Source organism: Panthera uncia, chromosome B4 (genome assembly GCF_023721935.1).
Source record: "Panthera uncia isolate 11264 chromosome B4, Puncia_PCG_1.0, whole genome shotgun sequence".
Lineage (NCBI taxonomy): Eukaryota > Metazoa > Chordata > Mammalia > Carnivora > Felidae > Panthera > Panthera uncia.
Window position 1 is genome coordinate 111,128,475 of NC_064809.1, and position 72,089 is coordinate 111,200,563.

The 72,089-nt window shown below is 40.9% G+C and overlaps 1 protein-coding gene and 1 long non-coding RNA gene across 2 annotated transcripts; both read right to left on the bottom strand.

Annotated features, from left to right (window-relative positions):
- Positions 1 to 8,397: 8,397 nt before the first annotated feature.
- On the bottom strand, positions 8,398 to 28,923 carry LOC125919411 (uncharacterized). The gene is made up of 2 exons (XR_007456767.1): positions 25,434 to 28,923; positions 8,398 to 25,198 (listed from the first exon to the last, which is right to left on the bottom strand). It is a non-coding gene; the product is annotated as an uncharacterized LOC125919411 (long non-coding RNA).
- A 2,512-nt stretch (positions 28,924 to 31,435) lies between these two features.
- BTG1 (BTG anti-proliferation factor 1) lies at positions 31,436 to 34,221 on the bottom strand. The gene is made up of 2 exons (XM_049626081.1): positions 33,743 to 34,221; positions 31,436 to 32,751 (listed from the first exon to the last, which is right to left on the bottom strand). The coding sequence occupies exons 1-2, from the start codon at positions 33,888 to 33,890 to the stop codon at positions 32,384 to 32,386; spliced, it is 516 nt and encodes a 171-aa protein (XP_049482038.1). The 5' UTR covers positions 33,891 to 34,221; the 3' UTR covers positions 31,436 to 32,383.
- Between the last annotated feature and the right edge of the window lie 37,868 nt (positions 34,222 to 72,089).

Below are 72,089 nucleotides of genomic sequence, written 5' to 3' on the forward strand. Positions count from 1 at the left end.
GATGAGAAAATTACACATAATTTCTTTCCTCTCATTTTGTGAAAATCTTAGACCCACAGTTGTTAGGGATTGAAAAGAACTTTAAGCAAATCTCTGCTTCTGCAAGGCTTTTTGGTTTTGGTTTTGGTTTTCTTTTCTTTTCAAAACTTTTCAATCTCAAGGCAAGATTTAAATTTCTAAACTGATTATTCCGTCACAATTCCCCTGTGGAATTAATTCCAATCTTAAGGTGCTCTCTATTGCCATCCCCCTGAGTACTTTGAGACCCTCAAATGTTTATTCTATTTTTCTCAGAACCCGGTAAATCACTAGCTGGAAAGTTAGTGACTCTCCTGAGGTGGTATCGATTTTGTGCAAATGTAGTGTGTGGGAGGGAATGATATAATATTTGGGGACTTACAGTAGAGTCTGACTAGATAGGCAGATACAGAAGACAAACTCTCAGCCTGCTTAAAACCCATTGTATCCTCCAAAATCTCTAATTCAGCACCCACCAGTCTCAACCTATGCAAAATCAGCAAGATGGGATAATATTCTTACATGATAGAATTGTCTTTTTTGTCCTCTCTAAATGAGCTTTAAAAACAAAAACAACCAGACTTCAAGCTGTATTACAAAGCTGTAATCATCAAGACAGTGTGGTACTGGCACAAAAACAGACACTCCGATCAATGGAATGGAATAGAGAACCCAGAAATGGACCCACAAATATATGGCCAACCAATCTTTGACAAAGCAGGAAAGAATATCCAATGGAATAAAGACAGTCTCTTCAGTAAATGGTGCTGGGAAAACTGGACAGTGACATGCAGAAAAATGAACCTGGACCACTTTCTTACACCACACACAAAAATAAACTCAAAGTGGATGAAAGACCTAAACATAGGACAGGAAGCCATCAAAATCCTCAAGGAGAAAGCAGGCAAAAACCTCTTTGACTTCAGCTGCAGCAACTTCTTACTGAACACGTCTCTAGAGGCAAGGGAAACAAAAGCAAAAGTGAACTATTGGAACCTCATCAAAATAAAAACCTTCTGCACAGCGAAGGAAACAATCAGCAAAACCAAAAGCAACTGACAGGACAGAATGGGAGAAGATATTTGCAAACAACATATCAGATAAAGGGTTAGTATCCAAACTCTATAAAGAACTTACCCAACTCAACACCCAAAAAAACAAATAATCCAGTGAAGAAGTGGGCAAAAGACATGAATCGACACTTCTCCATAGAAGACATCCAGATGGCCAGCCGACACATGAAAAAATGCTCAACATCACTCATCATCAAGGAAATACAAATCAAAATCAAAATGTGATACCACCTCATGCCTGCCTGAATGGCTAACATTAACAACTCAGGCAACAATAGATGTTGGCGAGGATGTGGACAAAGAGGATCTCTTTTGCATTGTTGGTGGGAATGTAAAGTGGTGCAGCCATTCTGAAAAACAGTATGGAGGTTCCTCAAAAAACTAAAAATAGAACTACCCTACGACCCAGCAATTGCACTACTAGGCATTTATCCAAGGGATACAGGTATGCTGTTTTGAAGGGACACATGCACCCCAATGTTTATAGCAGCACTATCAATAATAGCCAAAGGATGGAAAGAACCCAAATGTCCATTGATGGATGAATGGATAAAGAAGATGTGGCACATATATATATATATATATATGTGTGTGTGTGTGTGTATGTATAAAATCATTCTTTCTGTATATATATATATATATATATACACACACACATACACACAATGGAGTAATTACTCGGCAGTCAAAAAGAATGAAATCTTGCCATTTGCAACTACGTGGATGGAACTAGAGGATATTACGCTAAGCGAAATTAGTCAGAGAAAGACAAATATCATATGACTTCACTCATGAGGACTTTAAGAGACAAAACAGATGAACATAAGGGAAGGGAAGCAAAAATAATAAAAAAACAAACAAACAGGGAGGGGGACAAAACAGAAGAGACTCATAAATATGGAGAACAAACTGAGGGTTACTGGAGGGGATGTGGGAGGGGGGATGGGCTAAATGGGTAAGGGGCATTAAAGAATCTACTCCTGAAATCATTGTTGTACTATATGCTAACTAACCTGGATGTAAATTAAAAAATAAAGTAATAAATAAAATAAATAAAAACAAAAACCAATCTCAAACTGCAATTAGGAATGATAATTTCCTAAAGATCTTCCTCTTTCCTGCTTCTCTCTCTTCTCTTATTTCTGTCTCTCTCTCCAGCTTACAGCATAAAACAAGAGAAAAGAGAAGCATGTAAGGAACACAAGAGGCAGATGAGGCCTAGAGTACACACCAAGAGGATAACATAACCTACTATCATCATTGGCATAGTGTTTTTCCTGGTTTGCAATGTTTTCCGTTATACGTCATAATAGCACTGCCTCAAAGAGGTGTTATGAGTATTAAACACGCTTATGAATTACTAGAGTCTACAATAGCTCCTGGCACCAAAAATACTTTCAATAAGTGTTCTATGCTATTACTATTAGTACACAAGCTATTGTTTTTAACAGTTATTATAGTCATAGTTTGCATAAACATTTAGTTTGCTAAACCATAAACAGTTTAGGAAGTACAAGTTCACATTTAGCTGGTCATAAGATATATAACTTATTTTAGGAAAGAATGATTTTATTTCTAAATCCTAAATTCCTATCAATAGCTATTTGGCCACTTAGGGGACACTCGTATGGAATTTCTTTTATAAACTAAAAAGCACAACTATACCTGAAGGCTTGCTATAAAAGATTGGCCCTGAAATAATTCTGAAGAATTCTAAATTTCACAGGAAAGCAGTCATAACCCAGCTCTGGCCTACTTCTCAAGTTTCGCAAATGCTGTCCCATTCTGTCCATCTGATGTACCTGGGACAATGGGCAATTAGCCACTCCCCAAGCATGCCTAGTACTTTTGTGCCATTCTGCCTCTGTGTGCCTGCTGTTCTTTGTGCCTAGAATAGCCTCTCCTGCCTCTCCCTTCAAGTCCATTATGACGCCTTCCTCTTCTTACCCAGAAAATAAATATCCCTCTTCTCTGCTTCCAAAGCACATTCGTCATCCTACGTGCTGGGATACATCCTTCTTCCTATTAGTCATATCCCACTGCATGGAAATCCCGTATTCTCATGTCTGTGAGCTCCTTCAAGAGTACAGCCCTGTTTTGCTGGAGAATATTGCCAATGCCAACCAGAGGACCCACACGTAGCAAGAACTCCTTCTTTTTGCATTGTTTGCCAATTTCAGGCAGGAAAGACCAGACCCATGACACAGTAATAAGCTCCTGGTCCAGAGTTGAGGACAGAGAAAGACCAGAAAAAAATTGGCCCTTCACTTAGTATCCTTAGGCTTACTGAATCGGCATTTAATTTAAATACCAAAACAATATCCCAGGCAAAAGTCGTAATTAGAATAGTAAAAGTAAAAGCTATTTGTTGAGTGATTACAATGCCCCAGCCACTGCTTTCATATTTCATGTGCATAACTCATTTAATTCTCACAAGACTATTCGTTATGTGCTCCTATTGTTTTCATTTTATATTTAAAAAGTCCCTCCCGTGGTCATAGAACTAAGAAGAAGTGGATGCAGAATGTGAAGATGAATTTGAAACCAGGCAAATTCTACAGAGCCAGAGTTCACAACTACCACCACCATGCTATCTGTAGTTGGTTAAGGAGACTTTAAAACTTACAGTAGATAATGGACTTATTCTAATAAAATAAAGTCTGTTAATGGGTCTGATAATGACAAGTTAAATTTTTACTTTTCACTACCACTAACTATAGATATACCAGCTTCTCATTGATTAAAGCCATGACCAGATCTATGACATATCCATTGAAAGTACTATGCAGGCTTTCCCTAATCTGGGCTCAATTTTCCAATCCTATGGTCTCTCCCACTAGTTGCTAGCACACATGCTCCACATTCACCAGCCCTTTCACCCCACCCTGCCTTCTGCCCTCAGTAGAAAGGAAGGCTACTGGGGCGCCTGGGTGGCGCAGTCGGTTAAGCGTCCGACTTCAGCCAGGTCATGATCTCGCGGTCCGTGAGTTCGAGCCCCGCGTCAGGCTCTGGGCTGATGGCTCGGAGCCTGGAGCCTGTTTCCGATTCTGTGTCTCCCTCTCTCTCTGCCCCTCCCCCGTTCATGCTCTGTCTCTCTCTGTCCCAAAAATAAATAAAAAACGTTTGAAAAAAAAAAATTAAAAAAAAAAAAAAAAAAGAAAGGAAGGCTACTTGGGAAACATTGCTTACACTGTTTGCTTGGTCTCTTTCTCTTCTCCCCCCTGACAATTCTTTCTTCTCCATTTTTCATAAGCTTACTCTTAATAATATAGTGACATGTCTTCTTTTGATTAATTTTTTCTATGGTATAACTTTTCCATCTTTTTACCTTCAGTCTCTTCTGCATATTTTAGGTGTTCCTCTTATAAATAACATAACTGGTCCTTGCTTAAAAAAAAATCAGTCTGACAATATTCATCTTTTAATTACTATATTTAGTTCATTTACATTTAATGTAATTATTGATATGATCAGGTTTAGTTCTACCATTTTTTCCTCTGCTTTTTATCTGTACTACCTGTTCTGTATTCTTTTTCTTTCCTTTCTTTTGGCTGATTATTTTTTATAGTTTCATTTCCTCCCTCTATTAACATGGTAGCTATGCATCCTCTTACTATGATTTGTTAAAGATTACAGACATGACTAGAGATTATAACATGTATAGATGACTTATTTTAGTCCAAGATAAATGGGTGCATTTACTTCTTCCGAGACAATGCAAGAAACATAGAACCCTTTAACTGCTTTTATCCTAACCCATTATTTGTAATATATTTAGCCTTATCAGACATTATTATTACAGTTTTATATCAACATTAAATATTTATAATCTCTGATGCTCTTAAATCCATTCTGTATCTTTAAGTTTTCATCTGGGATAATGTTCTTGTCCCCGAATAGTCCATGTTAGTATTTTCTTTTTTATGGGTGGGTATAAAATTTCCCTCAGTGTTTATTAGAGAATGTGTTATCTCTCCAGCTTGGGTTCATAGATTTTTTTTTAAGAAAGTCATCATCCATTGTCTCTTCAAACATTGTTTCTCCTTTATTATCTTTCTCTTTTCCTTCTGTGGATTCTGTTAACAGATAGGTTAGAACTTTTCACTAGGTCCCCTATGTCTCTTATATTGTCCTCTATGTCTTTCTCTCCCTTTCCATTTATGTGATTCATTCTGTATATTTTTTCATATTTATTTTCCAATTCATTTTCTCTTCAATGTGTCAACTCTCATGTTAAACTTGTACACTGGGTTACTGATCTGTCACAGATGTTTTCTGTTCTAGAATTTCCATTTTGTACATTTTCATAGTTTACTGTTATCTGTCAAAACCATCAATTTCATGTTTTATTATCTTTGTTTTATTAATTGCACTTACTTTAAAATCCATGTATGAAAACTCCATTTTCAAGATTCCTGATGGTTTCTTATACTGTCCATTGCTTCTTTTGATTTTCTGCTACACTATTTTGATTCCTTATATATTTTTTTCTTTTTTTTTTTAATGTTTATTTATTTTTGAGAGAGAGAAACAAGGTGAGTGGGGGAGGGGCAGAGAGACACAGAATATGAAGCAGGCTCCAGACTCTGAGCAGTCAGCACAGGGCCCAATGCGGAGCTCGAACTCAAAAACCACAAGATCATGACCTGAGCCGAAGTCAGACATTTAACCCACTGAGCCACCCAGATGCCCCATATATCTGGTTTTTCTTGACTAAGTGTCAGATATTGTATATGAAAAATGGTAGAGATAATTTGAAACTGGGATGTAACTTCCTTCAGAGAGGAAGGATTTTGTTTGCTTCTGACAGGTGGCTAGGAAACCTAGCAGCTCTGAATTATCTTAACTCAAACACAAAATGATATGATTAGAGGCTGGGCTTCAGTCCCTCTGGAGAAGATCTATTTCAGGACCACCTTTACCCATAAAGTGTAGCCTTTTGGCTGGGAGTCCCACTCTAAAACTTGTGAATTTACCAATGCTTCCCTCCTTGGCAGCATTGACCTCCCTTTCTTCCCTCTTCTAAATTCAAGAATCTTAGAGATGCTCAGTTCACCTTCTCAGCCTCCCATCTAATTTCTAAAATTGGCAGATGCCTCTAGGGGAAAAGCAGTACCAAATGCAAAGTGTACTTCTCTGAGTTGCCTTCTTTTCCTTGACTTTTAGCTCTTTATGACTTAAATATTGTTTGGGGTTTTTTTTTCCCCCCTCTTAACTATTTGCCCAGATTTTGTACTTTCTTTAGGAGGAGGGAAAGAACTGTTTGCTAATATTATTATTTTCACCTATTCAAATTTTTTAATATTTACATAGTCAGATTTCTTGATTTCCTTTCCCCTATCATTCATAAAAAGGCCTATTCTACTTTAAATTATAGCTAAATTCTATTTGGTATTGACTTTAGTATGAGCTGTGAGATAAGGATTCGGTTCACTTTTTCCCCAAGTAACTAATTATTGTCTAATGACATAATGAATAGTTCATGTACTCTCTTGAATTTTATACACACACACACACACACACACACACACATTCCATTACCATGCTAAGCCACCTTTATATTACTTTGGGCTTTTCTGGGCTTTTCTATTCTGTTCTACTGTTTATTTATTTTTGTATCAGTACCTCACTTTTTTTAATTAGTGTAGTTTTATATTATGTCTCTATATCTGGTGAGAAAAGGCTTCCTTCTTTCACATAGGCCCATTACACCTGTGGTTTTTTGCCTGTTTGTTTTAATTTTTTGACTAGTCCAGCATGAATAATTTTATCAGATAGATTTTAAAATATTTTTTCTCAACCACCAAACTTCCCTCCCCAATACCCACCCAAAAGAGAAATCCCATTGTGATTTCTCTTCATCATTAAGATTGCAACGATTTCAGACAGTATTTTAAAACAGATCAACATCTTTATAATATTGAGTTTTCCCAGGTAGAAACATCTTAAATCTCTCAGAGTTCATGTTTTCATATAAATACTGTATGCTTCTTAATCAGCTTATTCCAGTATATTTTATACCTTTTTTATAAATGAAATATTTTCTTCAGTCACATTTTCTAATTGGTTATCCTTATAATAGGAAAACTAGTAGTTTTTCCCCATTATTAATATTGATATGGTAACAACAACCTTACTTATCATTTTTAATTATTTCTGGTATGTTTTCTCAGTTGATTTGTTTGGTTTTTGAAGCTATAGAACCATATCATTATGTTCCAATTCATTCAGGAGTGGGAATCATCATTATGTAGGAGTGGGAATTGTACTAACTTCTTTGCAATGCTTATACTTCTTACTCTGTTCTCTCAAAATGACACATCCATTGGGTAGAATGAATCTCAAACTTCAGTGTTAAGCTTGACCCTTAATTCACCCAAACTAACCATTCATCATAATACCAATCTTTTCACCAAAGCAATTGGTTCAAGGATGAGTGACACAGGGCCCGACTCAAGTGGGGCACAGAACAGCACCAGTCACAGTGGATTTTTTTTTTTCCTTTAGGGTTTGGCATGGAATTCAAGAGTTTTCAAAGTTTTCAGAAGAGGAGTTCTCTTTTTCTGGATGGCAAGGTATAAGCACATGGGAGGCCTGGGACCTCTGTGGCCATTTTGCTCCCATGAGAGAAGTCGCCCAACACACAAAGGAATGCAGAGTTGAAAGAACTGAGAGAAATCAAGCAGCAACGCTGAAACAAACCATGCTTGAAACGGAACCTATCCTGCAACTTTATAAGAGCATTTTTTAAAGCCAGGGAGCGTTATTTGCAACCCAAATTATCCTAATGGATACACCAGCTCAATGCTGTATTCAAGAAATACACCTAACACATAATGACAAAGAAAGTTTGAAAATAAGGCATGTGGAAAATTACACCAGGCAAATGTATGCAAACAGAAAGCAGGAATGGCAGAATCAAAATCAGATAAGAACAAGTCAAGATCCAGACCATTAAGCAGGGAAAAGAGGCATATTATGAAATCTATGAGTACAATTAATGAATTACTGTATATCACAAACTACAACAGCAAGACGCATAAAACAGAACTCTGATAAAGATAGGTATAACCATCATAAAAATCGGTCCTAGTGGGGAATTTTGCATCAGAATTCGATGGATCAAACAGACACAAACAATCAAGGATATAGAGAATACAAATAATACAAAAAAGATCATGTAAAATAAATACATAAATAACATTCTCCCTCTCTTCTTTACCAAAGCAGAAATTGGAATATCATGCATGACCTACCATTAGAAAGAGTCTAGCCTGAGTTAGTTTTACTGCGGAGTCTAACCTTCAAAATACAGAAAAAACTTAGCTAGTATACCTCTCTATCTCAGTTGTCACTATACAACTTAGGAGATGAATATATTCAGAAAATGTTAACAGACCCTTTGGTTTCTGAAACGCTTGCTACTCACCATTCAAACCTCAGAGACTAAAGATCAGATTTTATGGTGTCTCTCTCTGAACTTTTGCTTTCTGAACTCAGGTACCTAATAGATTTGAATGTTGAAGGAATGTTTGTAATTCCTTTTTATCTATCTTATTCAAAATATTCTCAACTATCAAAAAATGATTGAAAATGACCAAGATGGTCTACTAAGCTAACACAAGAACATCCAAATTAATAATTTTAAAAAGAAAAAAAATTACTTATGACAGCAAATGTTCTCAAAATATTAGTATATTGAATACATCTAGTCATGGAAAGAATATAGCATTGCCATGTAGATACATTTTAAAAACTGTAATATTACAGTAATAATTCAAAAGAAAAATATATTTATAGATGAAGAAATATAAATGCATTCATATAAATATCACAAAAAAATCTTAATAAAAACTGAATAAAATAAGAACATATTATCATCTTTCATTTATCTAAGTATACTCATTCATATTTTTGTGCCTTATTCTTATATTTCTTTTAAGAAATATAACTAAATATATTAAAGAACTTTTAATAAAAAAGTAACAAATATTTTATAATAAAACTTTTAAAGTCATTGCCATTAAAATCAGAATCAAGGGGCGCCTGGGTGGCTCAGTCGGTTAAGTATCCAACTTCGGCTCAGGTCATGATCTCGCGGTCCATGAGTTCGAGCCCCGCGTCGGGCTCTGTGCTGACAGCTTAGGGCCTGGAGCCTGTTTCAGATTCTGTGTCTCCCTCTCTCTCTCTGACCCTCCCCCATTCATGCTCTGTCTCTCTCTGTCTCAAAAATAAATAAACGTTAAAAAAAAAATTAAAAAAAAAAAATCAGAATCAAATCAAGAATCCCTTTTATCATTATTATTTTTCAAAATTATTTTAGATGATCTAAAAAATGCAATAAAGCAAAAAAACAACAGGTATGTGCGTATATATAGATAAATTATGTTTATTTGAAAATTTTATATTATAGGTTTAAAAATCCCAAGGCACAGAACTAAAAATCATTAAGACTAATAAGAAAATCTGGAAAGATATTTATATTATATACAGTTTGGAGTTAGGAATGGACATATACAATCATCACATATACGATAGAGAGTATAACATATCTAGAAATACATTTAACAAGAAAATAACACATAAGAAGAATATGTAAAGAAACAAGATATGAATTAATGTTAAGATGAAATGTTCCTAGATGGAAAGACTTAATATCACTAAAATGTTAATCCTTCTAAATCAGAACATAGATTTAATACAATAAAACTAAGAATTTCAAAACATTTCCTTTAAGTCTTGTTGTATACATTAAACATTTTATAATATAGGGGCACCATGGTGGCTCAGTCGGTTGAGCATCTGACTCTTGATTTCAGCTCAGGTCATGATCGTGGGATTGAGCCCTGCAACCAGCTCTATGCTGGGCATCGAGCCTGCTTAAGATTCTCCCTCTCCCTCTGCCCCTCCCCTGCTCATGCTTGTGCACACTGGTGCTCCCTCTCTCTCTCTCTTAAAAAATATATAAATATATAAATATAAATATAAATATAAATATGTGTATATATATATACATATAATTTTACGATATAAGAAATATATAAGAAATATATAAATATAAATATAAATATGTGTATATATATATATATATATACACACATATATAATTTTACGATATAAGAAAAACGTCCTGAACAAAGGAATTCCTGAATATAAATTTTTCAAATGCCCACTAGACTCCAGAGATAATTTAATATAATTCATACTCCTGTTTATAAGGTATGAGAAAGCTCTGTTTTCCTACATTGTCACCAGCACAGAACAAAGAGCTATAAGCAATAATGCAATGAAAACCCATCCTCTCACTACCTTATCGAAAAAGATCAAACATAACCAACACAGATGAAACTCACTGAATACATTTTAGATTCCATGCCCCCATCCCTTGAGGTAGCCACTCTCCTGAATTAGGAGTTTACTGTTCTCATCCATTGCTTTATATTCTTACAACATGTTACACATACAGAAATGTTGACATGTTTTTAAGCTTTACATAAACACACACACAAACAAACAAAAACCCTGCATGCGTTTCTCTGCCCTGCTTTGTCTTATTTTGGAAAACAGTATGTATGCAAGGTGCTGACGTATCATTTAGCACCAGCTCATTCTAGGTTTTCATCTTCCAGTCCCTACATCATCCCTGTGTTGGGTCTCCACATCTGTGAGCTCCTAGTTGATTTCTCTCATTGCCTTGTATTTTTCCACTGCCTTCTGTGTGGTTTTTCTCATGCCTACCGTCCACATCTCTGACCTTTTTTCATTGCTGATTCTGTTCTTCTTTTTGATTCTCAAGCAGTTTTCCTTTTGAAACTGATCATATTTTCCCCTTTAATTTCTTTCTTCAGTGTGCCAGCTCTCCTTTCCACTCACCATGACTTTCAGTCCTTTGAGAGGATGGAGGAAATTTAGTCTATTGTTTTTATTTCCTGAAGTAATTATTATTCTAACACATATAATGCAGTGTTCTTTTAGATGTCACATTCCTTTTTCATTTTTTTTTAATGATTTGTAAGGAAATCCCACTTTTCCTGCTTCTTATTCAGCTTTATTGAGCACAACTTCATCTGGTCCTGATATTTGCCCAATAGTATTGGTAGATTACCATCATATCCGTTGGATGTTTACCTGGTCCCCATGAGTGGCCCCTTAGGACTCAGGCTGGAAATCTGGACATTTGAGAGACTGCAATATTTTTTCAGTCATTCAGAAAACTGAGGAGGGCACAGAAGGTAGACCTAGGTGGTGAGTAGCTAAAGGCCAAGTATGGGTATGTTGTCTACCGGTACATTCCCAAAAAATGTCCTGATTCTTACCCCGGCCAATCCCATTAAGAAACACATCTTTTAAATTCCTGTCGCTCTTCCCCTTCTCGGTGAAAAATTCACTCCATAGGAAACCAGGTCAGTGTAAGAGCCCTTGGCTCAGAGGCCTTTTATGAGTGGTTAGTTCTTCCTTGTCTCTCTGTTTGGTCAACTTTTCTCAGCAGATGTTTCACTTCCAGGTACTCTTCTCCCCCTTTCCCTTGGTTGTCTTCTAGGTTGCCCCCTTGGAAGAGCACGTAGAGAATACTGTCCCTCGTTACAAGGTGTTTCTCTCCCTCCATCTCCCTTACTCCTCTGTGGTGAGGAGTAGGGACCCATCTCTCCAGTCCTCATAATCCCTCTGAGAATTGTTAGATAGGCCTTTAAAAGTCCCAAATTTGTTTCCCAATAACTGTACCGATTGAAAGGAAGCTGCATCTATGTTAACGCTGTGTTTCTCGGGCAGATCTTCGGAGTCTGTGGTATGAGGCTGTGGCTGTTCCCTAGCTGAGGGAGCATCGACACAAACCTAGGGTTTTCATGGGGAATAAGGGGATTGTGTAGTCTGGTGTATACGTAATCATCCGGGGAGCTTGCTAAAAATTGCACGGGTGGGGACTGAGAATCTGCATTCCCAATTAGCTCCCAGATGATGCCCCAGGCTGCTGGCTGCAGACCATTTGAGTAGAAGGGCTGTGCATTAGTCAGGGTTCTCTAGAGGAACGGAACCAATAGGATATGTGTCTAGAAGTGTATTATGAGGCATTGGCTCACACAGTTACAGAGGCTGAGAAGTCCCATGATCGGCAGTCTGTGAGCAGGAGATCCAAGAAAGCCTGTGGTATAGCCCAAGGCCAGAAAGCCAGAGAGCCCATGGTGTAGATTCCTGCCTGAGCCTGAAGGCCTAGAAACCAGGAGCGCTGAGGGCAGGAGAGGATTGATGTCTCGGCTTATGCAATCAAGCAGAGGGAGAGTACAACCTTCCTCAGCCTTTCTGTTCCATTCAGGCCCTCACCCGATTGGATGATGCCCACACACACGTTGAAGGAGGCCATATGCTTTATTCAGTCCACTAATTCAAATGCTAATCTCTTCCAGAATCGCTCTCTTGGATGCACCAAGAAATGTTTCACCAGATATTTGGGAGCCCATGGCCCAGTCAAGTGGATACATGACATTAACTATCACAGGCTATAATCATGCAGCCTGTGGAGCAAGAAGGTGGTCAATGGTTAGCCAAAAGATTAGAAATAGCAAATATTTATTAAAATAGTTGGGGCGCCTGAGTGGATCAGTCAGTTAAGTGTCCGACTACTACTCAGGTCATCATCTCGGGGTTCCTGAGTTCGAGCCCCGCCTTGGGCTCTGTGCTGACAGTTCAGAGCCTGGAGCTGCTTCAGATTCTGTGTCTCCCTCTCTCTCTCTCGCCCCTCCCCTACTCATGCTCTGTCTCTCTCTCTCTCTCTCTCTCTCTCTCTCTCAAAAATAAATAATAAAAACATTTTAAAAAATAAATAAAATAAGTGACTACATTCTAGCCACAGCACTAAATGCCCTCCATGGAGTACCTTATTTAATTGTCATGACTGTCTGAGGTAGGTACTATATTATTTTCGTCTTATAGGTGAGGGAATTGAGGAACTGGTTCGGTAATTTATGTGCGATTAAACATCTAGCAAGTGTCAGAACTGAGCAATCTGACTTTAGAGTCTCAACTTGAAACACCATCTCTCACAGTGCAAACCTGGGGCCATCTGTTACTCTGCTAATCCACAGAAGGCAAGGGTCCTGCCATGATTATGATCACTAGGTTTTTGCTTAATGAAACAGGAAGGATGTTGGGGAAGATGGTCTTGGAGTTTCCTCTAAAATGTAAGACAGCATTTGTGCTTCCTTCCTGGTAGACAGAGGAGAGAGAGAGAACTCTAATGAGGGAAGGAAAACGAGAGCAGTGAGAGAGGGAACAAAGAGAAGTTGGTGAGAAAAGAAAAGACAGAAGTTGGCATCCTCACATTTCAATTTAGAGAAGAGAGAACACCCACCTAGCAGAATCTTGAAATAAAATTTCCTTAGAAAGCCCCAGAAAAGTTGTATCCTTACAAGTCGAAAGGGTAAGGGGAACTTGTGCTTTCCTCTTATTTCCACAAGCAAAGTTTTGTTGCTTCAAGATTCAGAATCTTGTGATGCTTTCCAACCACCCTCCAAATACTACTGCAGTTCAGATTTCTTCCTCTCCGTTCCAGGAGTGAGAAACGTACTCTGATTCATTTGTTTATTTGCATTTCTTCTGTCCTAGACTGCCATTTTTATTTCTTTAGTCATTTTTTTTAATGTTTATTAATTTATTGTGAGAGCGCACATGAGCAGGGAAGGGGCAGAGAGAGAGAGAGAGAATTCCAAGCAGCCTCTTCACTATCAGCACAGAGCTCGACGAGGGGCTGGAGCTCAGGAACTGTGAGATCGTGACCTGAGCCAAAATCAAGAGTTGGACGCTTCACCGACTGAGCCACCTAGTACTTAAGTAAATAAATGAGGATTTATTTATTTATTTTTCTTTTTTAGGACAACGCCTTAGTTTAAACACACAGCTTGAACTCTGGGTACATTGGAATGCTCTGGTCACTGAACTTATGCACTACAGTCTTGTCATCATTCCCTTTCCACTACTGGTAATCCCTCAACCCATCAAAAATTCGTTAAAACACCATTCTTCTTATGAAGCCTTCCCTAAATAAAACATTTCACTCTGCGCCTTTATCCTGACACAAGACACTCTGTCTTACTGTTAGATTTTATCAATCCCTTTTCTGCATTTGATTATAAACTCCTGGCGGTTATGACTATGTCTTTATCACCTCTGACTTCTCATTAATGCTGAGCTGAATCCTGCACATTGGTTGATGCTCATAAAATCAGATGTTAATTGCATATTTAAAAATAAAGAAAAGGAAAAGAGGTTTAGACACAATGAATGTGTCTGGATCGTCTAAAATAGACTCAAACACAGTTTAAAACAAAGTTTTATAAACCTCAAAGCCCCTTTCAAGAGATCTCTCCAAATCCAACTTCTTTTACTGACCATATCACTCAAGAACAAGCCATGCTTTTCCCTATTCTTTGGGCACTTTGCATGCATGTGTTTTTACTGTAGAAGAGGGAAGACACCAGGGGCTACATTTACCTTTGAACCCAATTCAAATAAAAACAAACAATAACTGGAATGGAAAAAAAACATTTTTAAGAAGCAAGAAAATTTATACGTTCAGAAAGAGATTTAAAAAACAACAACACAGAAATAGGTTAAATTCTATTTTGTTTGAGTTCAAGATCAGACTTCATACCCAAGATGGAATAAATGCCATGCTAACCTCTGGGGGCTGATTAATTTATTCTCAAGAGGCCTCCATGGGTGCCCTTACAGAAGACCAGGAATGAGTGGCTACCTGCACTCTTCCCTTACGGGATAAGGAATAGCTTTTGTGATTTCCTTCTTTTCCCCGAACTCCTCGATTATGAATGCTTTCATTTTACACAAATTCTCTATTTCTGCCTTGAGACAACACAAACAAGAGAGAGGGGCTGTGCATGCCATGCCCAGAAAGAGAACCCAGAAAGCCATGGCAATTAAAGAGGAAATAAATGTGGATTTCATAAAAAATTCATGGCAATGGTGTACGAGACAAATTTCTTTCTTTGGCCTCTAAAATAACTGTCAGTAAGAAATGACTTGTAGCTGGGTTTACAAAGTAAACATAAAATGTTATTAAAACTTTAGATTCTCAGTGCTCTGTTTGTGTCTTCTTTTCTCTTAGAATGATTTGTTTCAGCTCATCTTTGTTTGTTTGGTTTTAATGAACACAACACAGAAATTCAGATCTTTAGACTAGGTTCCAAGAATCCAGAATCTTAACAGCGAGACAAAACACAACAACAACAAATACTCCCAGCAATTTAGAATATTTCACGGGATGCATACCCAAACATAGTCTCCATTCAGCCAGAGTTTGGGAAGCTGGCACAGACAGGCACAACGAAGCCACAGCTTGCCGCCATCTTTTTTTTTTTTTTTTAAACTAAGCATCAAGATTTCTTACAATAGAGGGATGTTGTGGTTATCTTATCACTATGGGAGAAAAGGTGGGGTTTTTTGTTTTTGTTTTTTTAATTTCAATCAGTCAAACCCTTCCAGCCTGACCCAATTATTCTTCCTCACATTCAACCTCCTAAGTTTGGGTGCAGGAGAAGGAATTTTACCTACTTCAGACAACAGGTTTTACAAGGGAGAAAACACCAAAGGAAAAACCACCATCCCCCCACAAATCATCGTACATTGACAGCCAAGATTTTACGTTGTGTGTGTTTCCATCTCCTGCATGAAGTTGTCCCTGTTGAGAAGTTCTTAGCGCCTGGCCCCTGAGTTAATGTCCTGAGAGCTTTATTGAATTACTGATTCACATCCAGCATCTTTTGGCCATTAATCACCACTCACAGAGAAAGGCATTGCAGCTCCACCAGGAACAGCTCTCTGGTTCCCGTGATCAGAGAAGAAGGATATTTCAGTGCTACAGAGAGAGAAAATGCTATTTTCCCTCAGATAAAAAGAATGGGGTCAGAAGGCGTTGAGAAGGCATCTAAAAAGAAAATCGGAAGCAAATTCAACACTCAAGATAGATATAAACAACAGATATAAAATAAGCCAGTGCGTACGCGCCAGGCTCTTAAGTACTTCCTAACACGAAGTTTTGTAGCTATTTCTGGAGCCAGACATACACACATGCTCTCATTCAAGACCACAGTAGGGTGGTAAAAATGGCCAGCACTTACTGGGTGGTTATTCCTGTGCCGGGTCCTACATTAACCCCCACACAGCTATTGTCTATCCCATTTAGGATCCCAAACCCCCTCTGAGGTGGACTATCTTATCCCAAACCCCCAGGGCCACTTGTATTTCTGCAATCTAGCATTTCCTCGGATTCTAGGGAGTCAACACGGAGTGTGCACAGCATGGTATGAATCCCTTCCAGTGGGGGCTGGAACTCAGCCGTGTTAATATGGGTGCAGCAAAACGGGTGGACAGATACGGAAGTAGGAGGAAGACTACTTCTTTGGGCCAGGTCTTACTGCCTAACGTGTTTTTGCCAAATCTAGATTTAAAAAAACAAACAAAAAAACCCAAAAACCTGTTCTCAGAGGTTGAATTTCAGAGTTGAAGATCGGATGGATTACCGTCTCCATTGTAAAGGCACAGAAGATGGAACTCAGAGGAGAAAGTGCATCGTCTCTTGGCATGGGAGCAGTGTTTGGGCCAGGTTCAAGGAGGAAATCTCAGACTCCAGAGCCGGTGTCTAAAACCCCACTCTCTTGCCCCTCAGGCTTTTCTTTGGGTGTCTCAGTAAACACAGATGCCTCTGCAGTCTTTCTGCTTGTCCTGAAGACTTAATCTGTCCTCTCATTCCTCATCACTTGCCTCTCTCTGCGACCTCACCTGGAAAATGATTGTAGAGAGGAGAAAAAAAGGAAAACACTGCTTCTCCTTCAGTGAGCAGGAAGAGGCAGCATCAGCCTTGGTCTCCTTATTCCTTTAGGAATTTGAGTCTTGGGGCACCTGAGCGGCTCAGTTGGTTAAGCATCCGATTCTTGACTTGGGCTCAGGTTCCTGAGGGTGAGCCCCGCATCCTGCTCTGTGCTGACAGCCTGCTTATGATACTCTCTCTCTGTCTCTCAAAATAAATAAATAAATATTTAAAAAAAAAAAAAAAAGGAATCTGAGTCTTGCTCCTGTGACCGAGTTGAAAGAATAGGGAAGGAAAGGTGAGGGGAAGGGAAGGCAGGAGAGGAGAGAGGAAGGAGGGGGAGGGAAGTATGGAGAGGGGACAGTGGGAGGTAGAGGAAAGGGAAAGAAAGGAGAGAGAAAGGACCTAGAGCCTGGGATTAGAAATGACTGAAGCATTGAAAACATCCCAGTAATTCCAGAGGTCTATGTTGCTGCAAGGTCCTTTGTCCTCACACACCTTTGGTAAATTCATCTGCATAAAAGGATGCCTTCTACAAGCGAATTTGCCCAAATGAAGATGAGGTCGAGCTACCCGTCTGGGAAGCATGCAAAAAGAACAGCCCGCTCTGGCTGGTAAAATGGTCTCTAAATTGACCTAAACCAGCGGAGACAGGGGTTCAAGGGCAGAGTTCAGAGGAGAGGGTGTTCTTCCCAGTAATGCGCAAAAAACCTGAGAATGACACGGGACTATCAGGCCAGCAGAATGGGGGTTTGAACAGCGTAGCCTTTGAGGGCTAGGGTGACCCTAGCTGCAGTCTGCAGGTGGGTTACATCAGGTACCACTCGTCGCAGATGGTCGACTGTCAGCTCGCAGACATCATCGCCTTCAGCATGCTCCTGCCCCTCCTACATCCTAATACGGTCTCGCCCGGGAGAGTAAAGAGTGCATCTGGATCACGCATAACCTGCAATGCCCATGGGACTGTGGTTTAGGACTCTGTCTCACTGCCTATCAAAGCAGGAAAAGGGTTGAGACCCATTGTTTGTGTTCTTAATTTGAAATCCTACTGGCCAAACTTGAGCTTGGTGGCCAAACTAATGCCAGAACACAATGAAGTCCACATGAAGCCAAGTCTCGCCTGGGCGCGGCAGCAACGAAGCAGTATCTATAATCCCTCCTTCACACCAGGGCAGCCGCAACCTACCACTGGTGCTCCACACCACTGTCTTGGGGCCAAGGTCAAAACGGGCATTCCATCTGGGTCTAAGTTTAAAAATGGGATTTTAACATCACCCTTCCGTTCTGTAATGCGCCGCTCCGTTGGCTACTTTGTCCCTTCCGACTGCTGGAGTTTTGGTTCTCCACCACCGGGTGGCTAGGGCCTTGCGGTTTGCCAGTTTCCGACAAGAAGAGAGACCTCACTTCTGATGAGAGGCTGTGGCACCGTAGGCGATCCCGCACCCTGGGGGATTTGCGATGCTTCCGAGAGAGCCACCCTCCTGGCTCACCAGTTCTGCCAGGTGTGCCCTTCTAAAGCAAAAGGATAAGGTTGGGGGCGCCCGGGTGGCTCAGCTGGTTAAGCTTTGGACCTTGGATTTCGGCTCAGGTCATGGTCTCACTGCTTCGTGAGTTCGAGCCTGCGTGGAGCCTGGAGTTGGGCTCTGTGCTGAGCGCGGAGCCTCCTTGGGATTGTCTCTCTCTCTCCCTCTCTCTCTCCCCCTCCCCCTACTCATGCACTCTCTCTCTCTCTCAATCTCTCTCTCTCTCAAAATAAATAAATTAACTTAAAAGAAAAAAAGATAAGGTTTTAAATGTTATTTACCTAGGGGACATACTTTTCGGGTGTGACGACAGTGGGAAAGGAAATATACATATATGTTTTTCTTTCTCTGTAACTTTCTTTTATCAAAATCAGTGCCCAGGCATCAGAAGAAACCATATCTTAAAATGTTTTTAAAGTGGATCGGCATAGTTCTTTCCCTGCACTAATTTAAGGGCATGCATAGACATACACGTAATACTCAAATGTACCCATATATACGCAGATTTCCTTTTTCACCATTTCTTAAATTTTACTGTCTTCTTTCCAGTGCTAAATCTACCCATTCCACTCTCCCAGCAAACACATATGTAACCCACCCACTCACCCACCCACACATGAACACAAGTCTTGAGTTTTGTTCCCCTGAAAGAAATTTCTAGTGAAATGAAAATTTTCACAGAAAAAAAAAAAGCTATATTAAGCCAGAGTTGTACCCAAGATACCGAAATATATTCTTACCCTAATAATACCCTAAAACCTCTTAACTATGAAAAAGTCAACTAATAACTCCATTTCAATTAGCCTTATCAGAACTTTAATTATTGCCTAGCACAGTGTTACATCAAATGACTAAGTTTAAAAATAGGCTTGTCCAACCACACATTTAGATGTTTTTATTTTATTCTACACAGTAGAGTGTTTTCCTATCTAAGTTGACAAGTTAAGTGTGAGTAGGAGGAAGGAAGAAAAACAAAGGGACGCTCATTAAGAAATGAAGGCAGGACTTTCCTCCTGAAAACGGAAGGGCAAAAACACACCTTTCAGGGCCAGAGGATCATAGCCAGCATCCTGATAACAGAATGAACTTTAATCCGCACAGAAGAATCTGAGAAATCTTCTGGGAGAAATGCCACAGATTATTGCCATAAATATTATTAGCAGACTCACAAGGCTATAATCATGATCTGTACCCGTGATACCCAGTTTCAAATTAACATGGTTATTTTACTTGTGTTCCCAAATTTAACATTAGGGAATTCGGGCTGTGGGCCTATCATCATTAGGGCCTATCATCACTATATATATCTCCTCCCAGTCTCGCCCTGCCAATTTTGGTCAAATGGCCAGGATTATCTGGCTAATTGGGGGAGCTTTGAGAGGGACTCTTTCTTAAACCCAGAAGCTGAGATTTCTGCTTTCTTTTTAGTTTTGCTTGGTTGGACTCTCAGATGATGGAGAATCATAGCTGAGTGATTCGGACTCAACCTTGAAATGCCAAAAGTCCTCATCAAAGTTTTACAGAGCCAAAGGAAGGCTACCCAAACTGGATACAGCAAGTTTCAAACTGTTTGGAAGGGGATAGTCTTACACCTGGGGCTGGGAGCATGGATGAGGTAGAATCCACAGTGAAATTTATTTGAGAAAGCACATTTTCATTCAATTTTGAGAAGGCAAGTGGAACCAGAGAAATCTCCATTTCATATCCTAACACCGGGACCTTTACCTGCCAGTACCTTCAAAAGAGCAAGTATTCCATGAGTTTTGAGCAAATGTATGATGATGGCAATATTACCCTTGTTCTTTTCTCATTTCCTCCATAAAACGAAAGGCCATGGGCTTTACATGATAACCAGCCTCGGTACTATGATCTCAGGTTCTGTAAGGAATAGGCATTTTGGATAACTGAATTTTCCAGGTATCCGAACGTCGGCAAGAACACCCTTTCTGTTTTCAGTGCTGTCCATCAGCTTGTCTAGCTATACATGAGAACAAAATACTGAGCATCTACACTGTAGATAGGACATCTACATTGCCCAAAACACTGGGCCCCTACCATACCCAACACCAATTCTCATGTCTCATTTCACAACACGGCATCTACATTGTAGATAGAGTTTAAAGAAATCAGATTTTTTTTTTTAATTCAGGTCTTCTTATCAGTCTATTTAATATGATTGGCAATTCCCTCTAAAATGAAGAGGAGAAAAAAAATATCTATCTATCTATCTATCTATCTATCTATCTATCTATCTAGCTGGGTTTTCTGGTCTGCTGATTCCAAAGGCATACAATAACCAGGAGAGGAAGTAAGGAGTGGTCAGGAAAACAACTGCCAGGAACCAGGTCTGTTGACATTATAATAGAGTCCAAGAAGGCCAAATTACAATTATTTATTTGGGGAGAAAGGAGCCTGGAAGGATTTGGGAATTCATTCAATTGTTTGAATGGAATGTTCTTTTCCAAGATATCTCCGAGGCCGTTTCTCTGGTCTCCTTCAAGTTTCCGCTCAAATACCACCTTATCAATGAGGCCTTCCTTACTTTACTTAAAATAGCAACCTGTGCCCCCCCTCCTCCCCACGGCTCCCTATCACACCTTTCTGCTGGGCCCACGCAGTGTTACACAACTCGTATGATGTTCATGGCAACGAGAGAGCAGCTCTGCTCCTTACCACTATCACCATCTGATCTTCTACCTCCTTCCATCTGATCTACCATCGTCTTCCGGCTCGTTCTCCCCCGCTCTCTGGGGAGAGTACGCATTTTTGTCTGGTTCACAGCTGTATCTGCAGGTGCCTAGAACAATGCTGGGCATAGAGCAGATACTCAGCAAAGACTTACAGACACACAGATTAACTAATTTTAGCATCTGCTGAAGCTCTGGTCTAAGAGTTCCAGACTTTAAGGTCTTCCCATCTAATGGGGAAATAAGACACGAATGCAAACAATTGCAATACAATGGGATCAGAAAGCACTGCACTGGGATGCGATACCCGGTTAGGGGCTGGTGCTTGACCCAGGACAAACCTGGATTCTAGCCTCGAATGGTCCCATTGCCCTGTGACCTTGGGCAAGTTATAACACCCCTATACCACATTTCTTTGACTCAGAGATGAGTAGAGTACCAAAGGTTGACTCTTACAGGTTTGTGATGAGGAGGGGATGCTCACAAGTGCTGAGATTCTGAAATCTACAGGAAGTGCCTGCAGCATTGGGTCGGAACTTTATAGAAGCAGAGCAGCAGATCAGCAGAGCAGGGTGGCTAAGGCTGTCTGGTGCTACCAGGAAAGCTAATCAGTAAGAGGGCAGAGGCTGAAATAAATAAAATCCTTTCCAACATGCACGTAATGAAGTGCCATATTGAATTTTCCTATGCTTAATGCATGAAACTTTTTTAAAACGAGGAATGAATCTACTAGGAAAATGAATAGGCGATTGGAGGAGGGGTTTCTCCAACTGGAAATGGGTTATTGACAAATCTCCGGTAACCAAATCTGGCTTTAGCTTTCCTTACATCTCCACTGAGTTGCTATCCTTTCGTAATTGGAGCGTAAGCGGAAAAAGTCCAACCGGTATTGAAATATTAGGTATTATTGTCACTCATCACCATCCCCACCACAACCCACCACTGCTTTGGCAACAGAGGCTTTGCTAAACAGAACATATTGTCCTTCTCCGAAGAAGAGTTAATTTAAGATCTGGTTCCAAATCGGAACACTTAATCTACAGGGAAAATAAGAAGTAAATCCCCTTTTTAATCACTGGTGAATTTCTTCCTTCCCTCTCTCTCAGTAGATCTCAAACTATTAACAGTCTCTTTAGGACAAATCTTCCCACCCCTGCATTCAATAATCTTTAAAGACAGTGGCACGCAGCGGGTTCAGTCAATTTCACAACTGATTGTGCTGTAACTTAGGTGAATATTCTAACTGCTCTTTGGCAACTGGAGTCGAGAATTTTGAGATGGGAGAAAGTGTTCAAGGCTAGCTAGAACTCAGCTATATATACAGGTTTAACACTTGTCTCTTCTTAGCTACAAGACCTATGACAGTGGCATAACCAGGCTAAATGAAACAAGGGGGAGCATTATATAAATTTTGCATCATCACAATCTTTTTCAATTGATCACGATTCTAGAGTTCTGGCCTAATAACAAACACCAAGCACTCCTTAGTAAGCTTGTGAGTCAGTGATAGGGATATGACTCACATTTTACTACTCACTCTAAAAAACTAAAAGCCATAGCAAATTAGGCAGGGATGTACAATATTAGTAACCACTAAATCATAACTAGTTGAAAGGCAACGGTTTCTTCTGGTGACAATTTGCTTCATGTTTAAAGTAACCATTACCGCAAGTTTAGGGAGCAAAAATAAAGTAGTAAGAAGAGGAGAGGGAAAACAACTCATTTCTAATTTGAGGACTGGCTCCCCAAACATATTTCTTAACCAAATCTTAACTGTCCCCAAAGGGAATTTTCTGGGGTGGTAAAAATGTTCTATCTCTTGATTGGGGTGTGGATTTCATAGGTGTGCAAAATCCACTGAATTCTATACATTTAGTTGTATTACATTTTTACAGCAATTTAAAGAAAAAAGATTTAGGTGGCCCACACCTCGAAAGCTACGTCTAGGAGTTACTTCCACTAGAAATGTAAACTCACAATTAAACTTTTTTTTTTTAATTCTATTTAATGAACACTGCAAAAACGGGAAGTGCTATAACAACAGTAACAACAAACCGTGGACAATAATCAAAGATATGTTTGAATTTCAATTGTTCTATTTCATACACCATGAAAGTGCCTCTAATCTAGCAGCTTACGCTAAAAACCAACTTTCCGTGCTAAGCCTTTAGAACATGAAAGTCATTATTGTTTGTACCAAAACAAATCATAGCAATCTAGCTATTCTGAAGAAAACACTCTTGAGTTCGGTTTGGGTTCCTTTTGGACTGCAAAAGGTGTTCTAACTCCTTGACCCGTTTACTAGAAAGTAGATACGTTGCTGGTTGCCCGGCCTTTATGCAAAGAGATAATACTTTAACATGGCCTGTAAAAGCGAGGAGACTGTTCCAGCTGCTTACAGTCTGGGTTTAATTAGTAACTGCACTCTGTTTTACTCTCAAGGGCCACAGTTCAGCTGATAAACTTATCGATCAAATTACATGGTCGCTCTCTACCTACAAAGCCCCACGTGATGTGGCCTCCCTTCCTTAATTCTCCTCCACTCCACTCATCCTGGCCTCTCTCAATCCCTCCCAAGCACCGTTCGCTCTCCAGCCAGACTTTGTGCGCTGTCCCCTGTCCTGCCTTCTTCACGCAAATCCCCACATACCCTACAGACGCAGCTCAGGCAGAGATCCAACATGGTGGGGGGACCTGAAGTTCCCTCATCCCTCAAACACAGCAGTCTTGAGGACAGAGGACTTTGAATTCCAAGAGTCCGGCTGCAGAGTGACAGAGATGTCTCCAGGGGCCCAAGGGGACAACCTGGTGGGTCATTGGGCTACTTCAACAAACAAATCAAAGCACACCTGGTGGGAGGGTCCAAAACATCGCTAGGAGCAGGGGGATAAAGCAACCAGAGTCCCAACAACCGAGAGCACATAACGCACTCCAAAGAACACCTCCTGAAGGGCCAGGCCCTGGACAGAGCATAACATAGCAGTGCTCACAGGTGCAGAGCACGCAACAAGCTTTTAAAACACATAAGGGACAGAAAACCAGCCAAAAGGACGAAACGGAAGACTTCTCCTCGAAAGAAATTCCAGGAAGAAATGACAGCTAAAGAATTGCTCAAGACAGACACAAACAATACAACTGAACAAGAATTTAGACTAATAGTCAATAAGATTAATCGCTGGGTTTGAGAAAGGCATAGAAGACAGCAGAGAACCTATTGCTGCGGAGATGAAGGAACTAAAACATAGCCATGACAAATTAAGAAACGCTGTAGATGAGGTGCAACGTAAACCAGATGCGGTGACAGCGAGGACTGATGAGGCAGAGGGGAGAATAAGTGAAAAAGAAGATAAAATTACGGACAAAGACGAAACTGAGAAAAAGATAAAAAAACCAATCGTACAGACACAGCTCAGTTCATGTCTTCCTCTGGGAAGAACGAAGGCAGGCGTTGTGTCCATCATTGTGGTCGGGACACCCCACTTCACCTCTTCCTTCCCTTAGTAGATTCCAGTGTTTCTATTTGTTTGGGGACTTCTCTCTGCTGCTAGGCTCGAAGCCCCTTGAAGGCAGACACGATGACTATTTGTGAGTCCTTGGGATAGTACATGGCACACAGAGGGACTCAATTGAGTATTTAATGAATGTGGTAGATACGGGACAAAACGGTCATATTCTGACCATCAGAAAGGACCCAGAAGGCGTGCCTGGGTAGCTCAGTTGTTTGAGGGTCCCAGTCTTGGTTTCAACTCAGGTCGTGCTCTCAGGGCTGTTAAGATCAATCCCCCCTGGTCAGGCCCTGTGCTGACAACGTGGAGCTGGCTTGGGATTCTCTCTCTCCCTCTCTCTCTCCTCCCCTCCATCTCTCTCAAAAATAAATGAACATTAAAAAAAAAAAAAAAAAAAAAAAAAGGAAGGATCCCAAGAGGGATCCCTTGGACAGGGGAATGGGGGAAATGCAAGAAGCTGAAAGTTAGGAGAAGAGAGCCTGTGTGTGACGCTTCACGATTACATAAGGCCCCACCTCTAACCCTATGACCGGAACTACCCTCTCTCAGGGGATAACTGTTCTAACAACTCTGACTGGCCACCTTAACCCTGTTTTTTTTTAATTTTTTTTTTTCAATGTTTTTTATTTATTTTTGGGACAGAGAGAGACAGAGCATGAACGGGGGAGGGGCAGAGAGAGAGGGAGACACAGAATCGGAAACAGGCTCCAGGCTCCGAGCCATCAGCCCAGAGCCTGACGCGGGGCTCAAACTCACGGACCGCGAGATCGTGACCTGGCTGAAGTCGGACGCTTAACCGACTGCGCCACCCAGGCGCCCCAACCCTGTTTTAATTAATTCCAAACTCTTGTTCTTCCATCACCATCTTAAACACTGTAAGAACACCTGGACTAATTTTTAAGGCTACCCACAACTCCAAGCAGGCCTGAAGCTCACAGGGACAGTAAAATGCAAGACTTCTGAAGGGGCCAAAGGAACTTTGCCTGGAAGTCTCTTGAGGTTCTTTTAAGAATAGGGCCCTTTGTTTCCTATACTATTGCAAAATAAATCAGCAAGCCGCTCCGCTGGCTGAGTACCTACTTCATTGAGGCACGCAGCCATGCTATACAACCCAGCAGCAAGCTCCTCAATGAGGGTTATCTTCGCCAGAGAAAGGGACCGGGGTTTAAACTAAAAACAGCGCATGGTCCCTGGTTCACTCGTGACTGACTAGAACAAGCCGGTGACGTTATCAGTGATTCAAGCAAACGTTGCATCCGGTTACACCACAAGAAGCAACTCAAACCCAAACTGGTAACTTACAAAAAGGCTGCTTTTCCTGGCAGTAGAGAGGAAGTACTCACAGCACTCTAGGTTAAGAAGGGATTGAGAGCCACCGAGTTCTGTTTGGAAAAAACCACAAAAGCATGGCCAGATACAAATGGCTCGAAGGGCGGCAAACCCTGGGAAAAGTCAACTTACTTCTTACGGCGAGGAGGTGCAACACTCAAACACGATAATGCCCTCAAGCAGGCACTGCGCGGGGCTGCCTGGCTATATACATTTGGTAGTGTGGCGGCATCTCTCACTTGAAGGTGTTCAACAGACAAAAGATCCGAAGGAGTCCTTCTTTTCTGTCCTCTACTGGGAAAATAGCTCTGAAAAGCACAATGTTAAGGACCCAGCTCAGCAAAGTCTGTGAAATAAATACGCTCAACACCTGGGTTATCTGTATTTCCATTTTTAAAAAGGACTTCCTTTTTCTTCCCCTATCATTTCAAAATCACAAGTACATTTCTCACAGCTATTGGCCAAAGCGGACTTTCAAGAAACTCCCACCGATCACAGTGACGTCAAATTTTCACGAAACCAAGAAAACCACCTGCTGAATTTGCCTCCATGCTATACTGAAGTATTCAACTCCCAAAAATCCAACCATTCTTTGCTGGATGTTTTCATGTATAACGGACTTATTTTTATCCCATTTTACATACGGAGCGATGGGCTCAGAGAGGCTAATCAAATTGCCCAAAGTCACAAAGTAGTAGCTGGTACAGGCCTGCATTCCAACCCATTCTTCTGAGTCCATGACTAGTGTTCTTTATAATAAGTCCCAAATGCCTCCTGAAGAAAGAAGCGTGGTTTTAAGACAGTTTTTTTGCCTTCTGAGCATGGAAAGTGATGAGGTTTCAAAGGCTGAAAATGATGGCTAACCAGCAATGAGAAATGAAAACCTGCATGTTGCAACAATGTGAAACACGGTAAATAAATCATACACCTCAATATACCAATAGTTGAAAGTTCAGGTTCTGGGGTCAAAAAGGCCCGAGTTCAAATTATGAATGAGCTGTTTACTAGCCATTTGACTTTGGGGCAAATTACTTAAACTCCCTAAGCCTCAGCTTTCTAACCACAGAACACGAAGATTAAAAAATACTGACCTATCTACCTGTCAACCTCACCCAGTTGTTGAGAGGTCAACGAAGAACGTACATCAGTAACTTGAAGGCTCACGAGTGTAATTTATAGGAAATACAATTCCATTCAGTCTAGGGACTCGAGGGGACAAAACTGTTATAAATCAGGACTGGAAGATACATCTGTCCTGTTTACAGTGCCATTGTCAAATCTTACCATTTTAGGTTTATGCCCATTTATAGAATCTTATCAAATAAAGTCCAATTTGCAGTCACCTTTCCTTCCTACAAATTTACAGATTGCTCAGAACCAGAGAGAAAAGATACAGGAGACTTCTGGCTAACCCATAAATGCTAAGGCTAATGTAATCACTGGTGTGCAACTACATGAACTCAGTTCTTTTACAACCATGCATGCAAATAAAGGAAATGTTACAAGAGCCCTAACATTTAAAAAGAAAATTTCTAAAAACATAAAATGTGGATCTCAGCACATAGCAATACATAGTTTAATATATAGGAGCACATAGACTTTGAATTGGTAGAACACTTAATTTGGGGTTTCTGTTGGCTGTAAAAAATGTCTTAATTTTATAAATACGGACTTAAGAAGCTAAAATTAGACAAGATAACCTTCTTTGAAATGCTACCAGTTTCTCATTTGAAGACGTATCACTTAACATAATAATCACAAGTTATTAAGAGAGCAAACCCTCATCTACCTTAGTGATCTAGAGAAAGTATTTTTGATCAGGCACCCCTATCAATGGAATTTTTAGTACATGCCCCATATATTTGTTTACAAAATGTACCATGTGCTTGTGCAAACCCACATGAAAACACACACAAAAATACTTTAGGAGAATGACATAAAGGTACTTTGGAGATCACCTAGAGAATTATTAAAAGTAAATGTGCCCACAGGTGACCATGTCTTCTATCTGTTATGATTTGAAATAATAATTGTTTGATGTGACAGTCTCCAAATACAGGAATGCAGTTAACTCTACTCTCATTTCCTGTCTGGTGATCTCTGTCCTGATGTTAGATGTCTGGCCTACACTTAATCACCCTTCTATCATCAGAAGGGGGGTCACAAACGGCCTTCACAACTAAAAGGCACGAGGAAAGAGGCTTATAATCAAGCAGTTCCTAACAGCTTCAAAAACATTGTCCCTTTATAAAATACCTAGACAAAGGCACTAAGCATTCGATTTGAATGTCTTTAAAAATGCCTATAGGTACAGGCTTTCTTTAAGCTATCCCACTCCCCACCCCCCACCCCCACCCAGCCCAGTTTCCACTTGGTATGAACCATAAACCTCACTACCACTTCGACCTGCATGTTCACAAAGTGAGCGCAGACTTGGTCCCAGATTCGTGAATTACAGAATCCCTACAGTCGTGCTTCCCAAACTCTCTGCCAAAAGATGGCTGCACAGACCTCTCGATATTCATCAACATTAAAATGATAAACAGCATGCAAAGGTTCCTATGAAAGTCAGAAGTTGAACTCCAAAATGTTCCTTTTAAGATTACTTAACTACGAGAGGACAGAAAACACTTACAGAATCGAAAATCCTCAACTGGAAGTGAAATTGGAAGCCTTATCATTTTCTATCATTTGACACTGAACAATATCAAAAGAAACTGGTTAGCTAAGTTAAAACTGCAGTCAAAAAAAAACTGGTGTCAATTATATTCCATAAATTGTTAAGGAAATGGTGGCAATCCTATTAATACAACCTAAGGCTTACTTGTTTAGGAGCACCTTAAAACTACAAAGTTTAACATCTTGTTTAACAATGTTTCTTCACTTTAGGCTATTCTCAGAAAAAAAAGCAAAAAAACATACATATACATACATATATATATATATATATACACACATGTGTATATATATATACATATATATATACACATGTATATATATATACATGTGTATATATATAGCCAGAAACTATAAATCACATATGAATTCCTCTGGCCTTTTGCATTAATATAAATGACTGCAGGACTCATTTAAGCGGCTTAGTTTGCTTAGCAGTACAAACTATTTCACTACAAGTTTTTCACCCTGTTATGTTCCAAACATAAAAAATACTGTTATATTTTAGCAGTAGCCATATACGCAGACTGAGATGAAATTAAACTCTCTGCAGTCCCTGTACTTTCAGACAAGTAAGAAATACGTTGTTTCAGACAATCCAAAATAAAACTATTGATAACTTCTCCCCATAGCTTATCAATAGCATCTCATCACATTATCTGAAATAGGGGTGCAAAGGAGAGAGGTATGATTTTCAATATACACTTTTAATCTTTAGTTCTTAAAGATCATAATAGTCAAGAAGACTGCTTCAACATGAAGGCCAATTCCACAATCTGTAACACCCATACAAAACAAAAACTACTTGCGATTTGTGAAGAACGGTGACTTAGGGAAATCATTTATGCAACAGTACCAGAAAGCGATTTTCTAGTGGACTTTCCCGTCTACTACTAATACAAGAAATATTGTAACTCAAGGCTATGGACATGTGATTCCCATCCCAGACTGAAGGGGAGAAAACAGCCACATTATCCTGCACAAACCAGGGTAATCCTTGCTTCAGCATTATACAGCAAGATAGTACTTACATTTGGAGAAGAGGAAATAATTTTAAAACTACCTGTTAAAATTCAGAAAAGTGGCACCCGTAACGGTACTGCTAATAATCATGAACTCTTGGTGCCAACGGCAGCTAATGATTTTTGAAAGCAGTCCTCCTTTCTTAAAATGACTTAAGGAAGTGTCTTCTCACTCAGTGTAAAAGCCTTCTAAATTTTATCAGTATTAAATTTCTTACAAGTACACAGATACAATGACTGCACATGCAGATTGGTACACTCCTGCAGGTGCATACAGCAGCACAGTTTTTATCTAAACAGCAAGGCAAAAACAGCCCCCAGAAGCAATCAATGAGAAATTAAAAAGCTCCAGCACCGTAAGCAATTGTCTGGAGAACTAAGGGTTCAAGTCCCGGGAAACAGCAGGATGCTAGGTCTCAGTGATATTTGCAAGCCTTTTTAAAGAGGAACTTAACAGCTCCTTAAGTGCCAGACATCACCTACATTCTAAAGTGAAATGTTTTTAAGTTCTCTTCCTACCGAATTTCTTTGAAAGTACCGAAAAGTCTGAGGTCACCATCTTCAAAAATGATTTTCCAGTTGAGAATCGGTTCTATGACCGAAGTTTTCGGTTAGAATATACTCCTAAACTCTCTGGACACTCTGCCTTAGGCTCCAATGGCTTAGTATGCAAAACCTTAGCAAGCACCTGGCTTCAAAGGAGTTACCAGAGATGCGGTTGGCAAACAATGCTAATCAGAACTGGGCTGAGACCTGTGGAAGACGACACTACCCACTACCGGTTGTTTCATTGTACATTCAAATTTGAAAAACCGGGAGGCTTCTCAAAGAACACGCTGGAAAATAAAACCATAACTGGTAAGGGTATTCCGCGTGCCGTGGTTCTAATGCGAATGACGGGTGAAGTACACAGACATTGTTCGTATTCTAAACACCTGCGTATCCGGCTGTGGCTTTACTTCTGTGTATCCCCCAAATTTGGGACTACTGATTTCAAGGAACCTCAACTGCGGGGTACTTCCAGTGTGATCATGTTTATTACATGCGTATCTCAAAAGCCACTGTAAGTTAACGGTGTACAGAAAAACTCAACCTTCTCCACTTTCAAAATCCCGTTCAACCAAAGAACTACCAACAAGTTTTTATCACATGGGGTAGTGGAGTAATGTACACTCTGGCAAGGTTTCATTTGGGTTCTGAGAATTTATCTGAAACAGAAGTCTGAAAATAAGGGATCAAAAACTCACATTTCCAACTTTTGAGAATAAAAATTGATAAACGTACCTGTTGTTGAATTCCAGCTTAAGAGATTTTTATGTAAATCTTGCAGCTGATGAAAAGCAAAACACCACCATCTCTGCAGTGATTAGCCTGTTCTTTAAGACTATGGGTCACCTACCCCAGGATTTTCTAATTGAACATGGATTCCATGGGGCAAAATTACTGTTTTTTCAAAGGTGGGCCAGAACGGAACATTTATATCTTCACTTCGACAGGGAAGCAATGAAATATAATCCTCTGAGTATCATTTTTGGTAGATGTTACCTTTGTCTCTTATCCTCATTTCGTGAGATTAGCCTGGTAATGTGTCCATGTTTTGACTTTCGAGATTTAAAAAAAAAAGTTACCCTGTGTTTCCTCTAACACCTAGACATGTACACTCCCATCAAATGTTTTTCAGCATGACCAGTGTGCAACTGACATTCACATAGCTTATAGAACCTAAGTCTTCTGAGAAACATATTTCTTTGAGCTGAACCTCTATAATCATGACAAGAGATTGATTAAAATGCCAAGATAAGAAACAATTTATTATAGAGAGAAGAAAAATTTCTCATCCAAAATATAGAAATCTGTACAACTTTGCCACAATCAATATACATGAACTGTACAAATTTACACCAGTTCATAATTTACCAAATAAAAGATGACTAACAAAGTTCACAAAATAGATGGTGGTTTGTGGAAAAGACTTTTACCCAATTAAGTACAAGGAAAGTTACAAACCAGACCTCCACTTTCTAAAAATAAGAAGTTTACTCAGTCTTAGAAAACTACAAGCTAGCAAATGTACAGAGAGCTGGCTGGTGCTAACACCACAGTTGAGACAGTGTCTTTTTAAGGGTCTTTTTAAAGCCTGTTGCCACGGCAGATTCTGGTCACTTGCTACTCTCAAGGCCAAAAACACAATACAAGGTCTGACCATTTCCCCAGGTCATGCTTACTAGGTTTGTCTTATGTACATTTATACAAATTTAAGTGCTAGGTAAAAGTCTTGTCAAAATTTCCAGTACTACCATGTTTCAAATGTTGAGCTTTCCTAGTCAGCTGCCAAAAAAGTTAACCATTTTCAAGTGTAATAGTGCAAATTTCCTCCGCAAGGTCTACTGCAGAGAAAGGTTCTTTGAAATACAGATTTGCCTTAAAGGGATTGATGGAAAAAATTTAGGTTTAACATCTGGGAGAAACTGAAACCACCCTAGGACTTCACTCCCTAGCAAATAAAGTGATCATTTACTTGGACTCACAGGCTATTAAATCATTGAAAGGTACTGTCCAAACTATGGCACTGTCACTTAAAAAAATTTTTTTTTTTACCACTCTATCTTGTGCCAGATCTTCACAGCTGTGACATGGTTTAAATTCCATAATCCATCCCCAAGAGGAGCCCACCCAAAGCAAAAATCAAATTTATCCATCCATTATAAGATGATCCATCCATAGACTATATCTTAACCTGATACAGTCATCATATTGTAGTTTTTGGAAGGGCTTGTTCTGCCCAAGAGAAGTTCCTCCTTACAGCTGATTCTGCTGTCTACCATTTGCACGCTGCTGCTGTTTTGAGTGCTACCTCCTGCTGGTGAGGCTTCGTACAGCACACAGATGGAACCATCCTCTCCAATTCTGTAGGACACTTCGTAGGGGTCAACCCAGAGAGTGAGTTCACTTGGGAGAAGCCTGAACAGCTCCTGACTGCTCAGTCCAATCCGCTGTGCCGCCTGTCCAATCAGAGGATCCATTTTATGGTTGATGCGAATACAACGGTAACCTGATCCCTTGCACGGCTTTTCTGGGAACCAGTGATGTTTATAATGTTCTATAGGGGGAAAGAGGGAAAGAGGGAAAGAGAGAGAGAGAGAGAGAGAAACAATGCTTAGATCGTTACTGTAAGATCCCGCTATGGCTTCCTCCTTCCGCAGGCTCCTTTGAAAAGTGAAAAATTTAAACTATCAACTTTTAAAAACGCCCAGCACTGCACCGCGGCTGTGCGTGCTTGGGGCTGGGGAAAAGAGCGGGCAGGGTTTTAGAAACAACACAGTAGTAGGGGACAAAACAATCTCCAGGAACCAACCGGTTGAGCCGCCAAAACAGGAATCCGGCGCGCGGCCTCGGCTGGCCGGGCAGCCGGATGGCACCGGCGGCCAGGCGGGAACCTGTTTACTTTCTCCACCCCACCCCAGCCGCACACAATGGGGTTTATGGCTTTGGAGGAGAAGCGCCACCGGGCTGTTAACCCCGAAGGGAAGAAAAACAAGCAACCCTAACTAAACCAAGCTCTGGGCAGGGCTGCAACTGAACCGGTGACAAATCCGATGATTAATGGTCAGGGGTAGGAGGCGCGGGGCGACGGCACGTCCGTCCCGGGCTGGCCCCGGGACAGCGGCGCTGTCTCCCAGCCCCGGGCCCGGCCGCCGAGCCCACAACGGTTGGAGGGGGTTGGGGGAGGGGGCGTCGAACCAACCCCAGCCCCGCAGCTCCTTTGTCCCCAAATCCGCGGACGGTCCGAGGACCGCAGCTCCCGCCTCAGTGGCTGTAGTCTCTTTGTTGTGAGCCTGTTCCCTTCTCCCCTCGGTGGGGCAGCCGTGGGGGGAGGGGGAGCCCTCGGCCCAGCCCCCAAACCTTCGCCAGGACCCGCCGTTAGCGGCCGCCAGGCGCGCCTGCCCCGCTCCCGCGGCGGGACCCGAGCGCGGCCGGCCCGGGGCAGTGCCGCGGTTTCCGCGGCCCCGACGGCTCGGCCCGCCTCCCGCCCCGGGTGTGCGGTCCGCGTCCGCCCGGCGCCCCTCGCCCGCCCGCCGCGGCCGGCTCACCTGCCAGCAGCTCCTGCAGGCTCTGGCTGAAGGTCTGCAGCTGTCGCTCGCTCGTGAGCCCCTTGGTGCGGAGGAACTTGGAGATGAAGGACACGGCGGCGGCGATCTCGCCTATCATGGTGGCGGCCCGGGTGTAGAAGGGATGCATGGGGGCGGCGGGCGGGGGCGGCCCGGGGCGGCCGGGGCTCGGCGGCGCGGCCCCGACGACGGAGCGGCCACCCCGGGCTCCCTCGCAGGTCAGAGGGCTGAGAGGAAGAGAGGGCGGGAGGGGCGGACAGCTACTTTTTTTCTCCTTTATAGTAAAAAAGTTATTTTCACGACAGGAGGCGGCAGGCGAGAGGAGGAGACGAGCGACGGCGGCCTGGTCACATCGCTCGGACTTCCCCAGCCGCCTCCGCGTCCAGCTCCGCAGCCTCCGAAGCTCCTAACAGTTGCATTTCCAGCTCGGAGCGGCAAAGAGATGCAGGAGCCGTGCAGTAGCTTTTATAGCGCGGCGGAAAGGAAGTGGCGTACCTGGAGCATGACGGCCGACTTCAGCCAATCCGGAGATCGCACCATTGTGACGCAGCAGATTCGGAGCCGGAGGGGGCGGGAAAAGGGGGCTAGGGGGTGGATGCGGAGACGGGGAAGAGAGGGAGGAGCTGACGTAATCCGCTTGTAAACAAATAAACTCCGGAGCGGCGGCCCGGGACCTGCGGGCTGTGGCCAAGGGACGGAGCCGAGCGAGGGTGCGCGTGTGAAAGCTCCGCCCCCAGCCCTAGCTCCTCCTTCCCGGTTCAGCTACTCCGGGCCCAGCGCAAGCGCATCCTCTGCGAGAGTGAGCTGCCTGGGCTCGCTGGCGGGGAGTCTCAGTGCCGGGCAGATAAAAGCCTTCTTGGCGTCCGCGCGCGCAGATCCGGCTGCAAGTCCGAGGTGCCTGTCCCCTCGCGCGCTGGGTGTTTCAATCTCGTCCCCGCTCCTAAGAGGCTGGTTGCCCAAGCGGGAGGTTCTTGCCGAGCAGCGGGGTTCGGGTGCTGGTGCTGAAAGTGTGCGGGGGCGTGCAGCGGGGATACGGAGAAAGTGGAACGAAAGGGCTACTATTGAAGGTCTTTCTGCAGCTCTAGGGAGTCGGGGGGCCGGGGGGGGGGGGTCTCCTAGTAGACGTGCTGCCTACGTCAGGGAACCGTTTCAGCTTCACCCTCGGGAGGAGCGGGGGTGTCTTTGTAAAAGTTTAATTGCAAAATAAATAGAAGGTTAGTAAGCCTTTTGTGGTTGCTGTTTCAGTAATTTCAGGAGTCAAACGAGAGAGGAGTGGAGACCTTACTGAATCCAGCGTCGTGCTGATAGGAAAGCCTGTTTCTGAAGATAATGTAGTAACGCGGATCCCGTAAAGTTAAGGCTGTACTGGAAACACACATTTGTGTAATGCATTTACACCGTTTATACCTTAACCAAAGATTGTTTTCCTTTTTTTTCTGGTCCAAATAGCTCTCTGGCCATTGCTCTTTATAAAAACAGAAGAAAATAAAGATTAAATTTGAAGCTTAGGGAAGTATTAGGCTTAGACATTTGAGTTTACTGGAAACCCTACTTCCAAAACTAGAGAAAAAGACTTGTGCTAAGGCTTGAGCCTGCTAAAACGATTAAGCCTAAGAGAGGGTTAACTCTGACTCCAGTAAGGAAGAGAGGGAAAAAAAAAAAAAGATGGTGAGTCGGACAGATGGAGAAAGCAAACAAGAGGCAGAAGTTGAACTCTACCAGATGGAAATAAATATCCTGAGTTTAGTTGGTCATCAGTATTGCAAAACACACCACTTTGAGGTGTGTGTGTGTGTGTGTGTGTGTGTGTGTGTGTGTGTTTTAAGTACTAGCCAAAGGGTATAGAAATGTAGCAAAAGTAGAACTTGTATAAAGCTGAAGGAGAAAACGTTTTATTGTTTAAATGAAACATGTAAAACTGGGTTTGGAAAAACTGCTAGGTTTTAAATTCATACACAATAATTAGGTAGTTAAACTAAGCTAAATACTTTAAAGATAGTATTGTTAAAAGCATTAACTTTTGTGAACATCTTTTCTTTGGATAAATGCATCAAAAATAATGGCAAATAAGGTACATCTGTTCCATTCTAGGACTTTTTGGAGAGAACTTTGTTTAAAAACAAACGTCACGGTAATTCACTGAGGACATGAAACCTCTTACTACTCAAAAGGAAATAGGAAAACTGAAGTAAATTCTTTTTTTTTTTTTTTAATGTTTATTTATTATTGAGACAGAGCATGAACGGGGGAGGGTCACAGAGAGAGGGAGACACAGAATCCAAAACAGATTCTGAGCTGTCTGCACAGAGCCCGGCAAGGGGCTTGAACTCAGGGACCATGAGATCATGACCTGAGCCGAAGTCGGATGCTTAACCGACTGAGCCACCCAGGTACCCCCAAGGTAAATGCTTAAAATCACCATAGCCCTAGCACAAGATCTTCTGATAGCCCTCCTAACCCCACCCACCCTTAATCATCTGCGGTGTTCATTTTCCTCACTTTATCAGTCATTCCAGCATTAGATGAGAAATCAAATGAAGCCTGGTCTCCAACTTGGGACTCCTGATAATCGGAGCTTCAGTTGACTCCTCTGCAAAACAAGTAATGAAGTTAACAAAATGCTAGGATTTGAACTCAGACTTGTCTCTCAAGTCCTTGTTCTTTCCACTTTTACTGCCTTCCCAGACAGTGGCTGGACTCCTGAAAACTTTTTAAAGTCAGTTAGGTAGGGTTACCAGAAAGTTAAACTCACCCCCACACTTTTTTATTGTATGTGTATGTTTCCCACTTTAAATCATTCTTTTAAGAGACATGGATTTAAGAAATTAGTCGTTGGGGGAATCTAGGGAGAGAACTCGGGGAAAGAACTGGAAATAAACATTGGCCCTAAATGCAAGCTTTAGATAGTGCACCATGTTAATTACCAACAGTTTTCAATTCTGGACATATATATGTTTAGTAATATTTTTCCAGAGGTTTAGTCAGGCTCTTCCCATCTAAAAGACAAGCTGGTGTTTCTCAACAGCTTTTGAATTATAAAGGCACTTTCTTATTTTTCTGTTAGGCTAAACTATAGGGCAGTCTCAACTCCAGCTGACCCTTGAAAAATGCAGGGATGAAGGGCAGGGGACCAGAAGCAGTCAAATCCATGTATTATTTCGGACTCCCCAAAACTTAACTCCTCATAACTTACTATTGAGCAGCAGCCTAACCAATAACATAAAGTCAATTAACATGTATTTTGTATGTTATATGTATTATATACTGTATTCTTATAATAAGGTAAAGCTAAGAAAATAAAATACATTTATAATCTAGTGTGGCATTGATCAAAAAGTCCACATGTAAGTGGACCCACACAGCTCGAAGCCTTGTTGGTGAAGGGTCAACTGTATTTACACACCCATCTCTTTCAGCTGTGTGTAAGAGGCAAGTTACTTAGACTTTCTGCATAATATTTTCTTCAGAAACTGAAAGGTTGTTGTGAGGACTGACTAGAATAACTGTAGAAACTATTTAGCACTATCTCTGGCATTAAATAAGCCTCCAAATATATACATATATATAATTTGTACATAATATATAAATATTAGCTGGCTTAAATTGTCATCAGGCAATTTGATAATATCAAATTTATATCCAAAACCTAGAAAAATTTAAATCAAAGCACGAAACACACACACACACACACACACACACACACACACACAACCAGCACTTAGGAATTCTATCAAAACAAATCTAGAAAATGAAACTGCTTTTCAAAATAAGTTTGCAAGTAAAAGCACAGATTGTCAGGTCTTTGGAAAGAGTGCTTAGGAGTTCAGAAAGTACTTTCTATAGAGGTAACTATTGGACAACAAACTAGAGTTTCAAAGGGCTGGGGATTTATATTCCCATCCCTCAGCTTAACTGTTACTAGAACAGTTTGCTCTGGACTAACCAAAAAGAGAAAAAGAAAAAAAGAAACATTTACATAGGGCAGGGGAACTCCTTTGTCTGTTTCATAGACTAGTAAAAATTAAGGATGCACACAATGTTGAAAATCTTTTATTTTGCCAAAGATTTTTTTTAATCCCATTGCCATCTGCTGTCATGATCGTATTGGGAAACGGATGGTATTTTAACATCCCCAGAGTGGGAAAGGTATCCATATTAGAATAAAGCAGGGTCTTTGTAATTGAATAAATTTAAAGTCACTCAATGCCACTTTTTGCATGTCATGGCCCTACATTTGGGAACTCATCTAAACTGTTAAATCTATGAAGAGGATGACACTAAATTAAGCTAGTATGCTATTCATTTTATATGCCAGTCCCATGGCCTGAGATACCTTCTCCAATTCCCCTTCCCCCAAAAAAGCTGATTTTTTGCTCATCCTCCAAGAAGCCCTCCATGATCCTCTGCACTTGCGTAAACATCTGCAGTATTCTGCTTTCCCTTCCCCTGGCTCTGACACTTATCAAACATACTAGATTTACTATGTGCACTGGTCTCTTTTTCTTTCTAGACTGTAAATTCTTTGAGGGCAAGCATCTTACGTAACTCACTATTGTACCCTCAATGCCTAACACCCAATGCATAGTATATGTTTTTGAATGATGTTAAATAGACATATCAAAATTCAAATGAGGCAAATCAGAACCATTACTTGCGACTTTCCGGGTGCAAAATAATATACAGAGAATTTTTGCGGCTAAAAATTGGACAGTGAATATTTGAGGAGACAAGATAAATAAAGTCCGTGGCAATTTTTTCCTGGTTGCCGTGTTAGATTATTGCATAAATTGCTTTTATAAATAAACATTGTTTTAGGATAGACAAATGGAGACCAAAGTAACTTAGATATGTTGCTCAGGAATATTGTGGTATTGTCCACATTGCCCCCATTTAAGGTTTTTTGCTTTGTTTCCCCTTATGCTGTGTAGACATGTTTTAGTATGTTTACATCAGGTTAGCCATTGTGTCATTTGCTTATGTGCCACTCTCTCATACTGCCATTGTATCCCGAAGTTTCTCACGTGTCCTTCCAATGCTCCAGTCTCTCAATTTATTTATGAAATCCAGGATTCCTGGATTATTGCTGGGAAAGTCCCAGAATTTTTTCAATGGCTGTATTGCAGTTCGAAAGTTTGTCTGGAAGTCCTTTGCCCACCTCCCCCTAGTATATAGTAATGTCATCTAGCAAAGGTCTTGTTATCCATCTGGACCTTCCCTCCCCTGAAGGCACCTTTAGACCCAGACTTCCAGGCTGAGTTGGAGATGGCTTCCTTGTTGCCTGTCAGCTGGCTGCGTTCACTAAAGTTGTACTTATCGTGAACTTACTTCCAGATAGAGTGCTACGTGTCAGTGCCGCTTGCTTTAGAAAACTCAGCTTAACCAAAAAGTTCAGGGTACACTAGAAGAGTTCTCTCCAGTGTTAACAGCAGATAGAGACAAGGCACTTATTTTCACAGGTGTTTGGGTTCAGAAAGAGAAAAGGAAGCCCCCAAAGTGAATAATCTCTGCTAAACCAGTTAAGTTGGCCCATAATTAGTTCTCTTTGGAAGGAAGAAAAGGAGGGGTCTGAACTTGGAGTCTTTTCAAGACTGAAACCAACACAAGGAAGATAAATAGTAGCGAAAAAACTGGTGGCTGGGGGTGCATAGGATGTTCAGAGGTGGGATATTTTTGACAGGGAAGTGATAGGACCAGATTTATTTTTTGGAGAGCCCCGAGGATGACGGATTGGAAAACGGTAATGTTGAAGTGACCTCTCTGTTTTTGTCTCCAATTGTTACTTAAATCTTTAAATAATTTAGCTTGCACGTGGGCTTATCTCTTCAACAGAGACCTATGGCTTTTATTTATTCTTGTTTTGGTGACCCACAGGAAGGAGACCACTTTTAGCAGCCTCCCCACCTGGCGACCTGCCTTGCTTTGCTGAGGTTTGAGTCCCAGGACACACACTAAGGCATTTGTACTAAGGTTTGGATCTACTGGGGTTCCGAAAACAGAAGAGAACTAGAAATCCAAGGGTGACACATACAGATTTGGGACTAACCTTGTTTCTTCTTGTTAAAGCAATCCAGATCATAGAGAATCGGAAAAAAAAAAAAAAAAAGGGATTAAAGTGTTGCTTACCAGGCTTACCAGCAGCAATAGCGATGGTCATGTATCACTGTGAAACTCACACTGTGAGCTTCCCAAATAATTTCCAAGAATAATTCCCAAATAATCCTCCAAGAAACACCACTAGGTCTGTATAATTAACAGTGAAACATATGAGGTTTCAGTCCTAAAGAAAATAAATAATTTTCCCAGGGTCTTGCAACCAGATTCGAACTCTCAAGTCATAAACTCCAAAACTTGGAAACATGCTCCTGATACTACCTTTTTTTTTTTTTTTAAGTTTATTTATTTGGGGGGTGGGGGGGAAAGAGGGTGTAGAGAAAGAATCCCGAGTAGGCTCTGAGCTGTTAGCGTGGAGCCCAACGTGGGGCTTGATCCCACGAACCCTGAGGCTATGACCTGAGCCGAGATCCAGAGTTGGACGCTCAGCCTACTGAGCCACCCAAGCGCCCCGATACTACCTTTTCTAAAAGGGACTGTGAGAAATCAAACCCTATAAAGTTAGAAGACCATTTAGAGATGAGTAGAGACAGTAGAAAGGAAAAGAAAAAAGAAAAAACTCGAGACAGCTAAGGAGACCTCTCATGGCTGACATAACCCAGGAAAACACAGCTACATTCATTAAAGGGCTCACTGAAAAATGAATCAAAGAACATATTAAAACATTAATCTGCCAAATAAAATAATTTCGCTGGAATGAAAAGTATCCCTAGGGGCCGATAAGAGAAAGCAGCAAAAATGCCTTCTATGTTAAACTGTTGAAGCTCCTCACTTCTGCTTTGGCCTAAACTGGCAGGAGGAATCAGGGAGGGGTCAACCCCACAGTCCCCCTTCCCCAGCAACTGAGGGGAGCCCGGGCATCAGGTGGAAGAGGAAGAAGGGCGGCTAGAAGGATAAGGTTGTGTGTTTACCTCAGCAGTGCTTTGGAATTTGATCACTTGCCCTGGAGGAACTCTCCTTGAACCTTCTCTAGCTAAGTACCAGGGCCACTTCTCAAAGCCAGGCCTCCGTCCCTGACCTTGTCTCTTTCCTTTTAGCAGAACCCTAGGATTCCATTTACTTTGCTCTTTGTAAAGTTACCACCATATACTGTCTCCGCCAGTGTTCAGGCTTATGGGATGTTTCTCTGCATCTATCTCCCCAGCTGCCAAAGACCTAGTTCAGTTTTAAAAGCTTAACAGTAGTCCGGAGAAAGTGACAGATGATAAGAATCAAGTATGGAAAATTGTGAACTTTAAAGAGTCATTACAAAGTTCTTAACAAGTTGTGATCCCGGCCTCTAGCATGTTTTAACTTTCTGAATAGGGAACAATGGATCTCTCCTTCCCTTCAGACTAATTAGACAGCAGACTGGGACTTCTCAGCGATTTTCACCCCAGCATCACCCCCGGAAATGGACAGAAATGCAAACTTTTGGCTCTAGATGCACTAAATCAGAAACTCTGGGAGTGCCCGGGCAGCTCAGTCGGTTGAACATCTGACTCTTGATTTTGGCTCGGGTCATGGGATCAAACCCGCTGAAAGCTCAGCTGCTGCTTGGGATTCTCCCTCTCTCTCTGTCCCTCTGTCGCTCACTCTCTCTCAAACATAAATAAATAAACTTAAAAAAAAGAAGAAAGAAAGAAACTCCAGGGGTTAGGCCAGGCCACCTAGACACATCTGAAACACTAATGTTTCAGAAAAAACTGCTTTTAGAACATAGTGGCAAAATTCTGTAACTTAAAACCAATGAAATTTTTATCTGGGAATGTATTATCTCAAGTTCGAAATCTTGTCTTTTAAAAGAAAAAAAAGCTATCATACTAATTTAATATATAAAAGTGGCCTTGAAGTATGAAGTAAGTTTTAAGTGTGTTGTTATTTGCTTCCCTCAAGTTCTATAGTCTGGGGAAAGTGCTTTTTTCCCAGCTTCTGAGACATTAGGCAAGCTAGAGCAGATAATGATGTCCATGTTACTCTCAAGAGAGAAGATAATACTCAGGAAGCTTGGTAGAATAATCATCTAGCCAAATGTTGGCATAGTCCATGGTTTTATTTTCATTTCTAAGACAAGCAGCCAATTGACCTTTTCAAGGGACTCGAATTCAAAATCTCAAAGTAGATTAGCATTTACAGCCACCGAGTGATGTCATATCATTTATTTAACACGATAGTGAACTAAAATAAAGGAACATTCAAATGGCGAAAGGAAGTGCAATAAACAAATAAATATGGAGGTCCTAAATATAGATGTTCAACACGATTGTGAAAACTATCATGGATTTGGGTATACTTCAGCTTGAATTAAAGGATCAAAATCCCATTGGAAAATAGAACTTAGAATGTACTCATTTATGGTGTATAGCAAGTTAGACTGATCCAAATTCCTAAAAAGACTATTCTAGCCAAGAAGTCTGCTGCGGCGGATGTGTGTGTGTGTGGGGGGGGGGGGTAGGGAGGGGAAAGGTTAAGATTTACATGTCAAATTGCATGATTTTCCAAAGCAGATAGCATAGGTAAGAGGCTTCTCATTATCTTGTGTTTGTATCTTGTTTTCTAAATATTTGTTTTCCCTAAATGAAGCAGAAGCAATCTTCAGCTTAGATAATATTTATCGTTTGATTTAGTTGAATTAATTGAAGGTGAAAGCAAAGGATCCTTTATTGGCATTAATGCATGGGTTGAAAACATTCCCTATTTGCAGAGTTTGTAGTGGAGGCCTCTCCTTTAAATCTTTTCACCCAGCACAATGTAGGAAAACATTTCCGTCTTCTGGAAACCAATTTGAGTTTTGACTGTGATGCTGACCTTCAAACTCAAGGAATGATCACCGTGTCGTTTTTCATGTCTGACCTCCCTGGTTACCACATGAGTCGATTTCAAGCTGTAAAACACTAGTGAGAGACCCAGCATTAATGCACTCCAGGAATGGTTCTTTTCATGGCTTTCTGCCTTGTAGAAGCAAGCTGCCTGTACCATATTTAGGGGGTAGGGACTATGAGTCAAGAGCGCTTGTATCTTTATGCAAAAAAAATAAGTCGACTGGATTGAGAGAAAAAACTCCTTCCTGAAGACATTCGCTTCAGAGAAGTCCTGGGAGAGGCAGAAATTTCAGGTTAGAAAGAGGGTAATAAGAGCACTGTAGGTACATAGTCCAACTAAGGACAAAAATCTGCCAGATAATTTAGCCCAGAGGATTTAGCTAAACAGTTAAACTCTTAACAGAAGCTTTATTTAGGATCATTCTAACAAACATGATCAGCAGACAAGTCTTTTTTTTAAAGAAAGTTCTCTTTCATCTCACTAAAAAGAAGGAACACATTAAAACCAAAACAGGAACTACTTTGGCAATATATGTGCAAAAAAAAAAAAATAAAATAAGCACCCAATGAGGCTCTTTTTAAATTAGCCAGAGTGCACACAGAGACGTCTTTGAAAAGGAAACTTCTGGGGTGGTGGTGGGGGGGCAGGACACATTTTTCTTGATTTCATAAACACTCATTGTTTAACCATCTGAAGAAAGTGCAAACTTATGATTAAGTTCCCCCCCCCCAACTCCTAAACAGATCAGCTCTTTTAAGTCACCTCCTGCCCCCTGTCCCCCACTCTACTTAGGCAGGAGAAGTGACCTGAAAATCAGCCTGTCAGAGAAGCAGGGGGTCCTCATTTTCAGACTGTGTGCATGTTAGGCTGCAGCCCACACTTACAGCACAGGAAGCCAAGTTTTGCCCAGGTGCCCCTGCACTGTATTAATATGCTGTTTGAATTTCATGAGCAGTGGATAACCTACTCCAGTTTATTTTGCTGCCTTAAAAAAAAAAAAAAAAAAAATGACTTTAAGAACATGGCTCCTCCCCAGCCCCTCTTCTCCAGCCCAAACTAGTCACATAATTTCCATCAGGACACTTAGAACCTCCTAAGTCCCAATGTAGTTTCCACCCTTACCAATTGCTAAGAAATGGCTGAAGAGGTGTTGTTTATGTAGTTTTCTAAATTTACTCCAACGAGGAACATTACATTATGAGTCTTCAATGGGATCAAGATATAATTATGCAAAGTCGAGGCAACTTGACATGAAGCAAATATTTAACACATTTTTAAAAATAATAAATAAAAGGCTTAATAAGCCGTGTACAGAAAGTAGGAAGAATTTTTACCAGGAATCTGGGTTTGGAGAACATTCCTGTAAATAAGCAATACATTTACTTTTGAGCTTTTTGGCATCCAGGAAAAAGAGAAGCAAAGTGCATTGCTTTTGGTAACTTTATTTTATTTTTGAGAGAAAGAGATGGAGAGCAAGCAGGCGAGGGGAGGAGAGAGGGGGAGACACAGAATCTGAAGTGGGCTCCAGGCTCTGAGATGTCAGCACAGAGCCCAACGCAGGGCTCGAACTTGTGAACCATGAGATCAAGACTTGAGCTGAAGTTGGAAACTTAACTGACTGAACCACCCAGGGGAACCAACTTTTGCTAACTTTAAAAAAAAAAAAAAAAGGATACCGTCAAAGGAAAAAAAAAATTTATTGGTGTTAAACGCTGATAAACTTATCAATTTATAATATAGAATAGGTTTACATAATTTTATAAAATATTCAAGGAAACATGTTTTGGACAGTGCACTCTCTTTTTTTTTTAATGTTTATTTTTGAGAGAGGGCATGTGTGGGGTTGGGGCAGAGAGAGTGGGGGACAGAGGATCCAAAGCGGGCTCTGCGCTGACAGCAGAGAGCCCAATGCAGGGCTTGAACTCATGAACTAAGAGATCTCACCTGAACTGAAGTCAGACACTCAACCAACTGAACCACCAAGGCACCTCTAGGGTAGTGCATTCTTCATCTGACTCTCCCAATGGGAGCTAAGAACAAGTTCACTGCTAAATGTCTGCTGCATGTGTTCTATCGTGTTCATAAACTCATTCCACAAATTTGATTGACTAATGAGTTAATGGCTAAGCATTGGAGGTACATCCACAAACAAAAAAGACCTGTCGCACACTTTACTGAATCTGGTAGAAAGACTGAAATTAAGAAGTAGTGAAAATAAGTTCCTATTTGCCACTCTGAAGATTGCTGTGAAAGAAAAATACAGGACCTAGGAAAGTGAACCTAATTGATGGGACAATCAAAGAAGCCTTTCCTTCAGCAAGGGCTTTAGTCAGAAGTCTAAGGAGGAGTAGGAATTAGGCTGGGTGGGATCTGAGGGTGTTAGACTTGCTCTGTAGACTAAGGAAGTGAATTTACAAAGGAGACAGAGAGGTGTGCTCAAAGCAGAACCCTGTGGTCTTAGTTGGAAGAATGTAAGTAGAGAGACCAAAGATAAGGCGGGAAGGGTATGTAAGGTCAGAGCCTGAGGCGTCTTTTAACTTGCCTTTAAAAACATTAATCTTATCCAAAGAATAAGGGAGGTGTTGTGCAGGAGTTTGAAGCAAAGCAGTGACAGACAGATTTGCATATTAAGAGTTACACTCATTAAGCACAGGGCAATGGGTATGCTAGTATTATGATGAAAATTAGAAAGTGAAGATCTATTTTTCTGAGGTTCTGTCTGTTATTTCCTTTGTGGGAGAGCTATAAAAGTATCTGTAACCAAGGCCACATCTCTTAAGATGCTTCTTTAGATCTGGTCAAATGTTCAATACTCTACTTGAAGCCACAGAAATCTAGATCAGTGATAATAGGCAATTTTTTTATAAAGAGCTTGATAGTATATATTTTTGACTTTGTGAACTAGAAGACGTTTGTCCCAATTTCTTATCTCTGCACAGAAGCAACCATAGACAATATGGGCATGGCTGTGTTCCAATAAAACTTTATTTACAAAGCAGGAGGTAATGGACTTGGGTCTTGACAATACTATGCCTATCTCTGACCTAGATCAAGAAGCATTTAAGAGCTGATCATGATAGAAGAGTTCAGAGGCTATGGTAACCCTCTAAGCAAGCAAACCTTTAATGGCATAACTGTGCTCTCTTGGGGATTTAGGAGAACTATGTTGTGATAGGACTATATAGCAGGGACAAAATGCACCTTCTGAGCTGAAAGAAATGACCTGTGAACAAAATTATCATCTGTGTAGATTGTGAAGAATATGAGCTCCTTAGAGGCAAGGATTTATGTCTGTTTTGTTCAGTTATTTTGTTCTGTTTTTTAAACCCCCAGCTGAGTCCTTGGGTTTTGTCTATAGAATATGCTAACAGATGTAACTCACAAAATGAACATTCAGGTAATGTCTCTTCAGCAATAAAACTCTTCAAAAGTCATGATTACTGGGAAACGTTTTATCCCCAGTATTGTCAAAAAACAAAATTCAACCCAGTAGATCTAATTGGCTTTTTTAGGCGATTCATGAACCAGAGGCAAGTAGGGAGAGGCTCCTAGGAGTTGTGTACAATGGAAGGTTTTTGCAGAAGGAGGGTGGGGCAAGAAGTTATTAGCAAAAGAAAAGATTGTTTCCAGCAAAGTCACATTCCCTTAGGGGGAAAGGCGGGGGTCTTATTAGGTGGGTTACCTCATCTTCCTATGGTGGGAGGAGGGATGGAGAGGGCCCATGTGACCTCATTGGTGCTGCTTAGAAATTTCCTGATTGATAGGTCAAGACTACATGTCTGAGGAAGGTGGAATTGCCACTAGGTTAAGTATTAAACCCCAGTTTGATGACTTGACCTAAGTGACTCCATGTTGTTGTCGCTTTCTTTTCAACAGTATAAAGAACAATTTCACCCAAACACACTAAATACATATAAGAAATTGTGTCAGTACGATAATTTTGGACCCAAACCACTCACCAGTTCACTCAGCAGAGTTTTGGCGTCAAAGCACCAAAGGTAGCAAATTTAAGTTGGATGCCCTGCTCCGATGAACCCAGACACTCTTGCTTTGCCTGTAGACACCAAGCAAGAGTTGGAAACTTACCATCTTCATTTCTTATAAGCCTTTGGTCTGTTGTGTGCACATGCTGCCTCCAAGTAGTTTGCATTGTTTGTGTTCTGCTTCTATTTTTGCTCTAGAGATAAGTTTTCAAGCTTATTTTAAGCAAAATTTGACCTCTCTACTAATGAGCTCGCTCAAAGGTTAAAAAAATCTGTGAAGATGTAAATAATGCAGGGCGAATAATGACCTTCCCATATCAAACTCCCACACTCCTGACTTGTACACATATCACCCACTATTGTTGTCAAAAACATGCCTCAGTGCTTCAGACGCAAAATATAACGTGAAGACAGGCAAAGTTTGGGATAAAGAGGAACGATAGCTTTAATGCTTTGCTGAGCAAAGGAGGCTGAAGCAGGCTATGGCCTTCAGAAAGGGTAATCCACACCCCCGCCCCCCCACCCCCCCATCCCCCCATCCCCTAGGAAGCGGGTGCGGGTTGGGGGGGGGGCGGTCTAAAGGGAAATACAGGACCTACCTGGTTTTGACAGGAATTGTAGATTAGTCATTCTCAAGTTGATCCCGGGTTCCCCAAACAAAAGGCTAAGGAGGGAGGGGGGAGGTTTTCAGCAGGGAGCAAAATGGTTATTTTATTTATTTTTTATCTTTTTTTAAAATATAATTTATTGTCAAGTTGGCTAATATACAGTGTATACAGCGTGCTCTTGGTTTTGCGGGTAGATTCCGGTGACAACCTCTGGATCTTGACCTTAAAACTAGATCATGGTGTGTCTTTCTTTTATAATCTGGGCTCGATAACTATTTCTTGAAAACTAGGTGATCATTAACTCATAGCAACAACATTTTTCTTGTTGCTAAAAAGATGCGAAACTATTTGTTGCTTGAGAAGTATCATGGTGGTACCTACGGCATAAAACACCTTCTCTTCTAGACAGCAAAAGATGCTGACCTTTTGTTTTATGGCGAGAGCACGTAAGGAAGGCTAAATCTGCATCAGACATTTGAATAGATGCTTCAGAGGAATATGGAGGGTGAGGAATGTTTTTAATGACATCCAAGATTAGAATTTGCTCGGAGAAAGTCCGTAACTCCCCAGTATTGTGACTATTTTGCTTACCAGTCTATCCACAGCACTTGACCCTGTGTTTGGTAAATTGTGGCATCGATACATATTTGAGGAATAAATGAACCCTGATTGAGATGCTGCCGCAGCGGAAGCTCCGAGGGAAGATAAAAAAAAAAACTTGAATCAGTATCAAAATCATATGGCTTGGCTAAGTGGTACCTGCCTATGGAATCAAAGATGGATGAGCGATCAATAAATATTGCAGTAGTCTTCAGTTCTTTTTAACTATACCCACCATAGATTAAAAAGTATCAAAAGGGTCAGCAGCAGGGGGGCCTGGGTGGCTCAGTCAGTTGAGCATCTGACTGTTGATACTGGCTCACGTGATCTCCCAGTGGTGAAATAGAGCCCCGAGTCGGGCTCTGCGTTGACAACGTGGAGCCTAATTGGGATTCTCTCTCTCCCTCTCTCTCTGCCCCACCTTCTCTCTCTCTCTCTCTCAGTAACTAAATACACATTTTTTTTTTTTTTTAAACAGGGTCAGCAGGAGAATAATGGTACTTTCCCTGCTCCTTTTCCATGCAGAATATTAAATGGAGAAGCCAGACCCACAATGCATTAGGAAGAAAGCTAGCTCAGAATGTGGAGCATCTGTGGAGCAGGCTGATTGAAGGTGGCACAGGAGAAAGTTACCCTTTTTGAAGACGGAGGTGGATACTGTGACTCTGTCCTAGAAGAATCGAGAGGGCAGTCAGTCACAGAGCTTTGTGGAGGTTTGACTATTCAGAGCAGGACTTGGAGAGGTTGGGCAGCTGAAGATTTTACCCTGGGGACTTCAGCTGGGAGCAGTTAATTAGTTGGTTGTGCCTTAAGGCATCCGGTTGGTCAATTCTTTTTTTTTTTTTTTTTTTTTTTTTTTCAACGTTTGGGGACAGAGAGAGACAGAGCATGAACGGGGGAGGGGCAGAGAGAGAGGGAGACACAGAATCGGAAACAGGCTCCAGGCTCCGAGCCATCAGCCCAGAGCCTGACGCGGGGCTCGAACTCACGGACCGCGAGATCGTGACCTGGCTGAAGTCGGACGCTTAACCGACTGCGCCACCCAGGCGCCCCGGTCAATTCTTAAGATAGCATGCTATTGTGTCTTCTGAAAGAATGAGCTAGAGCCACAGACCACTGGTTTGGAGTTCCTTCCCAGAATTTTAAGCAAAGAAAGCAAACTGAAGGAAAATAAGGTAAATAAGTAAAATAAATTTATTTGTGTGTGCATATGTGTGTGTACATATATACAAACACATCTCAAAGAATTATATGTGCATAGGAAAAAGTCCAAGGTGAACATCAGATGTGTACTCCTCTGAGGTTATGTTTGAAAGGGTTGGCATTTACTTATTTTTCTATATCCTGAACACTGGCCTTCTAGCTAAAAGTTAGACTGCTGCATCATATACAAAACCAAATCCACTTGGACTATATTGCAGAAATCAAAACCAGTAGAAGAAAAGTTAGGAAATGTGTAGATCCACCAGATTGGGATGGGTAGAAAAACTTCCTTAAGTAAGTCAGGAAAATAAGCATCCATAAAGGAAATGATTAATATATCGTTTAATTATACGATCATATATCTACGTTGTTTCTGTGTAAGAAGCACCATAAACAAAGCTGATACAAATGAGGGGTAAAAAAAAAAAAAAAATCAGTGACATGTGACAAATAGAGATTAATATTAAATACAGTAAAAAAAAATTAAAATGCAAAAGGTTAAATTACTATCTTCACACAAAACTCCTACAAGTTGGAAAATGAGCAAATAAGAGAAAAATAGGAAAAATATAGGAATGGGCAATTTGACAATAAAGGAAGGTAGATAACAATAACAGAAGTTATGCAGTCCTATTAGTAGTCAGGAAAATGCAAAATAAAACAATATGTCATTTGTTACCTAGCAGATTGATGAATATTAAAAAATTAATGATGTCCAATGCCCATAAGTTTATAGGGAAATGCCATTTCTGACACTTTGTTTATGGGAATACAGTGAGCTACAATCTTTTTGGAAGGAACTGGTCAAATGTATTCATTAAAAATATACTTAGACTTTGACATCCCACTTTTGACACTCGCTTACAGAGTCCATGTAATACAGAAGGCAACATACTGAGAAGTTCTCACTTCTTATAAATGTCATTCTCTTGAGTTCACCATCAGAGGTGAATGTAGAATTATTGTAGAGAACACTGCTAAGTCAGGATGAGTTTAAAGCAGAACTGCTCACCTATACCCTTAAGAGATGGAGGTAAGTAGGCCGGTCTGCCTACTAGATACTCAGGGGTTATACACAGCATCCCAATTCCTTTTTTTTTTTTTTTTTTAAGTTTATTCATTTTGAAAGGGACAGAGAGTGTGAGTGGGGGAGGGGCAGAGAGAGAAGGAAAGAGAGAAGCTTCCAAGCAGACTCCATGCTGTCAGCACAGAGCCCGACTCAGGGCTCAAACTCATGAAACCAGGAGATCATGACCCGAGCTGAAACCAAGAGTCAGATGCTTAACTGACTGAACCACCAGGCGCTATTCTGGGAAATCCTTCAAATACTCCCTCAGGGATCTCACTTTCATCCAAGGATCCAGGAGCCACCATGACTAGGCGCCTAAGCTTGGCCAATGAGTTCGTTTACTGGGATTTTTGGACCTGGAAACACTGGAAATCAAGGCAGTTTCTCTCCTATAGTCATATGTGTTGCAAGTAAAATCTTGAAACCATTGGCAGTCATTTTCTCTTACACTGTGAAGAACACCATTCTAGAGAAAGAGAAAACACAAAGAGAAACAGAAGTGAAAGCCATAGGGAACATCCTGGGGACATTTAAGTTCCTGAATTGAGTTGTTCCAGGGTGTTCTCTCTGCTGCATTCTGGCCCTCCTTATGACTTGGTCATTCACCTCCTCCTTAGATTCTGTGAGAGACCCCAAGAGCCTTCCAGTAGTTGTTTGTTTGTTTGTTTGTTTTGTTTTGTTTTGTTTTTGCTTAAGCCATTTTAACTTGTTATTATCCCTTATAACTGATAGCATCCTAACAGAGACTTCTTGTTAAATAGTTAACTTCTTGGTAAGAATATGAAATGTTCTGCCCCACCTGTGGACCACAGGCCAATAGTCATCAAGTATAGAGTGAAGGTAGATATTTGTCCTTGTCACTTCACTTGAGCTCTGACATCACCTCTGGAACATGCCAATTTCCCATCCCACAGCCCTGCCCTAAAGCTCACGTCCACTTTGCTCAATTCTATGTAACTTCTTTAAGACTGACTTTTTCGGGAAAGGGAGAGAAGAGAAAAAGGAGGGTTCCTAGGGTTTCCAACAGAGCATCGAGGATGCAGAGCTAGCATATGGCAGAGACCAAATGAGCACGTACCTGACTGCGTCAGTCCAGTATCGTACCGCTGAACGTCATGAGGCACTGTACTGGTCGGAACTATTATAGCTATCTATCTAAACAGTTTTTAAGCTTAGCTGCACATTTTAAAATTTGTATTCATAATGGATTGTTTGAAGGCAAAAGTGCAAGAAACTCTGACGTGGAAATATATCCTCATAAGAAACGCAGATTTGACTGCGTGAAAATTTAAAACTTCCAGCCACCAAAACCCAAAAGGAAAAACAGAAAAAAACTGACAACTAGGCAAAGCTATTTTTTTTTAAATTTTTTAATGTTTATTTATTTTTGAGAGAAAGAGAGAGGGGGGATGAACAGAGAGGGGGAGACACAGAATCCGAAGCAGGCTCCAGGCTCTGAGCTGTCAGCACAGAGCCCGATGCGGGGCTCGAACTCACCAAATGTGAGATCATGACCCGTGTGGAAGTGGGATGCTTAATCAACTGAGCCACCCAGGCACCCCTAGGCAAAACAATTTTTAAAGTTTAACAGAGTTGATACCCTTAAGGGATTGGGCTAGACAGAATAAACAAAGAGCTGGCATTGTCTGAGTTTTTCATTCACCTAAAAGAGCCAGTGTTCAGGGGAACATATCCCACATTAACATTACGTAGACAAAGGGACGAGAATAGGTGACTATAGATGATCACATCTGAAAAGATTCCTTTCAGGGCCTATACTGTGCCCAGAGAGACCACCTAGGGAGTTATTGTATCCCAATTGATAAACAATGTGGAAAAAGCACTTTAACACACACAATATACGTGAGGTGAGAGCCCTCACCTTTGGTCCGGGTGACAGCGTCTGGGCCTCTCTGGTCTGGCAATTCCCCAGAGGCTGGAGGGCTATCTGCATTTCCCCTCAGAAGGGTAATTTCATCCATGCTCTTCCTAAACCACCTGGATGAAGATTTTTAACTTGTGCCTTTGGGGTTCCCTGGAAGGCCTGGCAAGAGGACAGGATTTGAAGCCCAGGAAGGAAGGCTGTGGAGTTACCTCTGGGGCAGACACTATTCTCTGAGGTGCTATGTCCTCTTCCCCGCCGTTAAAAGTGAACTATTAAAAGGAGACTCAAATAAGCTAAAAATTTAATTAACAACGCAATGAGCTCATCAGAACCGGCAGATATAATCAAAACAGTACAGAACGACCCCCAGCCCGGCCTGAATCAGGAAACACCGAAGGCGGCGATGTGATGTGCGCGGAGTAGTAACCTATGTGACCCGCAGGCGATGCGACAGGCAGGCGGGGGCTTGTCTTCACCAGGGTTGTAAAGCAAGGTCCTGAGGCCTCAAGGCTCAGGCCCGAGAGTGCTCCCTTGGGCTACCCTGTAGGCTCTGCACTCTGATTTCCTGATGGGCCTGAATAGGCTCACATACTGTTTGCCAGTTCTCTGCATTCTCCCTTGACCCCCTAGGGAGTCTCAGGCGGATTTCAAAAACACTTTTTTGTTTCTGTGAAAAGTGGAGTTTGTGAACCAATGGCATGAGCGGCTGTCCCATTTTAGATTCTGCTCTTGGGGAATAATCATCTGGTCTCCATCCAAATCTCCGTCCGTCCAAGTTCCAGGTTTATAAATGATTTCTTTATAGTGTTAAAACATACACTGAGATATAGTAAACATTTTAAGAGTTTGTTGGAACAAAAACCGATTCACATAGGGCAGTTCCAGGCCTGAAATGGTTAGGATCACTCCACTGTCAGAAGCCTGGAGGTAGACTTTTTTTTTTTTTTTTTTTTTTTTTTTTGCGGGGGGTGGGGAGGCGGATATATTTAATTTTTTTTATTTTATTTACTTATTTTTAAATTTATATTCAAGTTAGTTAGCATATAGTTAGTGCAATAATGATTTCAGGACTAGGTTCCAGTGCTTCATCCCCCATGGATAACACCCAGTGCTCAACCCAACAAGTGTCTTCCTTAATGCCCCTTACCCATTCAGTGCATCCCCCCTCCCACAACCTTTCCAGCAACCCTCAGTTTGTTCTCTGTATTTAAGAGTCTTTTATGCTTTGTCCCCTTCCTTGTTTTATGTTATTTTTACTTCCCTTCCCTTATGTTCATCTGCTTTGTCTCTTAAAGTCCTCATATGAGTGAAGTCATATATTTGTATTTCTCTGACTAATTTCACTTAGCATAATACCCTCTAGTTCCATCAACGTAGTTGCAAATGGCAAGACTTCATTCCTTTTGATTGCTGAGTAATATTCCATTGTGTATATATACCACATCTTCTTTACCCATTCATCCGTCGATGGACATTTGGGCTCTTTCCATCCATTGGCCATTGTTGATAGTGCTGCTATGAACATTGGGGTGCATGTGCCCCTTCTAAATAGCATATCTGTATCCTTTGGATAAATCCTTAGTAGTGCAATTAATGGGTCATAGGTAGTTCTATTTTTAATTTTTTGAGGAACCTCCATCCTGCTGGGGCTAGACTTTTAAAGAAAAGAGGCAGAAACAAAACAAAGAAATGATTAAATTGGCTACAGCTTCAGCCATTGCGTTATTTGGGAAAAACCTAGTTGTCTATGATTGGTTGTTCTTAGATTTTGATTTCTTAACCTCGAAGCGTTTACAGGTTTCGTTTTGGGTTTGCTTGCACAGGCTGCTGAAGTGTTGGAACCACCTCAGTCTGATGGCCTCCTTGTGTAATTAGTTTGGCAATGAACACTGGAGGTTGGTGTCACAGAAGTTTCAGCGTCTATTACCTGTCTCAGAGGTGGCCATACTGACTGGAAGTATCATAGCTTTTTCTGTGGATAACTTCTCTTTAGAATTTTATAGAAAACCAGTTTGCTTCGGTGGGAGGTAATCTCATTAAAGTCACGATCGAGAGTAAATGGTGTCCCAGGAGACAGCTATCTTTGAAAGTAGGCTCTGACATTTTGCTAATCTGTAAGCACATTTTAAAGCAGCTGCACATATAAACTCCTTTAGAAATTGCTGATTTGGGGTATTAGTGATAACATAATTCAATTCAGTTAGGTTGAGGTTAAAAGTTGGCATAATAGTATACCTACAAAAGTGTTGCATCAAATAAATTACACATTGGGTGTTTCCCAATCTCATGATACTCTGATATCTGCTGAGCTCAGAACAGCCAACTCTCAGTCAGAGAGGAGCTAATCCAAAATCCGTTTCACGAGGCTTCATACATTCTAGATCCTACCACACTATGAGCAGGGGGAACGATGGGAGTGACATTCAGACCAGTTGTTCACCTTTGGTTTTCTTCTTTGCTTTTTAGAGAAGATCAAAACTTAGGTATAAGTTACTTGTAGGCTTCAGTCTTTCTTGCCTTGTTACCACAGTTGCTGGAGAATATGTGCTTGATAATTACCAACACGATCCTCATTTAGTGTCATCACAGAAACAAAAGACACACTCAGACCCAGGACAGGGGACAGACAGCCAAGGCCCACAGGATTTGTTTTCTCGAGGAAAAAAAAAAAAAAAATCAAAAATTCAAATCAGTGAGAGGGGGGAACCAAACAAACATGCTCCAGATGTGACTCGTATTGTATGAGGTTAGCAGTGGCTGGAGTGTCCCATTCAGCTAACAGGGTCAATGTCAGAGGGGAGCAAATAAGTGTTGCCTGGCAGGGAGTGGTTTCCTACGGAGCGTTTAGCATGTCTCCGTGACCGGGTTTATAAAATCAAGAAGATCCTGTCTAAATCTGTGGATGTCACTCAATTTGAGGGCCAACATTTTGGAGAGAGGGGCTGGGATAATGGTAGGGTTGCAAGATAAAAATCAGGACATCCAGTTAAATCAGAATTAGATGAACAACGATACATTTCTCAGTATAAGTGTGTTCCAAATGTTACATGCTAAAAGATCACTTGCTGTTTTTCTGAAATTCAGACTTCACTGTTTTTATTGCTAAATCTGGCAACCCTGGACAGGTGAGTTATTGAGGAAAAGAGTGTAAACAGTGGGAGAAAGGTATGAAATTCAGAGTGGTGAGCGTCTTTTTTTTTTAGAACTCAAAATCACCCCCTAAAGCTGAAGAAATATGTGGACTGTAGCATAATGAAGTTGGGTGAGAGAAGCATGTTAAGACCGAAAAGATGGGAAAACAATGAGAATCCTAGTAGTGAGCTCCAAAAGGGCAGTTTTCTCTTTAACCATCAGGGCACTCTCCCTCTGCAATCTCTCACTTTGAGTAGATCAGCATTAACTGATTTTTGAATGAATGAACCCTCTCCTTAACGCTATTCCCTTTTCCAATGCCTTTACAAGGTTCTTAAAAACTATTGGCTTCCTTCTGTAAGGAATTCATGACACTTACCTATTTCTTAGGGAAAAGAGCAGGGAATCTGTGTAGTGAGAAAGTACCTACGTTTGGGTGGGTCGCCCAGTGCACAGGAGCGCAAGGGCGCAACTTGCCTCCTTGAGATAAATCTTTCCAAACACTCTGAATTTTTCCTAGAAAGGAGAAAGGATTCAACCAAGTTAATCAGAAGAGATCCGACTCGAAAGAAGAAAATCAGACAGCAGCCATTGAAGGGCAGGGCTCCTAGAACCTTCTCAGAGGGCATGCGGGCCTTAAGAGGTAAGCTTTGGGACTGCCCTGTTGTTATTTTTGTCATCTCCCTGCTATTGTTTCCCCGTAATGTTTCTCACGGTGATTGACACACAAGCCCTTAAAATAAGAAGGATCAGTGGGTCTGTCTGCAGAATGACAGCACGGAAGAAGACATTCAGAAGCTAGCCTGATATGGAAGGGGAGTAGTATAATGGCCACTCCAGCTGCTACCCCATTCCAACACAAGAAAGGGTGTGTCTGAGTCGAAAGACAGTAAAAGAATGAGCCCGATCTTAGGGAATGGAGATGTGACTCTAAAATCCACTGAAAACATTTGTAAATTGTATCTATGCATTTTTTTTTGGTGGAAAGATCCATATCTTTGATCACGTATTTTTTAAAATATTTATTTATTTATTTATTTATTTATTTATTTATTTGAGACAGAGAGAGAGAAAGGGAGGGAGAGGGAGAGAGCATGAGCAGGGAAGGGGCAGGGAGGGAAGGAGAGAGAGAATCCCAAGCAGACTCTGTGCTGTCAGCTCAGGGCCCCATGTGGGGCTCTATCTCAAGACCCTGAGATCATGACCTGAGCTGAAATCAAGAATCAGATGCTTAAATGACTGACCCGCCCAGGCGCCTCTGATGATATTTTAAAGATGTTTTAAAGATGCCTATGATTGAAGGTTGGATAGGTGAAACTGGGCTTTGAGGAACCGTTGGGGAAACCTTTGCCTGCTCTTGGAAGCAATAAGACCTCAGTGTTGAATTTTTTTCATGGCAGCCATATTGGTTCCATACCATTTTCTAATTCTTAAAGCAGTAAAATATTCACTTAAGTTTTAAATATATTTTTTTAATTGTTTTTTAAATGTTTATTTATTTTTGAGACAGAGAGAGACAGAGCATGAACGGGGGAGGGTCAGAGAGAGAGGGAGACACAGAATCCGAAACAGGCTCCAGGCTCTGAGCTGTCAGCACAGAGCCCGACGCGGGGCTCGAACTCACAAACCACGAGATCATGACCCGAGCCGAAGTCGACTGCTTAACCGACTGAGCCACCCAGGCGCCCCTTAAGTTTTAAATATATTAAGGCTTATTGAACGACATGGAAAATCCTTGTGTTCTCTTTGTCTATTCAGACATTGAGTGTCTAGCAAAGGGAAGTAAGAGGATAATGAACATGTTTACCTACTTCACAATTTCATTCAAGGTGAGTCCCCTCTGTTCAACTACCTCGGATTAGTAATTATTCTTTCATAGATACCAGGGCTTTCTGATATCTTTGGCATAGCTTCAGAGCCTGATTGTGGGGTGACGTAGCTTAAGCCACCACCTGCCAGCAGAAGTAGTTGTTGTAGACATACAATCGAATCCTTGTGGCAACGCTTGCACGTGGAATTTTTTTGTCTGAGGACAAAGCCTCTATCATAGAAAACATAGCACCTACACTCACCAAGAATCTAGGTGCGATGGAGGGAGGTGGAGGTGAACCTCATGAAGTCTAGAGATAACACATTTGTCACATTCCAAGTGCTGAAAATAAGTGTTCTTGCACCTCCCGAGTTCTCTCAAAGCAAGGTGCAATGACAAGCTAACATCTAGCTTTCAGTTACCACTTTGCCGCAGGGAAGAATTTTAAACTATGATGTGTATGAAATTAGATTTATAAAAACATCCCCTTGAAAGAAACATAACTACAAAGGGAGCTTAAATGTCACCGCATATCATGGCAATGTGTCACCAATTAAATAATTTAGAAACCAGTGATGTTCTATTTTAGCCAATGAGTGGTCGCACATACATACATTTTGCAGTGCACGTTCCCCATTTTAAATAAAACTGTATTTCTCGTAGATAGCAGACACTCAGGTAAATCCTTTATTTTATTTTATTTTATCTTATTTTATTTAAAAAAATTGTTTTTAATGTTTATTTATTTCTGAGACAGAGAGAGACAGAGCATGAGCGGGGGAGGGGCAGAGAGAGAGGGAGACACAGAATCTGAAGCAGGATCCGGGCTCTGAGCTGTCAGCACAGAGCCCGACGCGGGGCTCGAACTCACGAACCGTGAGATGATAACCTGAGCTGAAGTCGGTCGCTCAACCGACTGAGCCACCCAAGCGCCCCTAAATCCTTTATTTAAATAAAATTTTTACAATCCAGGGTTCTAATTGTTACACCTTGATATACATTCGCCTTGAATGTTCGGTGCAATCCTATTTGAAGCAAGTTGGTTGGGCACCCAAGGATGTCGCCTACTTCTGTTTAACCCAGAGGGCCAGAATGGTCTGTCTGGCCATGTCCATTTCCTTCTTTCACCCTATATACCTTCATGTGGCAGCTGTGCTTTGCCTAGATGAGGAAACAGTTTGTGACACCTACAGGATTTGCTTCCTTCAGAGAGTCCTCTCCAACCACTTAGGGACAAAACACCACTTTTCTCTGTTGCTATAGTTCCAGACAGTCTGTTCAGTGTGCACCTTTCTCAAAATATGGTGAGCTCTTTCAAGGAACCACCTTTGTGTCCCAAGATCTGGTACACAGTAGGTGCGTCCAAAATGTGAGCTGAATAAATAGGTTGAAGTAAAAATCAGGCAAAGGGCATGAAGGAGCTGGAAGCATTTGGCAACCCCACCACTGCAGTGTGGTGAATAGCGCCCCCCAGCCCTTGCCCCGCAAACACCCGATCACGTGCACCCAGAACCTCGGAATGTGACTTTATTTGAAAATAGGGTATTGACAGATGCAGTTAGTTTATGATTTCCAGATGCAATCATCCGGGATGTAGGACAAACCTAAATCCAGTGACTGATGTCCTCTTAAAAGAAAGGAAGGAGCGATTGGGAGACAGACATGCACTGGGGAAGGAGGAAGGCCATGTGAAGGAAGATAAAGGCAGATATTGGGCTTCTGCCGCCACAGACCACGGGCAGAAACCACCCGAAGCTCAGAGAATCAGGGCACCTGGTTGGCAGAGTCAGTTAAGCGTCCGACTCTCGATCTTATGGTCTGTGAGTTCGAGCCCCACACTGGGCTCTGTGCTGATGGTGTGGAGCCTGCTTGGGATTCTGTCTCTCCTCTCTGCCCCTCTCCAGCTTGTGCTGTCTCTCTTGCTCTCCCTCAAAATAAATAAATGAACTTAAATTAAATTAAAAAAAAAGAGAGAATCAAGGGAAAATGCTCCCCAAGTACATTTAGAGGGCGCATGGGCTGCTGACACCTTGACTTCAGATTTCTTACCTCCAAATCTGAGAGAGAACACATTGCTGTTGTTTTAAGCCATCACGTTTGTGGCAATTTATTATGGCAGCCTGGGAAACTGATACACCAAAATGTGCCCACAGCTGTGAGCCTAGATGATCACCAAGGGACAACCGACTCACGTTCCCTTCTCGTTCCCAAAGAATGACGAAAAAATGCATGAGATTGAGTGCGCAATACCATGCACTGGGTCATACGCAGAACTTTGTATGTGTCATTGCTAAAATCACTTCCCTATTTGACAAATGAGGACATTGAGGTTGACAGAGCAAATGACTGGTGTCAAAAAGTATGTCATAGGGGCGCCCGGCTGGCTCGGTGGAAAGAGCATGTGACTCTTGATCTTGAGGTTTGGAGTTCGAGCCCCGTGTTGGGTGTAGAGATTACTTCAGACTTTATATTTTTTTATTTATTTTTTTTTAACGTTTATTTATTTTTTTGAGACAGAGAGAGACAGAGCATGAACAGGGGAGGAGCAGAGAGAGAGGGAGACACAGAATCCGAAACAGGCTCCAGGCTCTGAGCCGTGAGCACAGAGCCCGACGCGGGGCTCCAACTCACAGACCGCGAGATCATGACCTGAGCCGAAGTCGGACACTCAACTGACTGAGCCACCCAGGCGCCCCTTGAATGCATGATTTTATTACCTTGACCATCTCACTGTGTCGCTGATTCTCCTAGGACACCAAAATAATAGAGAAGTATGCTTATTTTGTCTGATTCCAGAGGTAATTTTTACAGAACGCTTTTGAGATGCAAAGCAAGTCTGATGGCCAAAATACAACATAACCTGCCACCCTTTGTTCTCCTTGGATCCCAGCGAGACAGCGGCAAAGCCGCCCTGTTTTGTCTACGTTGTTTGATTATTGTCTGCGTTCTGCCCTTCTATGTATAGGCAGTTCGGAAGGGACCTTTTCAGGGGTCACAATTATGCAAGTGCAGCTTGAAAAATACTGTAGCTTGATAAATGCTCACTATCCTGGTACAACCAACAGATCTTAGTGGGTCCCCCCCCCCCCTTTGCCAGAATTGTATCAGTTTTTCCACACACATCTAGGACAATAAATAAAGAGTGGAGGCCCAAAGGAGTTCGCGATATGATTGGGGTAAGAAGCTTCAGTTGGCCTTAAATGTCAAACCATATCCTTCCTGAATAATCAAGAATGTCAGTGTCTATTACTTTCTACTTCTTGGTGTGTAACTTGCACAAACCTCAAGTTTCACAGGATGTATTTTCTAGGTGGAAAGTCTTTCTAGAGACCTTCAGTTTTTCTACATTTACTTTTTAGAGTATTTGAATGAATTGAAAGAATTCAAATACTTTACTAATATATGTTAGTAATTCAAATTGTATAAACATGGACCAAAGTGAACAAGATATTGAAACAAATTGCAGATGTAACTACCTTCTCCAGTCTTCACAATTGCTCCCAACACTGCAGTGTTAGTATGCTTGATCCAAGCAGGGCCAATCACAGTCTCTTCTTTTTATGCTTCCCTCCTGGGCATAGATGATTGGTTCAAATGTGGGCCTCCGGTCCAAAGTTTGGAAATGTACCTAAAATTAGAGGTGTGGATATGTACCTAAAAATACATTAATTTCCTTTTGTGTGACAGAAACTGAGAGCTGGTAATATAGGAACGATTGGTGCCCCTGGTCCTGAGGAGTAGGCAAAGTGGCTTGGTAATGGGAGAAATGAATGAGAGACACCCAAAGGAAAAGAAAATCAAGGAGCAGGAAAACAAAAAAAACAAAAAAAAAAAGACATTTGATGGATTCCCCCAGTGTTCTGCCAGTTTCTTGCAGACTCTCTTAGTTATCTATTGTTATGTAACAGATTAACTCAACACTAAATTAATGAAGAGCATTTATTTTCCCATAATTTCTGCAAGTTGGGAATCTAGACGTGACTTAACTGGACCCTCTGTCCCCAGATCCCTCAAAAAATTAAAGTCAAGGTGCTGACCACAGCCGTACTCTCATCAGACATCTCAACTAGGGAAGGATATTTTCCAGGCTCTCACATAGCAGACGGCAGAATTCTGTTCTTGCCGGGAGTTACATTAAGAACCTTGGTTCCTCTTGAGCTGCTGGCCAGAGGCTGCCCTCGGTTCCTTGTCACGTAAGCTGTTTCACGGGGCAGCTCAAAATATGGCATCTGTCTTCATCAGATTGGAAAGAGAAAGAAAATGGAAGCCACAGTCTTTTATAACTTAATCTTGGAAGAGATATCCCATCACTTTTGCTAAGTTCTATTTATTAGAAGTCACTAGATCCAGCCAGCCCACACTCCTGGGGAGGGGATGATATTTGGTAAAAAATATTACGAGTCAGGGATCACTGAAAGCCATTTAAAAAGATTTTTTTAATGTTTATTTATTTTTGAGAGAGAAAGAGAGAAAGACAGAGTGTAAATGGGGGAAGGGCAAAGAGAGAGAGGGAGACACAGAATCCGAAGCAAGTTCCAGGCTCTGAACAGTCAGCACAGAGCCTGACGTGGGTCTCAAACTCATGAAACACAAGATTCCGACTTGAGGGAAAGTCACACACTTAACTGACTGAGCCACCAGGCTTCCCAAGAGCTATTTTAAAAACAACTTAATACACTGACATCTCTCAGCCTTTAGGTACTGTGAAATAACCCCAGTATCTTTGCAATGAATCTTGATTTTTTTCTTAAAGTAGCCAAATTGGTTTCTATTCTTTACAGCCAAAACTTCTTACATGTATCCTATAGTTTAATAAAATTCACCTTTCAAATCAAGAGATAATTGAATTATAAGACAACTTATTACTACACTTCTAAATTGTCTATACACACACACACACACACACACACACACATACACACCCCTACCTAACAGATTATTTAACAGGGATAAAGCCTGAGATCCGAGAAAACAAAATATTAAGGACTCTTACCAACAGGAAAATCAATACAAGAAAATAAAAATCTCTGAAATCTTTAGGCAATCAGTGAATATAACAATGATTAGTGGCCTTTCTTATTCTTTTTGACTACTTGTCTTTTAATCCCTAAATGCTACCATGGAGGAAAGTTATTTTACTGTCTTTTAATTTTCCAAACATCTTAGTTTTCTCTCCTCATATTGTGAAATAGAAAAGCAGACAAACAAACAAACAAAATAATATAACCCTATGACCAATTCGATATTTCTCCCTGCTTCAGAGTATGAGGTGTGTTTTTGTGGCCATTATAAAAATTGAAAAAAAAAGAATTAAACTCCCTTATCTTGGGTTACTCTATCCATCTGTAGGAAGTAGAATAGCTTTTCAAAAAAACCTTTAGCAAAAAGTCCCCTCCCCGGTTTTTCCTGCATACATTAACCTCAAGCATTTACTTCCTTCCATATTATTTGTACATTTAACCTCAAATTTTCACCCAAGAATTCACAAGCCAATATAAGAAGAGCATAAATGTTAACCATCTGTAGACCAGGCTTGGCAAGCTTCACGGTGGATGAAAACCTCTCATCTCACAGAACTGACAAAGGACTATCATATCCACCAGAAGCTGAAACATCGCCCCCCGCCCACGTCTCACCCTCCAGTGAGGAATTCTATAAATATGCACCTCAACCACATAAACATTTTCTTTTTGGTTTCTGGATTGGAGTTTATCTTTTCGGTGCAAGATCAATTTAGCTTTGCTCCGAAAAATTCGCAAGAAATCAAAAAAACTGGTTTAAAAAGCCAGCAAAGAGACGTAATGGGCATAATTGCCCAAACATGCCAGGACAAGACCATGTGTTGGAGTTTATTTAAGAAAGCAGAGAAATTCCCAAAGGATTACATCCAGTTGGTTTCTCATTTTGGTAAAGATTTCTTGTGTCTATTGGTTCTGTCAATTAAAACAGACCCTGCAGGAAACAACGATATTATAAACCCTGTCCAGAAAACCTCCGAAATAGAAAAGAAAATTTAATGCCACCAAAAGGGGTGGGAGAGCAAATGCAGAACATCTTTTCCCCAGGTGTCTGCTCTAGATTTTGACAATTTAAAAAATGGGAGCGGGGGGAGAAGAAAAGAAAAAAAAGAAAATTCTCACATAGGCTTTTTCCACTGAAGATGACGTATGTTTCTTCTACTTTTCCTCAGTTGAAAGTCCCCCAAACAGCATACATAAGTACAAAAATCCTTCTTACAACCAGCCATTTTTTTATACCACTGGTTTCACCTGTCTTGCAAATGCTGGTTGGGGCTTGACTGGGCAATCCTGCTGATGTTCTCCAACAGTGTATCTATCCACCATATCATCCTGATTGGCGCATCCTGTCTTCAAGTACATGATGCCCTGCCTCACGGATAACACCAGATGGGCCAGTAAATCTTAATCTTGACTACACATTAGAATCATCTGGGAAAGCTTTAGAAAATAAATCTCAATTTCCAGGCTGCGCCCTTGGCCAATTTCTTCAGAATCGCTAGTGGTGGGATTCAGGCACTGATATTTTTTAAAGCTCCCTAATGTCTATAATGCGTATCCAAAGCTGAAAGCCACTGCTAGATGCCATTTTGGTGTATTAACTCTGACCTTGACTGATGAAAGCTGGTGAACTATTAGGGAACTTAAGATATAGTGTTATATCCATGATACCTCAATATTTAAAAAAAAAATTTTTGGATGTTTACTTATTTTTTGAGAGAGAAGGAGAGACAGAGTGTGAGTGGGGAGAGGCAGAGAGAGAGGGAGACACAGAATTCGAAGCAGGCTCCAAGCTCTGAGCTGTCAGCACAGAGCCCGACGCTGGGCTGGAACTCATGAACCCGGAGATCATGACCTGAGCCAAAGTTGGACACTTAACCAATTGAGCGACCCAGGAGCCCCATCTCAATAATTTTTTTTAATTAAAAAAAAAAAAAAAAAGAAAAAAGAAATGAATTTTCCCTTGGAAACACAATGCTACCCGCTTGTTTAAGACATTAACGCAAACTTACTGGGTCTTTTCTGTTTTCTTAAGGAAACACATTCCACAAAATTCCATGAATTGTAGCAGACACGTTCTTCTCTCTTACGGAAGAGCAGCCCATCAGGTTCATTGGAGGGAAAAAAAAAAATGGTGCTGTTTCTGATAAAATACCAAAGAGAACACTGTAAGAAAAGTACTGATTCATAACCAGGGTAAAAGTGTTTATGGAACACCACAAATGTGAGAACCTTTTCACCAATAAGTTAACCCTGACGAAGTAATGATAGAATATTGAAGTCTGGAAGGAAACTTGTAAGATGTGCAGTCATACCCATACTATGCCTGGAGAAACGGAGTCAGCAGGAGGTGGTTAGGCCAATGTTCTACCACTCAAGGGCTGTTACAAAAGCCATCCTTCTCTTCATTCCTAGTCCAGGGATCGTGTTTTCAATGGATGCAAAAGTGATTCATTTTGTGTATGGCCAATACGAAATGCTCAATATATGGTAGCGATTGATTGAGGTAATGCGGTAGGAATGATTGTACCGGTAATAATAATGTCCACAAAGCTTTATTCAGGGTTATGGGCACTACTTTAAAGTACTTCACAAATAAAAACAACGGTTTCTTTTGTTGGTGACACCTCACTTATTTGAAGCCTAGGAAGTTTAAGAGCAAAATAATGAAAGAGGGGCAGTAAAAAAGGCTTTTATTAGAGCTGCAATGAAAACTTGAAATAGCCCTTTACTATTGAATGGCTCATCAACTGTAATCAGTCATAAGATATATACAATGCCATCTGACTTTATCCTTTATCTAGAAGATCCTAGAGTATCATTTTCTTGATGAAAATACTTTGTATATCTATAAATATATATTAAAGAGTTAAAAGTACTTTCATATGTTACTTAATTTAATTCTCATTTATAGTCAAAAATATAGGTATTATTACTCCTTCTTTATAATTAAAAAACATAAGCTTAGAGAATGAGAGGAATGGCTAAGTGGCTCAGCTAATAAGTAGCAGAGCTAACATTTCACTGCAGGTTTTCTATGGTTGAGCCCTTCATTAAGTTACATAGTTGGCCCATGTCACACTAGCCTTTTGAATAATTGACTTTACGGAGCTACAGTGTAATGCTATGTCCTTGGCTTTCATTGAGCAAAAGGAAATCTTTCTCCGTTTGAAATCTTGCTTTTTGAAAACATGGTACCTCATTACGTTTTTGAGTATTTCTTATTAAAGGCTTTGGACACAAATTATTCTCAGAATTCAGAACCAGGAAAGTATCTATATCAACTAACAAGCTGGGAGCTTCCTTTCATTAGATTAGGAGAGCTACATGACCCACGGCTTCTCGGAAACTCAAAGCAAAGTTCTTATACTTGCTCATTCTGGCTTTTCTCAGTCCAGTTTTCTGTGATGTACCATCACCCCTTCTTTCCCTCCACACCCCCAAGACCACTACCACTATTATATGGGACTTTTTCTTTTCCATATTTGTCAATGATTCAATTTAATTGTACTGGGACTGTGGTAGACATCCGTAGTGTTCGACTACGTGAAAGCTATTTACCCCTTTTGTGGTAATAGAGTGTCATTATTTCTCGGTTGCTTCGTTTCTGCCATTCTCAGTCCATGTGGTTTAGAGGGAATTAGTCCTGGTCTTTTGGAGTCAAGGGTGGGAACATGACACAAGCCAGGCCAATCAATGGGCTCTGTTGCTCTGGTCACTGTAACTGGATCAAGAATGAGCCATGATATTAACATAAGGTCTATCAAAGCCTTTCACTACCATGACTGTGAAGACGGTGTTAATTTTCAGAATATGGGCATGAGAAACTAGAGTTTTAGGCTGCCATTTTGTTCCACAAGTGCTTGACAATGGAGCCAACCCAAAGGAAAGCAGACCTGAGATGTGAAGACAGGGAAACAGATACCTGATGACTTCTTTGAATCCCGGATTTAGTTGTGTTAGATGTGAGTTCTACCTCAGGACTTCAACTAGATGGACTGATAAATTCCCTTTTGTGCTTAAACCATCGTAGTTGGGGTTTGCTGGACCTTACAATCCAATATGGGTTAACAAATATAATGATTTTTTTTTCTGATTTTATTTATTTATTTACTTATTTAATTTCATTTTATGTTATTTATTGTTTAATTTACATCCAAGTTAGTTAGCATGTAGTGCAACAATGATTTCAAGAGTAGATTCCTTAATGCCCCTTACCCATTTAGCCCTCCCCCCCACAACCTCTCCAGCAACTGTTTGCTCTCTATATTTAAGAGTTTCTTATGTTTTTGTCCCCCTCCCTATTTTTATATTATTTTTGCTTCTCTTCCTTTATGTTCATCTGTTTTGTACCCTGAAGTCCTCATATGAGTGAAGTCATATGATATTTGTATTTCTCTGACTCAAAAATTTTGCTTAACATTATACCCTTCAGTCCATCCACGTAGTTGCAAATGGCAAGATTTCATTCTTTTTGATTGCTGAGTAATACTGCATTATATATATATATATATATATATATATATATATATACACACACACACACACACACACACACACACACCACATCTTCTTTATCCATTCATCTGTTGATGGACATTTGGGCTCTTTCCATACTTTGACTATCGTCATAAACATTGAGGTGCATGTGCCTCTTCAAAACAGCACACCTGTATCCCTTGGATAAATACCTAATAGTACAATTGCTGGGTCATAGGGTAGTTCTATTTTTAATTTTTTGAGGAATCTCCATTCTGTTTTCTGGAGTGATTGCATCAGTTTGCTTTCCCACCAGCAGTGCAAGAGAGATCCTCTTTCTCTGCATCCTCACCAACATCTCTTGTTGCCTGAGTTGGTTTTAGCCATTCTGACAGGGGTGAGGTGGTATCTCATTTTGGTTTTGATCTGTATTTCTCTGATGACGAGTGATGTTGAGCATTTTTTCATGTGTCGGTTGGCCATCTGGATGTCTTCTTTGGAGAGGTGTCTATTCGTGTCTTTTGCCCATTTCTTCACTGGACTATTTGTTTTTTGGGTGTTGAGTTGTATAAGTTCTTTATAGATTCTGGATACTAACTGACTATCTGATATGTTGTTTGCAAATATCTTCTCCCATTCCGTTGGTTGCCTTTTAGTTTTGCTGATTGTTTTCTTTGCTGTGCAGAGATGCTTTTTATTTTGATGAGGTCCCAGTAGTTCATTTTTGCTTTTGTTTCCCTTGCCTCTGGAGACGTGTTAAAAAGAAATTGCTGCAGCCGAGGTCAAAGAGGTTTTTGCCTGCTTTCTCCTCGAGGATTTTGATGGCTTCCTGTCTTACACTTAGGTCTTTCATCCATTTTGAGGTTTTTTTTGTGTGTATGGTGGAAGAAAGCAGTCCAGGCTCATTTTTCTGCATGTCTCTGTGCAGTTTTCCCAGCACCATTTGCTGAAGAAACTGTCTTTATTCTATTGGATATTCTTTCCTGCTTTGTCAAAGATTAGTTGGCCATACGTTTGTGGGTCCATTTCCGGGTTCTCTATTCTCTTACATTGATCTGAGTGTCTGTTTTTGTGCCAGTACCATACTGTACTGATGATTACAGCTTTGTAATACAGCTTGAAGTCTGGGATTGTGATGCCTCCTGCTTTGGTTTTCTTTTTCAAGATTGCTTTGGCTATTCGGGGTCTTTTCTGGTTCCATACAAATTTTAGAATGGTTTGTTCTAGCTCTATGAAGGATACTGGTGTTATTTTGATAGGGATTGTTATAATGATTTATTTTTTACCATTATAAATTCTATTTGAAAGTAGGCAGGACACATATCAAAATAAATGCACACTATATGCAGATTTTTATTCTTAAGATAACAATTAATCAAGACAAGGTTTTGGTATTCCAGTGGTTATGTTGGTCATCAATGCTTCTTTCACAAGGACTGAAATATAGTATCATTACAATTCATCCTTTCTTTGTTTTCTTTTTGCTCATTGGACAGAACATAGCAAAATAAAAAATGCGCTCATTTTCTTCCACTTTGGTAATAAATCTGAAACCATTGTCAATAGAATACTTTTAAATTTCTAATAAATGGATTCTATGCACATTGCACCTTTTTGAAACAAAGATGTTTCAGCTCTTACAACGCCAAGATGCTCAAGTTAAATTTAAAAGTCTTTTCTGGACCAGTTATAGCACTCTGGGACTTCCTGCTACCTTACTTATGTCGAGCTATCTCTGATTTCTTTTCCAATAATGCTAAGTACATGAACCATTCCTGATTAGCTTTACTTGTCCTTCTGTTGTGGATTGTCAGTCTAATTTTTATTATTTAGATTCAGTGCTTCAAGATTTGGCATAACTTTATGCATGGTCCTCGTCAAAGGTTCAAAGTTTGGTCTAAAGTCTTATGTGTGTGTGTGTGGAAGGGGGGTGATGCATGCCCCCACACACGTGTGTGTGTCATGGAATTAGTTTCATTTCTTAAAAACGGTTTCCAATTATACTTCATGTTATAAACTGAATGTTTATGTCTCCCCAAATTTGTGTTCAAGTCATAACCCCCACTGAGATAATATTTGGAGATATGGTCTTTGCGAGATAATTGGGATTAGAGTGGGTCGTAAGGGTAAGGCCCTCATGATGGGATTAATGGCTTTGTAAGAAGAGGGAGAAAGAGAGAGACAGTTCTTTCTCTGCCACCTAAAGACACAGCAAGAAGGCGGTTATTTGCGACCCAGGAAGAGAACTCTGACCAGCCAGCACCTTGATCCTGGACTTCCCCGGCTCCAGAACTGTGAGAAATAAATTTCCGTTGTTGAAGCCACACAGTCTATGGTACTTTGTCTTGGCAAGCCCAAGCTAAGACACTTCCTATGGATGTTTCCAGTCTGTCTGGCATCGAATATATTGCAGAGTCTGTCTTTTTTTATATGCTAACTGTAATAGTTTAGGGAAAAAGTCTGCTAAAATTGAGAATAAATAACCAAACTTGTAAAGTTGCATCTTATCTTCATAATGGAACAAAGATATTCCATTAAAAGGCAAATCTTCCCTTTCAAAAGCTTGAATAGGAGGGTTCTTTAAAAAGAAATACATCTGCTTAAATATAGGTTGCTGGAGATACAAAAATCTAAGAAAGTTTTTGGCTTTTATCCCATAGATTTTCATTTGAGGGTGAATTGGATGCATTTTAATTCAGGCATAATTCGGAAGCGTTCGTCTTGTTTCCTACCCCCTTTACTGACGGGCAAACAAGCACGTACAGTCTGTTAGTTTCATCAGGATCACGTTCATCCTTTACATCACCTGTGTTTTTCTGGAGGCAGTGTTGTTTGGTGAAAGAACATTGGTTTCAGAGTCCAAAGACCCGTTGTAGTCCTTTTTTTTTTTTTTCCCCTGTTTTCCTGTCAGTAAAAAGAAGACATAGATGCCTAATTTAGCTCACGTGACTTTTTTAAGGATTACATGAGTAATTCCCAGCAACTGCCGGCTTACTCAACAAACATCACTAACAAAGATTGGTAAGCATTCACCGTGTGCCATGCACTGTGCAAGTCTCCGGGAAGAGAATGATAAACCGTAGAGGGGTCTGAAAAAAAAAAAAAAAAAAAAAAACAACAGTTCAAATAACACATTGCTTCAGTCACAAATCTCACAGGCTGACTGATCGAGGAAGCAAACACGTAAACGTGAGGCGTGTTAAGTGCGCTCTCTTGGATCACTTTGCTAGCTTTATGAAGGCCTGTGACTTTGTTACTATCTTCGTCCTCCTACTTTTTCTTTTAATGTCCTTTTCCTAACAAGGTTATGGACTCCACGAGGGACACCGTCTGCTTTGCTAACCGCTCCATCCAGACTGTCCTCAGCATAATTATTTAGGAAGTGGGAGAAAGAAAAAAAAAAAAAAAGATCTGGGGAAGCCACTTGAGAAATTCAATGTGATATCGCGTCTAAAGCCATTCAATGTTAAATGATATTTGCAGCTTAATCCTAAAAGGACAGGAAACCCCCAACCTTCCCTTTTTGCACAAACTGAGAGCTTTGCCTTCTTATAATTCTTTGCAAAGCAGTTAACTGCATCAAATCCCCGTCGCTGGACACCATTTTTTCTTGGCCTTGATTTTCCATGAGAAAATAATAAAGTCAGGTACCAGTTTTCATCCTCCTTGACTAAATTACGTTAAACCAGCAACGATGAAAAAGCAAAAGCAAAATTGATTGGCTCCATTTCCCAGGTACACAAGGATGCTCCGTTGAAATAATAGCCGTAAGTATTTCATGGTTACAGTCTTTCTACACATTTCTGGTTTCAAGCTGCAGCTGTGCCCGGGTTGTCCTTGCCGTAAATATATCACCGGGGCGCATAATCTTGTTCTGTAACCTCCCGCAAATCCCAGGGACGTGCAGAATTCATCAGCTCCAAGGTACGTGAGGCTGGAGTTCGAAGAGAAAAGCCTCTCCCTCTTACAATTCCAAACATATTAAGGAAACACCCTCAGCAGGGATTTTTTTTTTACTGATGGGTCCCTTTCACCATAGTGATGTGGAGGTGTGTTTAATTCTTTTACCAAGAGGACTTCAGGGAAACGGGGATCCTGAAGGAACACAGAGTTTTTGCAGGTATCTGCCATTAATTTGTTCTGTTTTCCAAAACCTGATCCCCAGGAAAGAAATGCAGCAGGAATTATAATTGAAAACAGTGAATACTGGTTAGGTTGAGATTATATTTTTTAAAAGGTATGCATTTACCCCTTCTACAAATCAGAAAATAAGATCAGAAGGGTGTTCTTCATGTGGGAAAATTTCAGAGATTCTCCAAGTTTGTTTGTGTGTTTGTTTATTTATTTATTTATTTAGTTAGTTAGTTTCCAGAATGAAGGGAAGGTTCAGGAAGCTTGTTGCCATAAAATAAACAGGCCCTTGGGCTCTGAAAATCAGCCCAGTAGTAAGTAGCTGAAATTTTCTAGCCATTCTGGCCTTATTTGAGATGATTATATTGCTTTCTCAGGTCAGAACTTGTCTCAGAGAACCAAGTGTCAACTCTCCGCTTAAAGATCAGGCAGGCAGGAGTCAGTATGTCTGGTTACACAGGACTCCATCTGCCCTTGACCTGTAGCTTTGCACTTGTTCTTTGCTGCAGAAGCAGTTTTTCCAAAAGATCTCAGAATGGTGCTGGTGCGTAGGAAAGAAAACTTCATCTCGTGATTTCTCCCCAAGCAACAGATGCCTCTATGATAATAAGAAAATAAGAATATTATTGAATTGTCCTAATGGCATCAACTTACTACCCTCAAGTCTGGTATTTTTCAAAGCCCATTAAAGGCTGGAATCCATGGCTTTTTTAGAAGCCCTTTCGCCTTCTCCAGAAACACAAAGGAGAAGATTCTACCATTGTGTACATTAAAATAGCATGTCTCCAAAGGATTTGAATAATCATTTATTATTGAACTATAACCTCACATCATCACGTTATAACTTTCCTTAAGAGCAGGTTATACTGTGTATAGAAGAGACAGAAACAGACAGAGACAGAGACACAGAGAGAGAGAGAGAGAGAGAGAGAGAGAAAAGAAGATAGGAAGATTACTAAAATCTTTCAACTGTCTAAGTGTGTTGAGGTAATTTGATCTTTTCCTCTGGGGCACACAGGGAATAGTATTTACTGAGACTAATGTTACCAATATGGTGAAAAGTCCGCCCTTGATATATAAGCTTTGAAATGCTGCTGCTCGGCTTCCTCAGGAAAGACGTACCAGAGGCTCTGCCTTCTTTCCTACCAACCCCCCTTTCTCCTCACATACCTTCTGCCACAAAAGGATATTCTAAATTTATAATTGAATTAAAGGCAGTTGGAGAGCCCAGCCACTGAAGTAAATTGGTCTCCATAAGTCACACTTGTGATTTGCACATGCTGGAAAAACCACGCAAAAACTGTAATTTTTCATGATAGCTCACCATTGAAAACACTTAATTTGGGAACAACACATACAATCCCAAACCCTATACCTGGCATGTGGGATTTGGCTATCTTTTTGCAAAGATCCATTTTCTTTTATACTCGACTCTTAATTCATATGATGAGAATTGGGATAATTAAAACCTAATTTCAATGGAGAAGTTCTGAAAATG

Bases quoted from the DNA above. Each gene is read 5' to 3' on its own strand.
- BTG1 (XM_049626081.1), bottom strand. From the start codon at position 33,890: ATGCATCCCTTCTACACCCGGGCCGCCACCATGATAGGCGAGATCGCC. The intron at 32,752-33,742 runs GTGAGCCGGCCG...TTCCCCCTATAG, and splicing joins CCTGCAGGAGCTGCTGGCAG to AACATTATAAACATCACTGG.